A 72089-nucleotide genomic window follows, 5' to 3' on the forward strand; every position below is an offset into this window, starting at 1 on the left:
CGGAATCCATGGCCAGGGATGGGGTAGTGGTGGTGGATCCCCCTAGAATCGCATGTAGCTCAGCGTAGAAGCGGCATATTTGTAGCCCTGGCCCAGACCTTCTGTTTGCTTCTTTGGTTTTCTGGTAAGCTTGTCTGAGCTCCTTAACTTTCACACAGCACTGTACTGAGTCCCTGCTGTGGCCTCTCTCCATCATGGCCTTGGAAATTTTTTCAAATGTTTTTTCATTTCATCTTTTGGAACGGAGTTCTGTTAGCACAGAATCCTCTCCCCATATAGCAATCAGATCCAGTACCTCCCGTGCGGCCCATGCTGGAGCTCTTTTTCGATTCTCGGACTGCATAGTTACCTGTGCTGATGAGCTCTGCGTGGTCACCTGTGCTGATCAGCTCTCCACGCTGGGAAAACAGGAAATGAAATTCAAAAGTTCGCGGAGCTTTTCCTGTCTACCTGGCCAGTGCATCCAACTCCAGATTGCTGTCCAGAGCGGTCACAATGGTGCACTGTGGGATAGCTTCCAGAGGCCAATACCATCGAATTGCGGCCACACTAACCCTATTCCAAAATGGCAATACCGATTTGAGAGCTACTCCCCTCGTCGGGGACGAGTACAAATATCGATATTAAGAGCCCTTTATATTGATATAAAGGGCTTCGTTGTGTGGACGGGTGCAGGGTTAATTTGGTTTAACGCTGCTAAATTCGGTATAAACCCGTAGTGCAGACCTGTCCTAGGAGAAACAGTAGAGAACAGAAGACAGCATAGTGGGGAGCAAAAGGATATGATGGGTGGAGAATGCATAAAAAGCTACATGATCAGTAATAGGAAATAAAAAGCAGAGTGAAACAATACAACAAAGATCAGGAGACAGAAATATACTTGTAAAAAGTTAAATAGAAAGTTGATTGACAATGCTACAGTTACGAAGACTCCACAACTGTTTTGTTCCTTTAAATTGCAGGGATGTGGGACTTCAGGGTGTCAGTGACAGATGTTTTCAAACAGGCTAGTAGATGTCAAGGAAATATTTCAATTCCTGGATGAGAACACTTTGTTAAACTACTTCAATTCCAACAGCTTCCTGAGCTGAATTGGGACAGGACCTCCTTCCCTTCTAGATGCTATAGGCCTTCCCACCTAAAGGTAAGTGTCCTTGGTCCGTGGTCAGTGCTCCATCCCTGCTGTAGTCATATAATGATTGAAAGCTCAGCACAGACCATTACTGATTTTATAAGTATGCCATAGACTAGGTCTGCTAAGTCAAGTTTCACATTAGTCCTTAAGGATGTGAAAAGCATCACACAGACTGGGTTAGCATGGAGAGAATAGAGACCAAGGGCCATTCCTGTTTGAGAAGTGGCAGCAGAGAACAAGGGGATAATGGACACTGTTCAGAAAGAGAAAGTGTTGAGGTCCTATGACAGGAATCACTGTACCTACAAAGCTTTTCCTGATTAAACCAATGGGAATGAGAAGTTATACCTGCTCAAACCCACTGACAAATGTAGTGTTCATATAATGCTTTTTACATGAAAAGGCACACAGAACTTTTAGATGTAGGCTTTGACAACAAAAATGTTCTGAACTGACATGGATTGTTTTCTCTCCTCCTTTTGGCTTTCATACTAAAAATACTAGCTGTGAAAATTTCCTTTTGCTTGAAAACTGACACCCTATGTCAGTATTTCTAATTCCTCAAATATTTATTTTTAGGAAATAAAAAGACAAGAAAATATTTTTGAAAAATTCGGAAGTTTCTAATAAGTTATTTAAAATCTTTTGAGCTAGAAAAGTGTAAACTGAATTTCCTTCAAAATTTCAGGAAAAAGCCCTTTCCCTCCCAAGAGTTCATCTTAAAATTTTGAAAACATAAGGTTGATTTTTTTAAAAGTACAAAGGGGCTTTGTAATTACATTCTTGTTACATTAACTGTTCCCTGGTGCCTTTGCAATTGTCATAGAAAGACAGTAACAGTCTATACGCAATGCAACACATCATCCGAGCATCACTGCAACGGTCAGTGAAAATCCGATGCAACATCGTACCACGGCTGGTGCAAAGTCCAGCAAACAATTTCAACTAAGTATATATACACACCACTGACAAGTTTGCATGATTTGTATTAGTGAGTTCAATAAAATGCTAATCATTTTAAAGTTGAAGCTGCCATCTATTAATGCTATCTAGTAGATATTGGTGTACTTAACCTCAATGTTATTTATTGTCAAGGACCTGTAAGATTCATTAAACCTAAATTATGCAGCAGGGATTTGGATTTGTGCGGAAATAGGCACCAACCATCCCAAACTCTCTCCTCCTCTTCAGCTCTCTCATCATCAGTATCAACTGTCTCCTGACAGTCTCAGTTCATTGGAAAAGATGCCTGCTTAGCAGAGCATTAGAGACCAGCTTCCCCTTCTTCCTCTTACAAGTCCTTTTCACTTGTTCACTGTTACTTTAAAGCAGTGTTTCCCAAACTTGGGATACCGCTTGTGTAGGGAAAGCCTCTGGCAGGCCAGGCTGGTTTACCTACCGCGTCCATAGGTCCAGCCGCGGTTTGCTGCTCCAGACGTGGCAGGTAAAAAAATTGGCCCAGCCCACCAGGGGCTTTCCTACACAAGCGGCATCCCAAGTTTGGGAAACACTGCTTTAAAGGGATGAATTTTTCCCTTCTGAAAACTTTACATGTTTAAACTTTGTCAGCTTAAAAAGACAGTGAATGGAAAAGAGATGAAGAAGGCAGGCTGAGGCTTAAAGGACAGCAGACTACTGGCAGCATGGTGGGGGCTTACTGAAACTTCACATATCAGTGGCAGAGTTGGAAATAGAATCCAAGTTGTCTGACTCCCATTCCAGTGCCCTAGCTACTGCAGCATGCAGCCTCCAGTGCATTTTATTTAGTTAAAAAGTGAGGAAGGGTAAAAGAAAATGCGTTACAGTAGGATCTAGGCTGCAGTCTTAACAATGGAAAGATTAAAACCTCTGCATAATTCAAACAGCAATTCAATTCTAAAATTCTGAATACTTATAGAGGCACCTTGGAATAAAGGTTAATTATCCCAAAGAGTACACACACTATGGTACACAGAAAGCCCACACAGCGTAAGTACAGAACCTAAACCTAAGAGAATGAGCGAACTATGCAAGTTACATATCCATTTACAAAATTAAATTCAATTTTATTCCATCACATACAAATGGTATATTGTAGATGAAAAACCATATAGGACAAAGTTCAATAAAGTGAATTGCGCCGGCAAAGATCAGTAAAATGATTTGAGGTATTTATAAAATCTGATATTCCTTGTCCTCAGATTATTGAGTTAATATTCACCCCCCTTAATAGGATTTCAGACCACAATACAACTTTAACTTGTATACATTGCATACAATATAAACTAAGAAGCAAATTTCTAGCAAGCCACTATAACACTAACAAAATACAGTCCCTTAGAATCTTTCTGATACATTGTACTCTATGAGAACCACTATATATCAAACATATCAAAGGCCTGCTCCACACTGAAGTCTCCCTGCACAGAGAAGCTTGCAGAATCTGTATCTAAGGCTGTTCTTTAACTTCATGCATTAATTTGTTCTTTGTGTGATTTTCTAAGAACCAAAACAGAGAACTGTCTACTTTTCTCACTATGACTTCATCCACCATCTTAGTTTTAAAAGGCATAACTGAACTTTTATACAGTGATGGACTATACAAACATACTACCTTCTCTTTTAAAAACTCAATTTTTGACATTTTGATTGTGGGAAATATTCACATTACCATTTTTGCACAACCCAAGACTATGAAATACAACTTTAAAGGAAATGGAAGAAAAATGTCAAGATTTTTTCCACATATCTACCTGGTTATGTGGGGATCAGCAAATCCGCAAAGGAAAGCTGTATAAAGAAATGCTTCTAATAGACAAAATGAAATGTAGCACTTTAATTCAGTAGATGTAGACATTTAGTACAACAGCTGATATTCAAGAAGATTTCAGGGACTTTTGAGGGGGAAATGGGGTTAAATGTTGGCCCCATTTTTTGTCTGAGGGATTTTGACATCCTTGGTTTCCTCCTTCTCTCTCTTCCCTCTGCTACTGCTCCAAGAACAGCAGCTAATTATTTGGATTATGACATCAGAGATGATCAGATGATACAATTTAAGGACAGAACTTCACAGATAAATAGACAGCTTAAGACTGTTCAAGATCAGCCGACCACTAGTTGGCATTTAAAAACCAAAAAAACCTTGGGACTTTATTGCATATGTATAGCTTATTGTATTTTCAATGACCCCGTCCACATCAGAATTGGTGGCAGAGCCTTTCAGTAGAAATTCATTCAAATGGAAAATTACGGTGCAGAGTATTACAACAAAAGACTTGCACTGTAAAGTTAATTCATAGCAAGTGTAGAGAAGAAATGTTAAATAAGAAAGTTAATCATTTTATACAACCTGAAGTCAGACTTGGCATAATTTTAACTTTCCCCAGTTTAAACTAGGAAGTCTAATAAATTTATTAAAATATTTTCGAGTACATGATAAACAGCAAAAATTCAATGTAGTTAGTGGTAAACAAATCTAACCTCAACTAAAATCTTGTTATTTTGTGGCAACTGGCATGAAACATACTATCAAAAATATAGTTTAAAGATTAAAATTTTCTGAACATTTCAGCATCCTTGCACTAGCCTAGATGTTAGTTTAACTAACTGTCTCCTGTACAAATCAGAAACATGACAAAGCAGTAAATTACACTATGGAGTGTGTTATGTTGTAAATCTACATATGTATTGGTACAGCTGTTCTGTAAATGCTTCTGATGAAAACTTTTCTGTAACTCTTGCTCTTCCAGCTGCTCCCATTGTATTCTTTAAGGCAGGGTCTCTCACCAATTTTTCCATGGCCTCAGAAAATTGTGTTGGAAGAGGGTCACACAAAAATCCTGTAACATTATTTATAACAGATTCCAAAGGACCACCTGAATTAACTGCTATAACTGGGCATCTCATATACATAGCCTCCAAAGGAACTATGCCAAAGTGTTCGTTGCTTGGCGTATAAAGCACACACAGGGCGTTATTGAAAAGAGAGATTTTTTGTTCATCTGAAAAAGACCTCACGAAAGTGACTTGCTTGCTAATATTAAGCTTGGTCGCAACAGTCTTCAGCTCTTCATAATGTTCCACATTTTCCAAAACTCTTTCATCATAACCACCAGCTAACACTAGATGAACTTCACTCCACTCTTGAGCATCGAGCCTTCCACGAAGATCATGTAATGCTTCCAGAGCTAATGCTAGGTTTTTTTTCCTTTCAAATCTATTGATTGAAAGAAACAAATATTTTTTTTCTTGGGGAATTACACTAGCTATATCTACAGGAACAATTGTTTCAAAGGTACTGACATTCAACGAAGGGTATAGAACGTCTGGTTTAATGTGATTTAAGGATTTAAATGTATTCTTGAAGACATTTGCTGTAAAATTGCTGTTGACAACAATACAATCTGCCATGCCAGTAGTATACTCTTCCAACCAGTCAAGTGGAGCTCTGTAGATGCGTTTAAGAAAAGATTCTCTCTTGGTCAGAAGCTGATCAGGAAAGTGACAGTAAAACAAAACCTTCTTAGGAGTTCTGGCCAGCCTGAGAATTGGGATACAAGCAGACACCTAGATAAACCAAGAGGTGGGGGGTAAGAATAAGAGAAAGTATTGTTCATTTAATCCCAGTTTCTACAATAAGCTACATCTATGGATTCAAAACCAAAATTTTAAGTGTGAGAAAAATGTGGTTGTCTGGTCAATTTTAATGAATCTGTGCTTACTATCACTTATGGGCTTCTGCAAGGGGGACGTCAGATGATGGTGACAAACAGTCACTCATGCTTCCCTTGCTCTAGGGAGAGGTGACCCAAAGGGTGGGCTCCTTGCAATCTCTCCTTTGCGTGCTGACCAGCAAAATACTTGGTTGTGCGACTTTCAGCCTCACCTATGCTACCACTAGGCAGAGGCCAAGGCACCGTGTCAGGGCACGGTGCCGACACACTCCGCACGTGGGTGCGAACCTGTGCGCCATACCTGGGCTGAGGCCCATTCCCAGCCACGGGAGCCATATCAGCAGGGCCCTCCTAGCTCAGGGTCCACGTTAACCCCTTCCCCTGATGCCCATATCGCAGGCGGGTGTGTGAAGGGCCGGTTCGGGCCAGGGCCTGCATCAATCTGCTCCTTCCCGCCATGCCGGACCTGCAGCAGGGCCTCCCCGCGGAGCGCGGCCCCAGGCTCGCAGTAGCAAGGAGGGGCCCTGGCAGACCCTGAGGCGCAGAGGCCACTGTGACCGCTGGGCGGGCTCGTGAGGACCCCGGATAACGGGTGCTGTCGCGCGGCACCACCAGCTCCTCGCGCCTGGCCTCGCACGTGCTGCTGGCCCCGCCCCCGCACCTGGTCGCACACGAACACGTCCATCTCCTCCCCGCTCAGCAGCAGCACGTAGAGCGCCACGTAGGCCATGCGCAGCGCGGCGCAGAGCGCGTGGCCCCGCCCGAGGAGGCTGCGGGGCAGCCAATCCCCCACGCTCCGCACCACCAGGCCGCGCGTCTCCGAGAAGCAGCGCGCGGGGTCGTAGTGCGCGGTCCAGATCTGCACACGGCAGCCGCGCGCCCGCAGCGCCAGCGCTGCATCCACCACCAGCCGCTCGGCGCCGCCCAGGCCCAGGTCCGGGTGCAGGAACAGCACGGAGGGGCCCGAGCCCGGCCCTCCGGCCATGCTGGCGCCTGCACCCTCCGGAGAGGGGTGGAGCCCGCTTCTTCCGGGATCTGCGCTTGTCCACGTGTCAGTGCGGAGAGCGCATGCGCAGCTCCGCCCTCTCGCGTTGCTACCGGCTAGGGACACATCAGCTTAATCTCCCATAGGTGTCCTTGCGCTGCCTGGTGTTTCAGCCCGCTCGTCCCGTGGTGTCTCAGTTTCAGCCGGGGTTCAGGCACAGGAAGGGGTCAGGACTCTGGCGGCTGGAGCCCTGAGCTCGGTTAGCTGCTCCGGAAACTGTCTTCTGAGAGGGGGTTGGAGTCAGGCAGTGTCCTAGGCAACCGCGGGGCCTTGGCAGGCCCAGAGGCGAGCAGTGCTAGGGGCGGGTCAGCTGAGCCTGGGATAGTTACGCGGCAGCCGCACCGAATTTTGGAGACGGCAGAGTTCTGACACCCGCGCGCGCGTTTCCTTGAACCCAGAGTCGTTACCATGGTGAGAGCGCGAGACCCCGGTCCCCCCTACGCGCCGTGGCTCGCGCTGGTCCCGTCTCACGCGCTGTCTGTTTCTCTCCGCAGCCCGGCCCGAACCCCAGCGGCACCAGTGTCGGCGCTTCCGGCCGCTCCCCCAGCAAAGCGGTGGCGCCTCGAGCTGCGGGATCCACCGTCCGGCAAAGGTACCTGCCGCCCCCTCCCCCTTCGGGAGCCGGGCGGGGACGGACACCGCGCTCGGGGCTCGGGGAAGCCTGGCTCCGCCCTCGGCCCGACGGAGACACCGCCCGCCGGTCGCGACAGCGCGTGATAGCGCCGCCTCTTGCCCCCCCGCCCGCCTCGGGGCTGACACTTGAGCTGGGGGAACCTCGATGGGCATCGCTGCCCCCGGAGCCAGGCTGAGAGCGGGGGGCTGGGAGGGGGTGTCAGCCAACTTCTCACCATGCACTGAATCGAGCCTGGCATCGCCCTATAGCCCCCACCCCAGCGCTGAGCACGGTCACTTCGGGCCAAAGTCTGAGACCAGCACCAGAAACAGGTCGTGTGGGGGGTGGGGGGTTTCTTACTGAGTTCTTGGAAAGGTTGGTGATTGGCGTGTACAACTGATCGCTAATGCAAGTCAGGTTCTGATTCCCGTGTCTTTCCCTCGAAGGAAAAATGCCAGCTGTGGGACTAGGAGCGCAGGCCGCACTACATCAGCAGGCACTGGTGGCATGTGGAGATTCTACACAGAAGACTCCCCTGGACTCAAAGTGTAAGTCCAAAAAGCAGCAAGATGGTGACAATGTTATTTTAAGTCTGTTTACAGTAATCCAGGTTCCATGAGTCATTTGTTCTGGTCTGCACATTCTGCATGAAAATGGAAAAACTACAATTGCTTAGATAAATCAGAAAGAATGCCTTGAGGAGACTGGGTTACAAAAATATCAGAGATCAATCTTGTAGGTAGATGTTTAAGTTTAACACAGTACAGTCCAGATGCCTATTTGAATTGTTTTTCTTGTGTACCATGAACAATCCCACAGAAATCAAGAGGGGTTACTCACAGTAGTAAAGCACATTCATAAGTAGTTGCAGGCTTGGGACCTAATACTTTTATTATCTACAGTTTTTCTGTTTTTTTATTCCAATAAAAACATTGCAGAAATACAAAAAAAACAATTACGTATCAATACGTACCATTTGCAGTTATACACAAAGTCAGAAGCAACTCACTGCTCATGAGGTCCATTGGACATGGTAACTTCATTAACCACAGGTCATGAGCTAAACATAGTGAATTGAAGAACATTTTAAGACACACACTGGTGTTACAAGGCTAACCTTTTCAGCCTTGGCTCATGCCTATGTCAGAGGTTTGTTTTAGTGCTTCAACCCTGTCTTTCCTTGGTTTTCTGTTGTAGGGATAAAGAAACCCAGGTGCTCTCAACCAGTCCCTTTGCCCATTACGCCATCTCTTCAGCACGGACCTTCTTAGCTACCTTAAGTTGGTAATCAGAGAGGCAGGTGCTGCAACTGGCTGTAAAAGAGAGCTTCCTGAGCAAGCAGCAAAAGCGATCTAAAAAAGGCCATTTTGTTAGAGCTATTAAAATACCATCCCATTCACAAACCATCTTCTCCTATACACTTAGTCCTATAAATTTCTCACTTCTGCAGGCACTCATGACACTCTTCAAGATATCCTCCTCCCTTCCAAAAAAATGATAGCTCCCACTACCAAGGGGCTGTTTCGTTCCACCCTCATCCAGGCTTGGGTGATGGGCAAATACAGTCCAGAAATAGAGAGGAACAGCCTGTTTCCTTGTCACATGGAAACAGAAGGCAGGGATGGCATGTTATTTACAAGAGCTGGTTTTTACCAGGTAAAGTCATGGTTTTTGATACCCAGGGAGAAACTAGTTAGTCCCAGTTTAAGGCATTTTAAAAACTGTTTCATTAATGCATGCCACAGTATACTTTGTTTTAGTTACATATTCATATTGTGGTTACATGAAGCAATAGATTCAGAGATTAATTTAGAATTGTTCAAATAAAAAGTAAAACTGCAGAGGGCGTAATAATATATAATTATAATACTGAACATTGGAATATTGTAAGCTGTGTTCAGTATTTTCTCAAGGAAGTTACACATCAGCTCATTTCAATTTTCATTATGTAACCAAAAGTCAAAAACATTGGTTTAGATGAAAATGACGACAATGCAGAGCTTCAGGTTTGAAGCATTAAGCAATCAGAAGCATGCATAGTTGCAGACAACTGGTTGAAGTTCACTTGAGCATACTGCATCCTGTAGCAGGAGATCAATTTTAGTTGTGGCTAGACCAAGCCTATTCTCCAGATTTGAATAGATGTATTCAGTGTTTGAAAAGATTCGTTCTTGTGCTTGCTTGATGTTGAAATTGCACCACCAATTCTATTAAGTCAGATGAAATATTGGCATTCTTCAAATTTTTCCCACCAAATTACAGGGGAAACTTTTTTTTCTTGATAGCAGATGAAAATATTGATTTTTAATACAGAGCTGCTTCTACTTTAAATGCAAGTATATATGGAGAGTTTTTGCTGAGTAATCGCTGCTTTGCAATTTCTTTTTATGCTGACAATTCCTTTCATGCAGATTTTGGATGAAGGAGTTTGGCCAATGTGTACATGAATACATGCCTCATGAAATCTTTGTGTACTTTTGCTTTATATGGTGCAAGATCTTCATTTATCATTAGGTTCAACCATACTTAGCATGCAAAAGCAATTGTTGATGTGTCCCTTTGAAGTGTCAGGTGCCACAACAGTTGGTTTCAATTGACCAAGTTCTTTGCTTTTCAGAAAACTTTGATTATCAATTATACTGACCACTATCTTCAAGTTCTTGCAATCCTGAGATAATATGGCCTATTTTTAATATAGGTTTCCATGCATGTTATTTGACTGTTCTAGCATATGTCACCACGGATTTGGGGTTTTACAGATCCTTGGTATTCTTTTAACCAGGCTCCAGGCTGATGGTGATTATGAAAATACTTTTGTAAATCTACAACATTTCGTCAAAGACTTGGTGTAAGGTCTTGTCCAAGTAGATTAGCCAATGTGATGCACATTAATATGTAAACAGATATTAGAGGGCTTATTCCTTCACCCGGTTACTTCCCTGGTCCTTTTTGCATGAACAGAGAGCAACAATACCCGAAGTCCGAAGGTGCAAACAATTTATTTGTTGAGGTGAACTTCCAACAAGCATGTTTCTGGTTTCCTTCCTCAGTATCCCCCTTCCCAGCTCTGACATCAGAGTCTTGCCTGTGTCCCTGTTCCCATTCTCCCCATTAGCAAAACATGATTCCAATTCCCCGCCCCCATTCCCTGTTCCCATTCCTCCCCTTTACTTCCTGATTGACTGCAGATTATATAGTAAAACTTGAGTTCTGCTTAGCTATACCTTAACCAATCATTCTACTGAAATGTAACTAACCAATCCTAACATGTTGCAACATGATTATTTAACCAATTATATTCCACCACCTTAATTGGTTTACACCCAACAAATTAATTATACAGCAAACAGAAACAATCACTGAACCAGACAGAGATTATACAGACAAACAATAGGGAAGTGGAGACTACAGTGATGGAACAATACAGAAATGAGGATTTTACACCCCAGCTATTGATAAGTGAGTTCTTGCCAGGGAAGTGGAGACTACAGTGATGGAACAATACAGAAATGAGGATTTTACACCCCAGCTATTGATAAGTGAGTTCTTGCCAGACAAGATGCTATCAAACTAAGTTTTCTTTAAATCTTTTAAGCTCTTCCCTTTCTCTGGAGGTGATAGATTGGCTCACCTTTCTAACACCCCTAGATTGCCTTATTTCAATGTGACTAGTTTGGAATGTGAGGAAGTGAAGTGACCGTTCACTTCCCAGCTTATGGCTGCCTCTGCTGCTTAGCCAAAGGCCTTACTTAGCCTAAGAACAGGGCCTCAGACTGTCACCTTAAGAGAAGGCCCTTATGCCATCAGGCAGTGATTTTGATTCTTTCTTTTATACCTCGATAACTAGCTAAATGATAATACACCTACATTCATAAAGTGTAGGCCTTTGCAGACAGGCCTGAATGTCTATATTCTAACACCAAACTGTGATCATCTTGTTCCATATCACTTCTTATACTTGGCATCTTTTTCTCATCTTGCATTAGTGTAACTGTTTTTTCATGTAATTTGTTACTTACTTCCACCCTCATGTCTAACAGTTAGTTCACCTGCTACCTGCTTTTTTGATTGGGTGCTTTGTAGCCTGACTCATAGGCAGCTGATCATTTTTTGAAAAGTTTGGTGGTCAATAACTAGGGCCCTACCAAATTCATGGCCCAGTTTGTTCAATTTCATGGTGATTAGATTTTTAAAATTGTGAAATTTCAAATTTAAATAGCTGAAATCATGAAATTCATGGTGGTGTAATTGGAAAAAGTTGTGGGAGGGTCACAAGATTATTGTAGGGGGGGCTGCAGTTCTGCTATCCTTACATCTGTGCTCCTGCTGGCGGCCGCTTCAGCGCTGGGCAGTTGGAGAACAGCAGTGGCTGGCTGGGAGCCCAGCTCTGAAGACGGAGCTGCCAGCAGCAGCAGCAGCAGCACAGAAGTAAGGATGGCATGGTATGGTATTGCCATCCTTATGGCTGTGCTGTACCTGGCGGCGGCTCTGCTTTCAAACCTGGGCTCCTGGCCAACAGCCGCCAGTCTCCAGCTGTCCAGCTCTGAAGGCAGCATAGAAGTAAGGGTGGCAATACTGCAACCCCCCCCCCCCCAAAAAAAAAAAAAAAAAAAAAAAAACCTTGTAAACTCTACAACCGCAACTCCCTTTTGGGTCACGACCCCTGATTTGAGAAATGCTGTTCTCCTCCTGTGAAATCTGTACAGTATAGGGTAAAAGCACACAAAAGACTAGATTTCATGGGAGGAGACCAGATTTCAGGTTCGTGATGCGTTTTTCTTGGCTGTGATTTTGGTAAGACCCTATCAATAACAGAAAAGGGACTATTACAGCCATGAAAAAATTCTGTAATTTAAGTTTATATTATGTTTCAGTTCTGGAAACACATGGATTTGTGGCTGAAAAACAGTGATCATTCCTCCTTGTAGTCTTTGGCTGACTTGGATCTGGCTTTCTTGTGATGAATTTGGCAGTGCAGTTTTAACAGGACCTTTATACTGAGGCCTGGTCTACACTATGCGTTTAAACCGACTTTAGCAGTGTTAAACCGATTTAACGCTGTACCCGTCCACACTACGAGGCCCTTTATATCGATATAAAGGGCTCTTTAAATCGGTTTCTGTACTCCTCCCCAACAAGAGGAGTAGCGCTAAAATCAGTATTACCATATTGGATTAGGATTAGTGTGGCCGCAAATCGATGGTATTGGCCTCCGGGTGGTATCCCACAGTGCATCACTGTGACCGCTCTGGACAGCAATCTGAACTCGGATGCAGTGGCCAGGTAAACAGGAAAAGCCCGGCGAACTTTTGAATTTCATTTTCTGTTTGCCCAGCGTGGAGCTCTGATCAGCACGAGTGGCGATGCAGTCCCAAATCCAAAAAGAGCTCCAGCATGGACCGTACGGGAGATACTGGATCTGATCGCTGTATGGGGAGACAAATCTGTTCTATCAGAGCTCCGTTACAGAAGACGAAATGCCAAAGCATTCGAAAAAAATCTCCAGGCTACACAGTGCTGTGTGACAAGCGTAATGGAAAGCCAAAGAATCAAATGGACGCTCATGGAGGGAGGGAGGGGGTACTGAGAACTCCAGCTGTCCCACAGTCCACAGCAGTCTCCGAAAAATATTTACATTCTTGGCTGACCTCCCAATGCCTGTAGGTTCAAACACACTGTCCGGCGTGGTTCAGGGTATAGCTCGACAATTTACTCCCCCTCCCCCACGTGAAAGAAAAGGGAAAGAAATCGTTTCTTGACTTCTTTCAGTGTCACCTTATGTCTACTGAATGCTGCTGGTAGACGCGATGCTGCGGCAGTGAAGAGCAGTATCCGCTCCTCTCCCCTCCCTGGTGGGAGATGGCGCAGTAGGACTGCTAGCTGTCCTTGTCATCAGCCCATGAGTGCTCCTGGTTGGCCTCAGGTGAGGCTGGCCAGGGTCGCCTGGGTAAAAATAGGAATGATTCCTGGTCATTCGCAGTAGATGGTACAGAACGGCTGGCAACCGTCCTCATCATAGCAACAGGGGGCTGAGCTCCATCAGCCCCCTCCCTTTCCTGTGTAAAGGAAAGATTCTGTCCTGCCTGGACTATCATAGCAGTGGGAGGCTGGGCTCTTCTCCCCTGCATCGCTTAATGTCCTGCCTGGACTGTCATAGCAGTGGGAGGCTGCCTCCCCCTCATTAAGTCACTGTTTCTTATTCCTGCATTCGTTATAACTTCATGACACAAATTGGGGGGACACTGCCACGGTAGCCCAGGAAGGTTGGGGGAGGAGGGAAGAAATGGGTGGAGTTGTTGCAGGGGCACCTCCCGTGAATGGCATGTAGCTCATCATGTCTGCAGGATCTGACACGGAGCAGCTGTGCTTTCTGATACACTGGTTCTCTGGTACACTTGCCCCATATTTTAGGCAGGACTGACTCTATTTTTAGAAACCATAAAAGAGGGATTGACTCGGGGAGTCATTCCCCGTTTTTCCTTTGCTCCCCCGGCCGACCTCAGCCAGGGGCACCCATGATAGCAGCAGACAGTACAGAACGACTGATAACAGTCTCTGCTATCATGCAAAAGCAAACGAATGCTGCTGTGTAGCGCTGGAGTATTGCCTCTGTCCGCGGCATCCAGTACACATACGGTGACTGTAAAAAAAAAAAAAAAAAAGCTTAATGGGCTCCATGGTTGCCATGCTATGGCGTCTGCCAGAGCAATCCAGGGAAAAAGGGCGCGAAATGATTGCCCTTGTTTTCCCGGAGGAAGGAACGACTGACGACATTTACCAGAACCACCCGCGACAATGATTTTTGCCCCATCAGCCAGAATTCCAAAGGGCGGGGGGAGACTGCGGGAACTATGGGATAGCTACAGAATAGCTACCCTCAATGCAACGCTCCGGAAATCGACGCTAGCCTCGGACCATGGACGCACACCACCGAATTAATGTGCTTAGTGTGGCCACGTGCAGTCGACTTTATACAATCTGTTTTACGAAACCGGTTTATGTAAAATCGGAATAATCCCGTAGTGTAGACGTACTCTGAGAGTCTGATTCTAATACTCACATACAGTTAGCCAGAGTCAGTGGTTCTGGTGTTTTTGTTCTTTCCACTGCATGTTGCAAAATGTTTCCTCATATGGTCTGTCTTCCCACTCACTTTTTCCTTCAATTTCTGCATCAAAGACTCTTTGCCATCTTCGTGAACTTTCTCAAAATAACCATGAATTGGGTCAGGTGATCTTCCACCTTTGCTCATGTTGAAATATTTTGACTTGAGTCTCTGTACTCAGAGCTCAGTTACAGCAGTTGCACTTGAGCCAGATAGAGACAGAGTCCTGGCCTGGACAGTTAGTTTGGCAGTTTACCTCAAACAAATTGAAACATCTGAATCTGGGAATTCCCCTTCTTTGCTAAACAAATATCTCATCCTGATTTCTAAACAAGGGGGAAATTCCCAGATTAAGAAGTTTTTGTTTCAAACAAAAGCATACATCTTTTGATTGAGGCTCTTTTTTTGCTTTGTTTTCCTTAATTTTAAATTAAACAGATGACATTGCTGCAAAACTATTATCAAATTGATAAATAAAGTTCAGTAATATTCATTAGTATATTCTAATATTTTTTCCCTTACTTTCCTGGTTTAGGCTGGTATTTACCAGCACTCACTCCTAAACTAGTTTTTCCCCAGGAAATTGCCAACTTTGATAGAAGGGACTGTGTGTTCCAACCTCATCAAAATGACTAAAGCCCTTATCCAGAAGGAAAAATTCTTCTTTTCTCCATGCATGTTTCTGACCTCCACAGACAATGTTAATAAAGATATGAACTCTGATGTCTGAGCAAGGAATTTCTCAGCATGTGGTGGTGACAGTATTTAGATCTAAGGGAGAATGGCCAAAACATCCACTACAAAGAAACTTGCTCATGAACCTTTGATGTCTCACCTTTCCAAGTATTAGTGGTCACTATTCAATAACATAAACCCTTCTCCAGTATGCACAGGTCAGTGTTATCCCCTTCTCTGCCTCTTAGTTATGACCTGCATCATCAGAATTTCATCAGCTCCTGCCCCATGTTCTCTGCTAGTCACTAGTTCAGCAGACAAACTTCAAGGCCCTGTTTCTGAAGGGCTTCTCCCTTTCACTCTGGTTGAAGTACCCTTATTATTTTGGGACTGCACTGGCACCGCAGCACCTAGGTGCAGTTCCTCAGTGACTCAGCAGAGGTTCCTTTTTAAAAAGTGTATTCCCTGGTGTGTGGACCATAGTCCAAGTAAATCCCAAGTTTGAATACAAAATAGCTTCTGAACATCTGAAACACCTTTTCTGTGGGTGGTCTCTAATAAGACCTACTGTTGAGGAACAAACATGAAATATTGAAGCCTTAAACATTTTAGGAAGAGTTATAAATCACTGTAAACAGCTTAAAAGGAAAGTGCTACTTCAGCCATAAATAGCATAATTAGTTTTTCATTATGATAAAAGAATGTCATGCATGTGAAATGACATATTTGCTCTGTTGGTAGTTCTGCTACTGAAATATTGCATTGTTTTATTGTCTACATTTAAATCTGGAATAGTAACAATTTAAAAGATGCATCTGAGGAAGTGGGTATTCACCCACGAAAGCTCATGCTCCAAAACGTCTGTTAGTCTATAAGGTGCCACAGGATTCTTTGCTGCTTTTACAGATCCAGACTAACACGGCTACCCTCTGATAATTTAAAAGATGGACAACCAAAAGTGGATTTTTGTCCTGAGAAAATGATCCTGTTTAATTGGAGAAATAACTAAATACAAACCTTTTAAAGCAACACAAGAAAAGGAGTTGTTGAAATTGGATTGTGAGTGTTACCAAGGAGCAATGGGCTAAAGTTGAAAATGTCGTGGCTATTAAGGGAATAGGGGGAATGTTTTAATTTTTGGGAAGAATAGTCAGAGCAAAATAGTTTGCTTGAGACCTGTTGCCCTCCTTTTGTGGCACTCTGAATCTGGTCACTGTGAGAATGTCAAGACTATGTAATAGAAATCTTGAGCAGAATGGTTTGGTTTTGATAAAACTAAAAACTAAAAATTGATTAGAAAATCAAAGTTGACTTCAAGTGACTGCAAGGAGCTCTAGATATAGAGTCACTGCTGTGGCTATTTGAAATTGTTACTTTTAAGGGAATTCATCGCTTAATGAGGGTGAGAAGAAGCATGTGTGTGTTAGTGGGGATAATGATTGATCTCCTAGGCTCCAGCAAGGACCTTCCATGGATTGGAGGAAGTGCAATGGAAAATGTTATGATTTGTCAGTACTGAGTAGTTTGTTTTGGGGTTTTTATGTAATCAGTTCTGTAAAATCTGTAGACTATAGCAGCAGGCTTTTTGGTCTCTTTGTAGCCAGTAATATTCCTGTGTGTTACCATTGTGGCATAAGGAAGTCTGTAATTTATGTAGCAGATGTTTACTAATTTTTCTGAAGTAGACTTTCTTTACTGAAGTTTAATACTTAACAGTGATGATAATTAGTAAGGTACCAAGCTCTTCCGTGAAGACTAAGGCACTTGAGAGTTGTTGGTTTTGCATATGTTTATGAAAAGACAGAGCTTATATAAGCTCTTTCACATGCAAATTCATAAAGAGGGAACCCATAGCAAAATTGTCTGCTTTAAGGAAGTCCATTTTGCCTGCCACAGTATGCTAATGTACTTGCACCAAAGTAAGATTAAAAAAATAAAATGCCAGTATTAAGAAACCTAAGTCTTCACACCAAGATGTCAATATGGCAAAGTTCTTTCCCACCAGAGGATGTTAATAATTTTAACTCAGATTTATCTGCATGTTTCACATACATGTACACAAAATTCTTTATAAATGACCATGGGTCGGTCTGTTACTCTTTTTGGTTATGGTGTTTGTCATAATTCAGTCTAGTCAGTTGTTGAGAGGTTTGGTTTTTTATGTACACATTTACCCATGGAAACAGCTGGTTTTGATCAGTTTTGTAAATCTTCCTGATTGTGAAATTACATCCAGGCAAAACAAATGGGCTCTTATGAAATACTTGTGGGTTTTTTTTTGTGGTATTGATCCTGAGAATATTAAGAACAAAACTGTTTTGCAATATTTCCCACTGTTTAAAAAACTTGACTAAGCTAGGCTTCTGGACAAGTCTAAAATGAAATAAAAAGTTCTGTTGAGACAAGAGACAATTAGAGATCAGCTTTAGAGAAAATTGGCTCTTCTACATGTATGATGGCAGAGACTATCTGTCCTAACTGAAATATGGTAGATAAATTATAATTGTTCACAGCATAGATAACCTCATGTACCTTTGGAGAGGATGAGAAATAGGAATGGTCTGAAGATTTATATTTTAATAAGGGTGAGAATGATTTATTGATTCAAGTGGCAAGTCAAATATATTCCTCTTAGTTTTTGTTTTGTATGATTGTGGAAGATCCTAGAGCTTCATTCATTTTATGTATTCATAGTTATACTTTCGGGGTCTGGAAGTAGATTGTGAAGATGTGGGGTGGGAGGAAGATGATGGATTAGCTAAGAGTTGCCTATGGAATTGCACTCTAAAATATATTGCATATTTACACTTGGTTTGATTGCTAAATACATCTATGTATCTATATCTTAGAATCATAGACTATCTGGGTTGGAAGGACCTCAGGAGGTCATCTAGTCCAAACCCCTGTTCAAAGTAGGACCAAGTCCCAATTAAATCATCCAACCAATTTTTGCCCCATATCCCTAAATGGCCCCCTCAAGGGTTGAACTCACAACCCTGGGTTTAGCAGGCTAGTTCTCAAACCACTGAGCTATTTTGTTATATAAAATTCAGGATTCTGCACAAAAAGCCAAATTGGGCTATGCATAGTAGATAGCAATTATAATTTAAAACAGTTTGTGAGATGAAGATGTTCAGAAGCCTGTGAATCAGAAGACTGCCTGACTAGTTGAAAAATCTTGAAGATACTAGCGTGAAGGAGATCAGTTGCTTCAGTTTCATTTTTACATTGTGTTCAAGTAAGATCTGCTTGATCATAAAAACTCTATGGCATGAATCATACTTTTGGAATTCTGTCATGATGCTTCCTGTAATAAAGGGAAATCAAGTACAGTGTGTTATGAGTAGGGCTGTTGATTTAATCAGTTAACTCACATGAGTAACTCAAAAAAAATTAACTGATTAAAAAAATGATCACTGTTAAAATAATAGAATACCAATTGAAACGTGTTAAATATTTTTGGATGTTTTCTACATTTTCAAATATTGATTTCTATTACAACACAGAATACAAAGTGTACAGTGCTCACTTTATATTTTTATTACAAATATTTGCACTGTAAAAAGATAGTCTCTTTCAGTTCACCTCATACAAGTATTGTAGTGCAATCTATCGTGAAAGTGTAACTTACAAATGTAGATTTTTTTGTTCCATAACTGCACTCAGAAACAAAAGTATACCTTTAGCGCCTACAAGTCCACTCAGTCCTACTTCTTTTTCAGCCAATCCCTAAGACAAACAAGTTTGTTTATATTTATGGGAGGTACTGCTGACTGCTTCTTATTTACGTCACCTGAAAGTGAGAACGGACGTTTGCATAGCACTTCTGTAGCTAGCATTACAAGGAATTGACATGCCAGATGTGTAAATGTTGTTAAAGCTAATTTTTAAAAAATTATGTAATACATGGTTTGGGAAAAGAGTGTTTGTACATCTGGGTATAGTGCTTAAATTATCCACAAATACAAAGTGTGTTTTTAAAAGTCATATGATACATGGAGTACATAATCTCCAATAACCCAAATTTAGGTGAGTAGATTTAACAATACAGTTTAGATATCAGAATCCGAATACTCGGGTACATCATTCATGAAAAGTTGTACAGAGATTTGGTTGTGGAAAGCAAAACATATCAATGAGTGGAGATTGTCCCTCAGTAGTTGTGAATTAGGTGAATTGAAATATACTATTTTGTTTTTTACAGTGCAAATATTTAATAATAAAGTAAGCACTATACACTTTGTATTGTGTTTGTAATTGAAATCAATATTTGAAAATGTAGAAAACATCCAAAAAATTTAAATAAATGGTATTCTGTTATTTAATAGTGCAATTCATCATGCGATTAAAAAAACGAATCGCTTGACAGCCCTGGTTTTGAGATGCACAGTGAGAAATGGTGTTTTTGTGTAATGGAACACACACTAACCTGCTTTGACTAGTTACTGTATACATCAGCCAGTTTAACACAGTCTAAAATTGAAACTGTGTGAGAAGATTTCCAAAAAAGTACTCTAATTATAATTTCTTAAATAGAATTAGCGAGCATGAAAAATTTCAACACGAACTTCAGATTGGGAGTTTTAGATCAAGATTTTTATAATGGACAGAACTTCACTTGTGATTTTTCAGTATCGCTTGCAGTAAATTTAATCAAATTGAAACTGGTTTAACTATAAAAAGCCTACTTGAAAAATGATTATATCAGTTGCCTTGGTACATTTTAAATCCTGTTCATTTTTTAAAAACTGGAGAGTTGACTGTAAATTACTTCCCAAGCTAAAATATATTCTAATTTTGAACCTAAATTTGACAAGCTGCTAGGGGACTCTATTGTTTCTTATGCTCTGTGTACAAGTATGCTCAGGTCACTAACTCAGTAGCAGACCCACCAGAATGTGAGGCGGAAACCTGAATTGAAAAATGTGGAGATAAAGTTTTCAGTCAGAGTATTAAAGATCCTGTTTTCAACAAGTGATTAGCAGTGAGTGACTAAATACTCCCTGTAACTGTTATAGTACAAGTGGAAGCATCCATATCCTTTCAGCAATTCAGAACTGAGGTACTAAAAATTAAATCTTAGATTTCCAACTTAATGCGGCAGATACCAATTCTGAGAAAATGGTTCTTATTTCTATTAAGCTGAAGGGGTTAATTTGTACTACTAAAAGCTGCATTCCAGTAACATTTGTATAAAACTTTTGCAATAGATGACAAAATAATCCCATTGCTAATTTGGTCGGGTGTGGGGTGGAAGGAGGAAGGACATTTGGTATTAAGTCTGTATTTGAGTAATTTGGCTGGTTCTACCTAACCTTCAGAACATGTCTTTTTATGTATTGCTGAGATTAACTGACTTTTTTTCTTTATTTCTAGTGGTCCTGTTCCAGTTTTGGTTATGAGTCTCCTCTTTATTGCTTCTGTATTTATGTTGCATATCTGGGGCAAGTACACTCGCTCATAGACTCAACTGCATCCATATGTCTGCCAGTTTGAAACATACATCTTGGACCAAAAGTATGGAGGATTTTGTTTGTTCATGGACAGAGAATATTTGGAAAGCTTCCTGTTGGCTATTGAGGAGTCCCTTGTCACTTATTTGGCATTGGTGTTGAATGAACTGTTAAATTTTTCTGTTTGTACTGGTTTTGAAGCATTTCTGTCACAGGTCATTGTGTGTTTGCCTGTAGACTTACAAATTACAGGTCTTGCAATAAAATTTGTATACGTAAATTGAAGCAATGTATGCTCTATTCCTCTCCCCTCTCCACAGCACTGTCATGAAGTATTATAAAGAGCTCTCTGAATGGTTTTGAGTAAACAGTGCTATAATAGTTCAAAATGGAATTTTACATACTGTACAATGCAGATAGAAAATAAAATCTTGCATCAGAGAATTGTTTTGGACAAAATTTGTGAGACATGAAAATATTTGAAATAACGTGAGTGCACTTGGTCATTAAAACATACTGTGGTAAGTGTGCTGGTAGATTGTTCCACCTCTTTGATATGGCATTCCACAGCAAAGATCATGTAATCAGCCAACTTTGGATCACTGAATAGCCTTTTCCCATTCTGTCTCCCCCATCACCTTCCCCACACATCTGTGCTACAATTAGGATTACTCATATTGCATACTGTAAACTCTTGAGTGATGACTGGTTCACTTACCTGTTTCCCTCAATATTGGGTAGAATGATTTTTAGCCCACTTGCTCTTTTTTCACTTCCCTAGCCAGGTGCACTTAAAACTATTGTGCAAGAGAGCCTAAATACATACTTTGTGGCGTCTTGCATATGTAGCCCTGAGTAAAAGTGGTGTCTTTGGGTAGTAGGCTACAGCAGCATAGACTCACAGATTTTAAGGTCAGACGGGACCATAATCATCTAGTCCAGGGGTAGGCAACCTATGGCATGTGTACTGAAGGCGGCACACGAGCTGATTTTCAGTAGCACTCCCACTGCCTGGGTCCTGGCCACTGGTCAGGGGGTGGGGGGAGGGGTGGGGTCTGCATTTTAATTTAATTTTAAATGAAGTTTCTTACACATTTTAAACTTGTTTACTTTACATACAATAGTTAGTTTTTTATATATATAAATAAATAAATTAGACTTTTAGAAAGATCTTTTAAAAATGTATTACTGGCATTCAAAACCTTAGAGTGAATAAATGAAGACTTGGCACACCGCTTCGAAAGGTTGCTGACCTCCTGCACGTTGCAGGCCACAACCTCACCCACCCATCCTTTTTCTCTCTTTGGAAACTCTTGGTATCAAGGCTGGTAACTATTTGAAAGTCATACTACCATAGAGAGAGGGCAGATATCTCTTTTTTGTCTGACAAGATATCTGACAACTTAATTACACATGAATTTCTCTTAATTAGGATTGGAGTCCTGTTGAATTGAGTGCTGTACAAAAACAGTTAGTCCCTGTGCTGGGGAGTTAACACTTGTAGCCATTTATTTTATTTAAAGTGAATTTAGTAATGTATTACACCACCATGGGTTTGGCTCTGGTGGCTACAGTTTCAAGATCAACAGAAAGAAAGTCACCTTTGCTACCTGCTTTAGATTTGGAGCCTCCACAAACACATGAAAACCAAGGGTGTAGTGACCACACATTTCCAAGTACAAGGTCTAGTCTGTTTTACAAGTTTATTAAAGTTATTACCCAAGCATATAGAAATCCTCTAGAGACCTATGCACAGGTTACAAGTTTAGTCATACTCACATCCTTAATGATATTCAGAGAGTCTGATGGATGCCTTGCCAATTGATCATCACTAGAGGGATGGTTCCTGCTGGAGTTTTCCCTTAGGGAACTCATTTTACCCAATCTGAGAGCCCTCTTATCTTGTGATACTGACTACACATATACTATGTGCATGAAGAAATCCACCCTGTTTCCTTATTTGCAGTGTCCCCCAAGAATATTGGGGTACCCCATTTTTCATAGGCTGTTTATAGTTCTGTTTAGTCTCATTAGTATTTATGCACATAGTGCACCCTGTTAGAAAAATGTGACTACTGGGTATCTTGTAATAAAATTAATCTTGTTCATTTTTCACTATCATCCATTGTCACATCTACTCCTGTCATTTTGTGGCATAGTCACTCTTTAGTCACTTAGGCCTGGTCTACACTACGTGTTTTAACAGATTTTAGCAGCGTTAAACCGTTTAACGCTGTACCCGTCCACACTACGAGGCCCTTTATATCGATATGAAGGGCTCTTTAAATCGGTTTCTGTACTCCTCCCCGACGAGAGGAGTAGCACTAAAATCGGTATTACCATATCAGATTAGGGTTAGTGTGGCCACAAATCGATGGTATTGGCTTCTGGGTGGTATCCCACAGTGCACCACTGTGACCGCTCTGGACAGCGATCTGAACTCTGATACAGTGGCCAGGTAAACAGGAAAAGCCCCACGAAATTTTGATTTTCATTTCCTGTTTGCCCATCGTGGAGCTCTGATCAGCACGGGTGGCAATGCAGTCCCAAATCCAAAAAGAGCTCCAGCATGGACCGTACAGGAGATATTGGATCTGATCGCTGTATGGGGAAACAAATCTGTTCTATCAAAACTCCGTTACAGAAGACGGAATGCCATAGCATTTGAAAAAAAAAGCTCCAGGCTACACAGTGCTGCGTGACAAGCGTAACGGGAAGCCAGAGATTCAAATGGATGCTCATGGAGGGAGGGAGGGGGTGCTGAGGACTCCAGCTATCCCACAGTCCCCAGCAGTCTCCGAAAAGTATTTGCATTCTTGGCTGAGCTCCCAATGGCCGTAGGTTCAAACACATTGTCCGGCGTGGTTCAGGGAATAGCTCGTCATTTTACTCCCCCCCTCCCATGAAAGAAAAGGGAAAGAAATCGTTTCTTGACTTCTTTCAATGTCACCCTACGTCTACTGAATGCTGCTGGTAGACGCGATGCTGCAGCAGTGAAGAGCAGTATCCACTCCTCTACGCTGCCTGGTGGTAGACAGTGCAGTAAGACTGGTAACCGTCCTTGTTATCAACCCGTGAGTGCTCCTGGCTGGCTTCAGGTGAGGCTGGCCAGGGGCACCTGGGTGAAAATAGGAATGATTCTCGGTCATTCCCAGTAAATGGTACAGAACGGCTGGTAACTGGCCTCATCATAGCAACTGGGGGCTGATGGAGCTCAGCCCCCTCCCTTTCCTGTGTAAAGAAAAGATTCTGTCCTGCCTGGACTGTCATAGCACCAGGAGACTGCCTCCCCCTCATTTTCATCTCACTAACAAGTCACTGTTTCTTATTCCTGCATTCTTTATAACTTCATGACACAAATGAGGGGGACACTGCCATGGTAGCCCAGGAAGTTTGGGGGAGGAGGGAAGCAACAGGTGGGGTTGTTGCAGGGGCCCCTCCCCCCCCGTGAATGGCATGTAGCTCATCATTTCTGCTGGATCTGACACGGAGCAGCTGTGCTTTCTGATACACTGGTTCTCTAGTACACTTGCCCCATATTCTAGGCAGGACTGACTTTTTAGAAACCATATGGAGGGATTGACTTGGGGAGCCATTCCCAGTTTTGCCTTTGCGCCCCTGGCCGATCTCAGTCAGGGGCACCCATGATACAGCAGACAGTACAGAAGGACAGATAACCATCATCTCATTGCCAATTTACAATGGCAGCAGACGGTACAGAACAACTGATAACCATCTCTGCTATCATGAAAAAGCAAATGAATGCTGCTGTGTAGCGCTGGAGTATCGCCTCTGTCCGTGGCATCCAGTACACATACAGTGACTGTAAAAAAAGGCTGAACGAGCTCCATGGTTGCCGTGCTATGGCGTCTGCCAGGGCAATCCAGGGAAAAAGGGCGCAAAATGATTGGCTGCTGTTGCTTTCTGGGAGGAAGGAATGACTGACAACATTTACCCAGAACCACCCGCAACAATGATTTTTTGCCCCATCAGCCACTGGGCTCTCCACCCAGAATTCTAAGGGGCAGGGGAGATTGCGGGAACTATGAGATAGCTATGGAATAGCTACCCACAGTGCTATGCTCCGGAAATCAACGCTAGCCTCAGACCATGGACGCATACCGCCGAATTAATGTGCTTAGTGTGGCCATGTGCACTCTACTTTATACAATCTGTTTTATGAAACCGATTTATGTAAAATCGGAATAATCCCGTAGTGTAGACGTACCCTTACATCAAGCATTTCCACTGCACTTTAAATTCTTGGGAATCAAGAATTCAGGACATACTTTCCTGAAATACAACATCCTTGTACTAATGCATTTGATGAACCAATTTCATGTTCATTTGCTCCAACATTAGATATCTGTCCCCAAACTTCTATTTGTTCTTGCCTCTTTGGAATGTGTGCTAATTGGTTCATTTTATCATTCATTTGTTGTGTGATATGATTAACTAACATATATAATCATTGTATGCTAAATAGATTTAAGTTGTAGGAGTATAATTAGGGCCCTACTAAATTCATGGTCCATTTTCCTCAATTTCAGTGTCATAGGATTTTAATAATCATAAATTTCAGATTTTAATAGCTGAAATCATGAAATTTCAGGAGGGGTAATTTTAGGGATCCTGACAGGAGTTGGGGAGGGGGTTGCAAGGTTACTGTAGTGGGCATTGTTGTACTGCTGCCCTTACTTCCACACTGATGCTGAATCCCACCGCTGCCACCATGTAATAACCTTAGTCCCAGATTTGGACCTTAGCGTCCAAGATATGGGGGTTAGCATGAAAACCTCCAAGCTTAGTTACCAGCTTGGACCTGGTACTTGCTGCCACCACCCAAAAAATTAGAGTGTTTTGGGGCACTCTGGTCCCTCTGAAAAACCTTCCCTGGGGACCCCAAGACCCAAATCCCTTGAGTCTCACAACAAAGGGAAATAATCCTTTTTCCCTTCCCCCCTCCAGGTGCTCCTGGAGAGATACACAGACATAAGCTCTGTGAAACTACACAGAGTGACTCCCCCTCTCTGTTTCCAGTCCTGGAAGCAAAAAGTACTTTCCTATTCCCCCAGAGGGAATGCAAAGTCAGGCTAGCAATCCAACACACAGATTTCCCCGATTCCTTCCTCCCACCAATTCCCTGGTGAGTACAGACTCAATTTCCCTGAAGTAAAGAAAAACTCCCACCGGTCTTAAAAGAAAGCTTTATATAAAAAGAAAGAAAAATAAGTACAATTGTTCTCTCTGTATTAAGATGATACAACACAGGGTCAATTGCTTAAAAGAATATTGAATAAACAGCCTTATTCCAAAAGAATACAAATCAAAGCACTCCAGCACTTATATTCATGCAAATACCAAAGAAAAGAAACCATATAACTTACTATCTGATCTCTTTGTCCTTACACTTAGAAACAGAAGACTAGAAAGTAGAACTACTTCTCCAAAGCTCAGAGAAAGCAGGCAGCCAGAAAACAAAGACTCAGACACTCAAATCCCTCCACCCAAAGTTGAAAAAATCCGGTTTCCTGATTGGTCCTCTGGTCAGGTGCTTCAGGTGAAAGAGACATTAACCCTTAGCTATCTGTTTATGACACGCCCCCCAAATTGCAGACAGTGGGGAAGCTCACTGGCGGCGATTTCCTTCTAGAACTTGAAAATAAACAGATAGCTAAGGGTTAATGTCTCTTTCACCTGAAGCACCTGACCAGAGGACCAATCAGGAAACCGGATTTTTTCAACTTTGGGTGGAGGGATTTGAGTGTCTGAGTCTTTGTTTTCTGGCTGCCTGCTTTCTCTGAGCTTTGGAGAAGTAGTTCTACTTTCTAGTCTTCTGTTTCTAAGTGTAAGGACAAAGAGATCAGATAGTAAGTTATATGGTTTCTTTTCTTTGGTATTTGCATGAATATAAGTGCTGGAGTGCTTTGATTTGTATTCTTTTGGAATAAGGCTGTTTATTCAATATTCTTTTAAGCAATTGACCCTGTGTTGTATCATCTTAATACAGAGAGAACAATTGTACTTATTTTTCTTTCTTTTAAGACCGGTGGGAGTTTTTCTTTACTTCAGGGAAATTGAGTCTGTACTCACCAGGGAATTGGTGGGAGGAAGGAATCGGGGAAATCTGTGTGTTGGATTGCTAGCCTGACTTTGCATTCCCTCTGGGGGAATAGGAAAGTACTTTTTGCTTCCAGGACTGGAAACAGAGAGGGGGAGTCACTCTGTGTAGTTTCACAGAGAGTATGTCTGTGTATCTCTCCAGGAGCACCTGGAGGGGGGAAGGGAAAAAGGATTATTTCCCTTTGTTGTGAGACTCAAGGGATTTGGGTCTTGGGGTCCCCAGGGAAGGTTTTTCAGAGGGACCAGAGTGCCCCAAAACACTCTAATTTTTTGGGTGGTGGCAGCAAGTACCAGGTCCAAGCTGGTAACTAAGCTTGGAGGTTTTCATGCTAACCCCCATATCTTGGACGCTAAGGTCCAAATCTGGGACTAAGGTTATTACAGGAGGGGGTTGCAAGGTTACTGTAGTGGGCATAGTTGTACTGCTGCCCTTACTTCCACACTGATGCTGACACTGCCTTCAGAGCTAGACAGCTGGAGAACAGAGGTTGCAGTGGAGGCAGAGCCGCCAGCAGCAGTGCAAAAGTAAGGATGGTGTGGCATGGTACTGCCACCCTTAGTTCTGCACTGCTGCCTGCAGAACTGGGCCCTCAGTCAGCAGCCACCACTGTCTGGCTGCCCAGCTCTGAAGGCAGCAGCGCAGATGTAAGGGTGGCATGGTATAGTATTGCCATCCTTACTGCTGTACTGTTGCTGGTGGGCCACTGCCTCCAGAGCGGGGCACCTGCCTAACAGCCGCTGCTCTCTGGCCATCCAGCTTGGAAGGCAATGCAGAAATAAGGGTGGCAATACTGTAATACCCCTAAAATAACCTTATGACCCCCCTGCAACTCCTTTTTGGGTCAGGACCCCCAATTTGAGAAATGCTGGTCTCCCCTGTGATATCTGTATAGTATAGGGGAAAAAAACTACACAGAAGACCAGTTTCACAGGGGGAAACCAGATTTCACAGTCTGACACTCATTTTTCATGGCTGTGAATTTGGTAGGACTCAAAGTATAAGATTGGTCAGTGTTTAGAAGGGATAAATATGTATTAGATATCTAAAGAAGAATGGAAACGCAAAGCCCACAGGCTAAGGTCTGTAAGATGTCAGCTTAGACATACTGGGGCACTGTCCCTTAATGTTTTATTGCCCACATTTCAGTAGGCTTTTTGAGACCTCTATTAAGGGGTGCTATATTTTTTCAGTTTTATACAAATTTTCTCTGCTACATTTCAGTTTGGAAAGATCAGTTCTCCAGGTAAAAAGACTACTGGTTCAGCAAAGAAGGCTTACTCCCTTATGTCAGATTCCCTTTAGAGCATCAGACAGCTTGGGATGTGGGGACTAGAGTTCTATCTATGGAGGAAGAACTTAAGTAAATGATTGTGAACAGTATTAACATTAATTTACCTGTAGAGGGCCTGGATGGTTTCAGGGGAGGAGATAAGCCACTGCAGATAGCAGCTGTTCCACCCTGCTCCTCTTCTACCTGCCCCTGTCTTACCATGCAACCCAAACCCCGTGTTACTCATATGGTGTGGTTTCATGGAACAGAGTAATGGCAGGAGCAGAATAATGCCATGGAAGGAGTGCTCTTGTTCAGGGTTCTACTTTGTTTTCATCACCTCCATCAAAATAGGGATAGGAAAGGATAGGACTTGTGCCCTGCACACCAAAGTCTCCTAAGATTGTTGGAGAAGAGTCTAATTTAAAATCAGAGGATATGAAATATAGTAACTCGTCCTTTATTTTCTAGTTTCTGGTAACTAAATTATGAGGAACATTCAGCATTTTCTAAATTATTTGGGAATGTGTATTTTTAGACAGCCCCCTGCTCCCTGACTGCCCCTATCCACCGCCCCCCGTGGGAGCTCCCACCCCCTATCCAACCACCCTCTGCTCCTCATCCCTGACCACCCCCATCCCTAACAGCCCCCTGGGATCCCACCCCCTTTTTGTCCTCTGACTGCCCTCCTGACTCCATCCACATACCTGCCCTCTGACAGGCCCCCTTGGGACTCCCACTCCCAACCCTCCCTGTTCCCCATCCCCTGACCGCTGCCCCCCCCCCCGAATCTCTGCCCCATCCAACTGCTCCCTCCTCCTGACTGGCCCGCAGGACTCTCCGCTCCCTTACCCAAGCCCTCCACTCCACACCCCCTTACCTGCAGCAGGAGCTCACAGCCATGACACCTGGCCAGATCCAGCTGCACTCCCTACGCTGCCCAGTGGGAGCGACGGCATGGTTGTAGAGGAGGGGCTGCAGACTAGGCTCCCCGGCCAGGAGCGCAGGGGCCGGTCATGACGGTCCTGCGGGCCATAGTTTGCCCACGTCTGGTCTAGAGTCAGTATCTGTCAACTTGCTTTGTCCTTGGAAAGGACAGACCAGGCACTCCTAGGGTTTGAAAAATATATTGCTTGCAAGGCAATGTCCATATTTATTTATTTATTTTCAGCTAAATTTCTCAGAACCTCTTACTTGGTTTAGATGTTTGGAGTCACATTGACTGTAGTGTTTTTACATTAGAGATGGAAAGTAAAGGGGAGACATTACAATTCAGTTTTTAATGATGCACCTGCAGGACCATAGGAATATTATCTTTTTCTTCATTAAGGTGCTGTGTACTTCAGGAAGGTTGTCATTTCTGACTCATCATGGTGAAGATGTGGGAACTTCCTGGAGTAACTATAGTAAATCCATTGTTGACCAGTTGGAAGATGAAAGGCATTTGGCAAATGATAAGGAATTAAATAATTGCATCTCAATTTCAGATTCCTAATACATATTTTTAAAGTGTGTTTATACATGAAAAACCTGCAAATGGGTTGGTTATTCCTCCCACCCAAAAGTTTAAAGAGGAAGACCATAAAACACATCTCACCTGAAAAAAAGTGTGAAGCCTGGAACCAGGGCCATCCTTAGCCATTTTGTTGCCCTACGCAGTCCCCCCACGGGGTGGGGATGGCCCCAGGCCTCCACGGGGGGACAGCAGCAGGCTTGGGGGGATGGAGGGGAACTGCTTCCCAACATGAACCAGCGGAGCGGGTTGGAGCTGGGTCACTCCACTTCATGCCACCCGGTGATTGCAGGGCAGGCCCAACCCCGCATTCATGGGGTGGCAGGAAGTGGAGTGACCCGGCCCCAGCCCACTCCACTCTGATCCCCTGGCTCCCAGGCTTTGGAGGGCAGAGGGAACCACCCCCCAGCACTCACTGGTGGCACGGCTGGGAGCTGGCGGAGCAGAGTGGACTGGGGTCCGGTTCCTCCACTTTCCGCTGCCTGGTGAGTGCAGGGCAGTCCTACTGCAGTCCTCAAGGGAAGGGGTGGAGTGGGGGCAGGGCTGGGGTGGAGCAGGGGCTGGTTGGATAGGAGGTGGGAGTCCTGGGAGGGCTATCAGGGGGCAGGGGTGTGGATAAGGGTTGGGGCAAATCAGGAGACAGAGAGCAGGGGGTTGGATAGGGGGCGGGGGTCCTGGAAGGGGACAGTCAGGGGACAGGGAGTTGGGGGGGGGGTTGGATGGGTTGGTGGTTCTGAGGGGAGCAGTCAGGGGGCAGGAAGTGGGAGGGGGTTGATAGGGGGTGCAGGCTAGGCTGTTAGGGGAGGCACAGCCTTCCCTACCTGGCCCTCCATACAGTTGTGCAACCCCGATGTGGCCTTCAGGCCAAAAAGTTTGTCCACCTCTGCTCTAGAAGCTTTAACTTGCATATAATTTTAGGAATATTGTGACATAGGGCCATCAAGTTCTGCCCTTAAGAGTATTAGATTTGTTTTATAAATTAGGTCTTAATGTGACTGGAAGATGTGCAATACAGAGTAACCTAAGAAGATTTATTTTAATGGACTGGTTTTTTTTTGGCCTTCTGGGATGCGCTCCTTTTGTGGCAGTAAGAATACACAACAGTGTGCAGTAGGGGGAGTGAAGAATGATTTGTTTGAAGCTGCCTGATGCTGTAAGGGGAATCTCAGATCAGGAGATATAGAAGTGGATGGTTAGTGGTTAGTTTGTATTCCATTTCTACTCTGACTTTTTAAGAGAATCCACGATTTCAACAATTTCTTAACTTATCTATGTATCTAATTTACTCTATTTTATTGTACAGGATCCAGCAGCAGTCATTCAAACTTAGGGACCATGTTTGAGAATCTTGCTTAAACACAGTTTCAACATGGTTCACACAAAATGGTTCTAGCATCAGGGGATCAATCTATTTTAGAAAAAAAAAAATAGAAACTAACATATTGTATCCTAGGTAAGTCAACCAGATCAGGAACAAAAAGTAGCAAAGTATTAGCAATACATTTAATAACATGCAGCATATTTGTAAAGGAGTATGAACTTTTTCAAAAGCTCTAAACTACAGAGAATTTTGTAATGAGGCACAATTATGTGACCATCATTTCAATAGTTTTTAGTTCAGTTAAATTATTGTACTGAGCTATCCATTCTCATAAGAGCAGCCCTCAGATGCTGGGTCACAACCACCTGGCCAGAATTTTCAAGTAAGATGCACTTAAACGTGATAAAAATCAGCAAACACTTCCAGAAACTGAAAAATCAGCAGGTTGATCCTGCGTCACTGATAAATAAACTGCCTTGGATAATCTTTCAACAAACACAAGGAAAGGGCTACATAGAAGACAGTTGCTCAAGTACCCATGAATTCATTAGCTAAAGAAATCTGTTTCATACTGAGACAGTCCTTTGTTTGGAAACAGCAGGACTTTTTTTTTTTCCTTTTATCACATCAAACTGGGAGTTTACCCTCCAACAAGAAACTGTCAGCTCTTTTCTTTGTCTCTTGTACCTTCCACTGTATTGCAACATCTTTGAGCCTATCAGAGAGTAACAGCCTATTGTATGAATTGCTCAAGACCCTTCACAGTATGTTCCTTCAGTATTATGATGTCTTTACCAAATATACGATCTCTTCTTTAGGAACAAAAATGTGGGCAGCTGGAACTGTGACATGACTTGCCCTCATCAGAATAAACCATGATATGTTCAGTACACATAAGAAAGTAAATTTAACAGCCTGTATTTTTCCATTAGTCATGTTGGTTAGAGATTAGTTGGTACTTTGCTCAGCAGATGCACTGAGGGCTACATAATTACAGAGATAGACTGAAAGATTCAGGGATAGGTTGATAGATAAACTTTGTCATATTTTTTCTGGAAAAAAGTCATACAGCTCTTGTTTCCTCTGAGGTGAAGTTGCTTAAATATTGCTATACTTATGATATTGATATAGACATACTTACCACTTTGGTAACAGAAAGAGAAACGGTGCCATTTTCAACTGTTTTTCAGTATTTATTCATATGGTAAACTCATTTATTAAAGTGGGCATTTTCCTTTTCCTCAAAGCAAAATTATATTACAGTGTTAAAGGAAACAAGCAATCTATTTCATACGTGTGCATCAGCATAAGTTTGTTCATTTTGGTATAAATCTGGTTAAAATCCTTGCATATGTAACATCACTTCAAATAGTATTACTAATTATTTTATTGATTTATTATTACTATGATCAAGCTCATCCAGGAGCTATTGTTCTGGGCAATACTGAAACAGAGCAAATGACAATCCCTGCCTCCAAGACCTTACAATATAATATCTAACTGAATTTTTACTTATACAAGTGGGGTGCTGTTTGACTATGTTTCTGGGCCAACCCAGAGCAGCACCATTAAGGGATGAATGCTAAAAAGTGTCTGGTCAGGTAACATGGCAGGGGTATTTTTAAAAAAGAAACGATTTCAACCGTATATTTTAAAAATTATAAAACATACTCAGTTAGTTTTGTAAAAGCATTTCTTTTCCTTTAAGAATGTAAGCATTTCGGGATAGGGCATTCATAGTAGTTTGGAAAACTTGCGTTTTGTGCAGTACCATATATGCAGGTTTGACAGTGCTATTAATATTAATAAGAACCTTGATTAAGCTGAATTTTGGGGTTGGGCTAAAGTATGTCCATTGGTTGATTTTGACTTTTTTTTTTTAAAAAAAAGAGAAAATGGTTATATGGCTTCTGTTACATCTTTTGTTTTCTGGATTTTATTCAATGAAAAGGCAGGCATACCAGACACAGATGTTTTGTGAACCTTCTGCATACAGCTAATTTCTGACCTGCAACCTCCTTGTTACTATATGCCAATCTCATACATCCGAGATTACTAGTTATACTGAATTGTGCCAAGTAGTAGAATAGTGTTTTTATGCAGAGCGATGTCAGCTGGTGTCAACAATTAACACAAAATCCATGTTTGAACTCTCATCTCCAGAGATCTGGTGTGTGGATCCATTGTGATATTTCACATAAATAACCACTCTTCCCAATTTCTCATTTGGAAGGATTTGAAAATCAGTTATTTCCTTTCACAATGTTATGTTTGAGGTTTTATCAGCCAGAACTGGAATCTGTCTAAATTACACTACTTATTTTAAAAACACTCAGATCTGAGAATTTTAAAGTTGATATGGTGACATTCTGGTTTGTCTGGTGTGATCTTTAAGTGCCGGCTCTGTTCACTGAGGGTATGACTACACTTGCAGCTGTACAGCGCTGCCACGGGAGTGCTCCCATGGCAGCGCTTTGAAGTGCGAGTGTGGTCACGGTGCCACGCTGGGAGAGAGTTCTCCCAGCGCTGCAGGTACTCCACCTCCCCGTGGGGATTAGCTCCCAGTGCTGGGACACTGTTTACAATGGCGCTTTACAGTGCTGTAACTTGTGCTCAAGGAGGTGTTTTTTCACATCCCTGTGCGAGAAAGTTGCAGCGCTGTAAAGCGCCAATGTAGCCAAGGCCTTAGTTGCACAAACGTAGCTCACGCATTGCTTCTGCTGATAGTACAGAGAAAAGTGAATGAATTGCATGAAGTGTAGAAATAAGCAATTGTCTAAAATAATGAAAAGCTTCCAGAGCAGGATAAGGGCTCAATTTAGCTCTGGAGTGAGCAAGCTCAACTCTCATTGTAGTCCATGAGAGTGTTTCACTCATGCCAGCAGTGAACTGAATCCCAGCATCTATCAAATATGCATCATTATCGTGAAGATATGACCTGATGCTGGATAATTGTGATCAAATTCAGTTTTCTGATTGGCCAAATCTCAGGAAGTACCAGAAAATGTACCCAGTTTGACACCGTGTACTGTATTACTGACTCTTTTGAGTTCTGAATCTGAACTTTCTCCTAGTGAGGATGGTCAGACCTGGGTTTTTGGTTTGGTCCATTATAGAGAGGTTGCAGCCATGGTCTCATTGAAAGGCTGATTTTTTTAACCCTTTGTAAATCAAATACAAAAAAGCTTAATGCTTTCAAATTTGGGGGAGATTAGCGTCTTTGAGATTGATTTACAGGTGAAAGTTTATAAATGATGAACTTAAAACTATGGGACATGACAGTGAGAGGCTTTTGTCCAGGCACAATGAAATAACTTCCCTGTAATCCACATGCAAGACCAACTTTCTCCACAAGTTCTCCTCTCTAGTATGCTGAGGTTCTGTGGAAGGCTCAGAGAGACCTTCAAGTCTCGTTTGCTGTCTAAGGGTATCCAGCTTTGGGACATTATGAAACCCTGACTCTTCAGGGAGAGACTGGTTGGTCCTCATGGCTCCTGTGCAATGACGACTTGTTCAACCCCTCTTTGTAGGAACAGGTTCCAGAAGGTTCATAAATGTTTATACTGCAAGAAAAGAGCCTCGACCTGGCTGTGGCTGGTCAGATCAGTTGACCCTGGCTCATGGGGCTTAGGATGCAGGGCTAAAAATTGCAGTAGAGACATTTTGGCGTGGGCTGGAACCCAGGTTCTGAGACCCCCTCTCCCCAAGACAGGAGGGCAGGGGGCCAGAAACAGGGGGGCATGGCACCATCATTTTTTTTTCCTGCCTTAAGAGCAAATGATGAGGGGCATGGATGGAGAGAAGCGAGGGTGGGGCCTTGGGAGGAAGAGTAGAGTGAGGACAGGGCCACAGTTCAGGCACTGGTGGTCCCTCCCCCACTTCCAGGGAGCTTCCCATGCTCCTGCCGGAGGGTCTCAAAGTCTGAGGTCTCTCTTGAGCTTGAATACAGGCACTGCTATTTTTAGCTTCACAAGCCTGAGTCAACTGACCTAGGCTCTGAGCATTGCTACTGCAGGCTTTTTACTGCAGTGTAGACGTACTCCTGCAGTCTAGCAGCTGCCAGTGCTACTGGCCCTTTAACTCACTCTGATGCCAAGATAACCCGGGCAGTCTTCTACTGACAGGAAAGCCCCATGAGAGAGAGAGACTTTGCCAGGCATGTGCATCAAAGAAGGTGTTCCCCAAAACAAAGATACCAAATACGGCATGACCCCTGAAGCAAAAAATCAGGAAAAATAAATGACTAAGGAGAAGGCTTTGAAATAAAACCTGATAAGTAGTGCTGGAGCTAATATTTTTCGTATATAAACAGTGAACCTGCTCATTTTCAGTTGCCCCCTGCTAGCTGTTCCAACACAGAATTAGATTCTATCTGATAGCAGTATGGCATTTCTAGGCAATGTTGCTAGGCAGCATCATGTGCTACATATGGGTGGTCAGCCACCCTGTGTGACAGTAAAGAATTTATTTTGTTTAGCTTTAATTCTGTATTGAACTAACTATGTAGCAGATTAGGGATAAATGAAAACCACAGAGAGGTGTAAGCGAATTGTACACTATGGGCTTGATCCTGCACGCATTGAAGTCAATGGTATAACTCTCAGTGACTTCAGCAGAGCAGGATCAGGTGCTGTGCTGGTAAGTGAAGCTGGTTGTGCCTCTCAAAGCATGAGATTTAGTGTGCAGGCTGTTCAGTTTCTAGACTTGCTCTTTGCTGTAAGCCTCACTGCCTACCAAGAAAATAAATATGAAAATAGCATGTAGAAATTCTGATGTTGAGTATTATTATTATTATTATAATACCATAGCAGCTAGGAGGTTTGATCATGGACCAGGACCCCGTTCTGCCAAGGACTGTACAAATACAGAATGAAAAAAAAAAATAAGGCCCTAACTTCAAGGATCTTACAATTTAAGTACAAGAGAAGAAACAGATACAGATTGGGGGGCCAGGGGTTATAAGGAAACAATGAGACAATATTGGTGATAGGCACTGAATACATAAATTGAATTAGAAAACTAGCCCCATCGTGGTGGAATTTTTCCAGAGTCTCCTTCCCATGGGTCCAAGTGATGAAGATGTCATCAATGTAGCGTAGGTAGAGAAGGAGTGTGAGTGGATGAGAGCTGAGGAAGCATTGTTCCAGGTCAGCCATAAAAATGTTGGCATGTTGTGGGCCATGCGGGTGCCCATAGCGGTGCCACTGGTCTGGAGGTATATATTGTCATCAAATTTGAATTAGCTGTGTGTGAGAATAAAGTCAGAGCTCAGAGAAGGAGACTCTGGAAAAATTCCACCACGATTTCAACAGCTTCCACCCACTATCAACCTCAGCCTGGACCAATCTACACGGGAGGTCCACTTCCTAGACACCACAGTGCAAATAAGTGATGGTCATGTTAACACCACTCTATACCGAAAACCCATCGACCACTATGCCTCCCTTCATGCCTCCAGCTTCCATCCTGAACACACCACACGATCCATTGTCTACAGCCAAGCACTGAGGTACAACTGCATCTGCTCCAACCCCTCAGATAGAGACCAACACCTACAAAATCTTCACCAAGCACTCTCAAAACTGATACCCACACGATCTGTTTCCTTATTTCCTCAACAGAGCCAGACATGTACCCAGAAGCTTCCTACGGCAAGAAAAACCCAAGAAAGAAAGCAACAGAACTCCACTGGCCATCACACACAGTCCCCCAGCTAAAACTTCTCCAACACATCAGGGATCTACAACCTATCCTGGACAACGATCCCCCTCTTTTACAGGCCTTGGGTGGCAGGCCAGTCCTCACCCACAGACAACCTGACGCATATTCTCACCAGTAACTACACACCACACCATAGTAACTTTAACTCAGGAACCAATCCATGCAACAAACCTTGATGCCAACTCTGCCCACATATCTACACCAGCGACACCATCACAGGACCTAACCAGATCAGCCACACCACCACCAGTTCATTCACCTGCACGTCCACCAATGTAATACGCCATCATATGCCAGCAATGCCCCTCTGCTATGTACATCAGTCAAACTGGACAGTCCCTACATAAAAGGATAAATGGACACAAATCAGATATTAGGAATGGCAATATACAAAAATCTGTAGGAGAACACTTCCATCTCCCTGGACACACACAATAGCAGATTTAAAGGTGGCCATCCTGCAGCAAAAACACTTCATGACCAGACTTCAAAGAAAAACTGCTGAGTTTCAGTTCATCTGCAAATTTGACACCATCAGCTCAAGATTAAACAAAGACTGTGACTAGCTAGCCAACTACAAAAGCAGTTTCTCCACCCTTGGTGTTCACACTTCAACTGCTAGAAGAGGGCCTCATCCTCTCTGATTGAACTAACCTTGTTTTCGCTAGCCTTATTCTTGCTTGCATATTTATACCTGCCTCTGGAAATTTCCACTACATGCATCTGACGAAGTGGGCATTCACCCACAAAAGCTCATGCTCCAATACGTCTGTTAGTCTATAACAGTGGTCCCCAACGCAGTTCCTGTGGGCACCATGGCACTAGCCTAGTGCCAAGCAGCAGAGAGAAGTCGTGGTCCTGTGCCTGCCAGGGACAGAACTCCGGGGCTGCAGGCTGTGAGCTCCGGTGTTCTCAGTTCCAGGCAGGCACGGGGCCGCAGCTTAAGCCAGAGAGAAGCCACAGCCCCGCACGTGCCGGGGACAGAAAACTCCAGGGCTGCAGGCACTGGTGTTATCTGTTCCCGGCAGGTGCAGGGCCCGCCTAGTGTCCAGCAGGTGAGAGAAGCCAAGGCCCTGCACCTGCTGGAGAGAATACTCGGGGCTGCGGGCACCGGTGTTCTGTGTCCTCACGGCTTCTCTCTGGATTCATATATTATGTAATATTAAATATGATGGGTTTTGTATTATTTGATGTTCAAATACAAAATAAGCCTTGAAAAATTATTGGCACCCGCCACGCTCTTCTGAAAACATGAATGTGCTATTGGCCACAAAAAGGTTGGGGACCACTGGTCTATAAGGTGCCACAGGATTCTTTGCTGCTTTTACAGATCCAGACTAACACGGCTACCCCTCTGATACTTGACAAGCAATAATAGAATACCATTTTTAAAAATATTTTGGATGTTTTCTACATTTTCAAATATATTGATTTCAATTACAGCACAGAATACAAACTGTTCAGTGCTCACTTTATATTTATCACAAATATTTGAACTGTAAAAAATAGTTTATTTCAATTCACCTAAAACAAATACTGTAGCGCAATCTCTTTATCATGAAAGTTGAACTTACAAATGTAGAATTATGTACAAAAAATAGCTGCATTGAAAAATAAAAACAAACAATGTAAAACTTTAGAACCTACAAGTCCACTCAGTCCTACTTCAGCCAATTGCTCAGACAAACAAGTTTGGTTACAATTTGCAGGAGATTATGCCACCCATGTCTTGTTTACAGTGTCACCTGAAAGTGAGAACAGGTGGTCACATGGCACTGTTGTAGTCACAAGATATTTACATGCCAGATACACTAAAGACTTATATGCATGACTTATAGCATGTCCTTTGGAATGGTGGCCGAAGCATGAAGGTGCATATGAATGTTTAGCATATCTGGCATGTAAATACCTCGCAATTCTGGCTACAAAAGTGCCATGCGAACGTCTGTTCTCACTTTCAGGTGACCTTGTAACTAAGAAGCAGGTGGCATTATCTCCCATAAAGGTAAACAAATTTGTTTGTCTTAGATATTGGTTGAACTAGAAGTAGGACTGAGTGGACTCGTAGGCTTTAAAGTTTTGCATTGTTTTGTTTTTGAGTGCAGTTATGTAACAAAAAAAAATCTACATTTGTAAGTTACACTTTCATGATAAAGAGATTGCACTACAGTATTTGTATGAGGTGAACTGAAATATACCATTTATTTTATCGCTTTTACAGTGCAAATATTTGTAATAAATATAGATTGAGCAGTGTACACTTTGTATTCTGTGTTGTAACTGATATCAATATATTTGAAAATGTAGAAACCCATCCAAAAATATTTAATAAATTTCAATTGGTATTCCATTGTTTGACAGTGTGATTAATTTTTTTAATCATAGTAAATTTTTTGAGTTAATTGCAGTTAACTCACGCAATTAATTGACAGCCCTAGTTTTCCACGTGTGTGTGTGGGGCGGGGGGGGGGACAGTGGTTCTGATACCTTTTGACAATTGTTTTTCTGTTTGTGAGTGTACAAAGAAGATGTATCAAACTCCAACAACATCTTACTTTCAGTGGGACAAATCCTGCCCTCAGATACATGAACTTGACTCCCTTTCAAGCATATGGGAGTTGCTACAGCAAATACAGAATTTGACCCATTATTTGAAAATTAGATGCTTCAGTCTGAGTCAAACTTTGAATGTATTTGCTGGAGAGCTCCTTGGAGGTATAATAGACAATATTTGACTTCAGAAATAAAATGGCTGGGCCAAATCCTGAATGGTCTTCAATACCTGCAACTCCCACAGATGCCAGTGGCAGTTGCAGTATCACAACAGTTGTCATAGTGCTTATACCACTAACACAACTGCATAATTGAATGGAATCAGGGTTTTCAGACTAATTGTGGTTCTACAGTTTGAGATAGCCATGGCTGACTGCTAAAAGGTCTGTACAATGCTTTAGAAGACATGATTTGCTGGATAGTTTGTTACATCAAAAAAGTACTGTGCAGGTTTAATGTAGACCGAGAGAAATATTGAAGAAGTTCTGAGCTTCAGAGCACCTTATTTCACAGGTGGGATGAAGGCTTTGCTGATTGTAAGACAAAATGGGTAAAGAGAACTGCAGTGCTTTCTGGGAGATTGTTAATGACTGATTCAGTACAAGTTTACTGCAAGGAGTGCAAAACACAATCTCTCAAGGCAACACAAGTGTCAGGCTTGGTCAACACTAGGCATTTAAACTGATTTTGGCAGCCTTAAACCGATTTAATGCTGTACCCATCCATACTATGAGGCCCTTTATATTGATATAAAGGGCTTTTAAAATCGGTTTCTGTACTCCTCCCCGACGAGAGGAATAACACTAAAATCGGTATTATCATATCGGATTAGGGTTAGTGTGGCCGCAAATCGATGGTATTGGCCTCCAGGCAGTATCCCACAGTGCACCACTGTGACCGCTCTGGACAGCAATCTGAACTCTGATGCAGTGGCCAGGTAAACAGGAAAAGCCCCGCAAAAATTTTGATTTTCATTTCCTGTTTGCCCAGCGTGGAGCTCTGATCAGCACGGGTGGCAATGCAGTCCCAAATCCAAAAAGAGCTCCAGCATGGACCATACGGGAGATACTGGATCTGATCGCTGTATGGGGGAAACAAATCTGTTCTATCAAAGCTCTGTTACAGAAGACGAAATGCCAAAGCGTTTGAAAAAAAAATCTACAGCCTACATAGTGCTGCGTGACAAGCGTAACGGGAAGCCAGAGATTCAAATGGATGCTCATGGAGGGAGGGAGGGGGTACTGAGGACTCCAGCTATCCCACAGTCCCCAGCAGTCTCCGAAAAGTATTTGCATTCTTGGCTGAGCTCCCAATGCCTGTAGGTTCAAACACATTGTCCGGCGTGGTTCAGGGAATAGCTTGTCAATTTACTCTCCCCTCCACCACGTGAAAGAAATCGTTTGACTTCTTTCAATGTCACCCTATGTCTACTGAATGCTGCTGGTAGACACGATGCTGCAGCAGTGAAGAGCAGTATCCACTCCTCTCCCCTGCCTGCTGGCAGACGGTGCAGTAGGACTGGTAGCTGTCCTTATTATCAACCCGTGAGTGCTCCTGGCTGGCTTCAGATGAGGCTGGCCGGGGGCACCTGGGTGAAAATAGGAATGATTCTCGGTCATTCCCAGTAGATGGTACAGAATGGCTGGTAACCGTCCTCATCATAGCAACTGAGGGCTGAGCTCCATCAGCCCCCTCCCTTTCCTGTGTAAAGAAAAGATTCTGTCCTGCCTGGACTATCATAGCAGCGGCATGCTGGGCTTCTCTCCCCTGCACCGCTTAATGTCCTGCCTGGACTGTCATAGCAGCGGGAGGCTGCCTCCCCCTCATTTTCATCTCACTAACAAGTCACTGTTTCTTATTCCTGCATTCTTTATAACTTCATGACACAAATGGGGTGGACACTGCCACGGTAGCCCAGGAAGGTTGGGGGAGGAGGGAAGCAACGGGTGAGGTTGTTACAGAGGCACCCCCCGTGAATAGCATGTAGCTCATCATTTCTGCAGGATCTGACAGGGAGCAGCTGTGCTCTCTGATACACTGGTTCTCTAGTACACTTGCCTCATATTCTAGGCAGGACTGACTATTTTTAGAAACCATAAAGGAGGGATTGACTTGGGGAGTCATTCCCAGTTTTGCCTTTGTGCCCCTGGCCGATCTCAGTCAGGGGCACCCATGATAGCAGCAGACAGCACAGAAAGACAAATAACTGTCATTTCATTGCCAATTTACACCGGCAGCAAACGGTACAGAACGACTGATAACCATCTCTGCTATCATGCAAAAGCAAATGAATGCTGCTGTGTAGTGCTGGAGTATCGCCTCTGTCCGCGGCATCCAGTACACATATGGTGACTGTAAAAAAAACAAGCTGAACGGGCTCCATGGTTGCTGTGCTATGGCGTCTGCCAGGGTAATCCAGGGAAAAAGGGCGCAAAATGATTGGCTCCAGTTGCTTTCCCGGAGGAAGGAATGACTGATGACATTTACTCAGAACCACCCACGACAATGATTTTTGCCCCATCAGCCACTGGGCTCTCAACCCAGAATTCTAAGGGGCGGGGGAGATTGCGGGAACTATGGGATAGCTACGGAATAGCTACCCACAGTGCAACACTCCAGAAATCGACCCTAGACTCGGACCATGGACGCACACTGCCGAATTAATGTGCTTAGTGTGGCTGCGTGCACTCGACTTTATACAACCTGTTTTATAAAACCGATTTATGTAAAATCCGAATAATCCTGTAGTGTAGACGTACCCTCAGGCTACCCCATGTCAGGTATGTACAAGCATATAGCTGTCCAGAACATTCAGGTGTGTCAAGATACCATACTATGAAAGGATCAGAGAACTCTGCATCTCAAGTATATCTATCCAATTTCAGTCACCCACATCTTAGGAAAATGTGAGATGGAAGAACATGCATCCCAGAGGATGCTTTGGAAATCAGTTCCTCAGAGGTAAGGAGAATTAGAAGTGCCCTGGTGGGTTTGTAGTTACAGACATCCTTCCAATTTCAAGGGTGGATGATTTGTACTTTGGGTGGATCTTAAAACTTCTGAAATCTCATTACTGGCTGTTTGTGAATAATTTTTTTGCTAACTATTTTTTCTGTGTGAGAAAAAGTTTTCCAGCAAGTGATCATTCCAGTTTTCTTTAAAAAGTCCCCATGAACTGCAACTCATTTTCTGCAGATATGGTGACACAAAGAAACACCTTGCAGTCTTTTCTGGGACTAACAGACTAGATAGACAGACAATGAAGTCACAAGAACAGTTATTTTGTACTGTAAGACTAACAACAAAGCCTGTTTTGGAGCAAATTCTGGGCATGTATGATAAAAGGCAGATTGCCAAAGATGCTAGTCACATGGTGCTCTGAGACAATGAGTCTGACAAAATAAAAGCTTTTAGTGACTGAATTAAGGATGCTTTATTAGAACAACCATCTGCCCAGCCATATTCAGCCAGAGGCTGGTCAACATATTTCAAGTAATAGTCAACTATGAAATTGGTGAATCTTCCTGTTACTTGGAATTTGTGTTTGCTCCATATCCAGAATATACATTGGAACTGAAATTTGTCTCGACAAATACCCACGATTTAGGCCAGTTTCAGATCTTCCCTGAAAAACAGTTGTAAATGTAAGGTTTACTTCCACTGTCTCTAAGGTGCACAGTATACAAATAGAGTTAACCGACTGTTGATTGCAGATGTCGTAGCCAAGTAGAATGTCACCTACAACATGCTTGGACTTGTGCTGGAAAATGAATGGGATCTCATTCTTTTAATGTCCCAGTAGAATCTCTCAGAGACTGTAATTCTAGTGCTGAAGTAATAAGAATTAACCTGAAAAATAACCTTTGACCAAGCCAGTTTGTCTACATATACACTTTGTTCACACTAAGCTGGGGTATAAATCTGCCCTGCATTAGCCTGCCATGTGCTAAGTGTCCATGTGGCCTCTGCTGCTGCACCCTAAAATTCTCTAGTGCACTTTGATCCACCTCATTTTCCATTTCAATGTTAGAGCTCACAACACACATTCTATAAAGAACACCCCAGAGGTCTTGCAGCTAAACCAGAAAGCAGATTTGACATTCCTGATATTTCTAAAGTAGAAAAACACAAGGGGAAAAATACTTTTAAAAAAACCAATAACCCTTTCAGGCCTTTTGCTTATCTAGCATAAAGAAGCAAAAGAGGACACAGTCTAAAAACTAATAGGCAGATTAACTGTAAACCCCACAGAATCTGAGTTTCTTAGGCACTTTGCAGATACAGAGCTATGTCTTACCTATTTTTTGCAGTGATCTTTTTACAATGAGATACTTAACAGAAGTTAGTTATCTAGAGGTAAAATCCTAGTGGAAACAAGGTGCAGGTAGTTTTTACTTTGATGTAACTAACCCATGTCAACTCTATACTCCTCCTGGATATAGACTACTTTGATGAGCTACTTCGAGATAAAAAAATTGTGCATTGTCTCTACTATGATTTTACATTGAACTGGCTATCTCAAGTTAGTTACCTTGGTGTAAGACACACCTTTATTGCAGTGAAGACATGGTCTTGGTCACATCAGGCTTACGAAAGTTTACAGGCAATTTATCATGGTATGTAAATATGTATACTTTAGGAAGCTTGCACTGTTCTAAAAATGTACAGTGTGAGAGCTTCAGGAAATAAATTGTTGCCTATAAGATGATCTAATCTCCATGCCCAGAGAGTTGCACTGCTTCTCCACAATATCCACAAAGAAATAGTGGCTCTCTGATTAACAACTGCATGATGGAGAAGAGAAGGAAAAATACTTAGTATTATTGGTAATTCCTGAGTCCAATGGCTGGAGAAATATCATGAAAACACATGGATCACTGTCAGAGCATCCCATGTTACATTTACATTCTCCTCAAACACTTGGCCCAGAAAAAGCCTGAGGAGAGAGAATTAAATGGTTAAAATGACTGAACAGCAAACTGTGGAATGCCTTATGTGACTCATTGGCTTTATTGTACGCAGTGTTGTTGTAGCAGTGTTGGTCCCAGGATATTAAAGAGACGGGGTGAGTGAGATAATATTTTTATTGGGCCAACTTCTGTTGCTGAGAGAGACAAACTTTCGAGCTTCCACAGAGCTCTTCTTCAGGTCTGGAAAATGTATTCAAAGAATACTGTAATGCTGGCAGCCAAGTGTCAGCTCTTGCTCAGATTGCAGGCGTTAGTTGAGAAACTTGTGTCTGGAGACCAGACCAGGTCACCTGTATGTTAGTTTTGCTCAAAAATAGATAACATTTAAGAATGTATTTTGTGTTTAGTCTCTATGACAGCGGTGGGCAAACTTTTTGGCCCCGAGGACCACATCAGGGTTGTGAAACTGTATGGAGGGCTGGGTAGGGAAGGATGTGCCTCCCCAAACAGCCTGGCTCCTGCCCCCTATCAACCCCCTCCCACTTCCCACACCCTGACTGTCCCCCTCAGAACCCCTAACCCATCCAACCCCCCGCTGCTCCTTGTCCCCTGACTGCCCCTTCTGGGACCCTTTGCCCCACCAGGACTCCACCCCCTATCCAACCCCCTCCATTCCCCATCCCCTGACTGCCTTCCCCCAGAACCTCCACCCCATCCAACCACCCCCTGCTCTATCCCTGACTGCCCCCTGGGACCCAGGAGCGGTGCCAGGGTTTTTGGCGCCCTAGGCGCAGGGCTGGCTCGCCGGTCCTGCAGCTCCGGTGGACCTCCCGCAGGCGTTCCTGCAGACGGTCTGCTGGTTCCACAGATCCCGTGGAGCATCTGCAGGAACGCCTGCGGGAGGTCCACCGGAGCAGTCTGCCACCCTCCCAAATCCTGGTGCCCTAGGCAACTGCCTAGGTCGCCTAAATGGAAGCGCCAGCCCTGCTGGGACCCACTGCCCCTTATTCAACCACCACCCACCTGCTTGCTCCCCTGCTTCCCCCTGCCCGCTTACCATGCCATTCAGAGCTACAGGAGCTTGCAGCCCTGCTGGAGCCAGCCATGCTGCCCAGCAGGAGTGGCAGGCCAGAGCGCTGGCAGCACGGTGAGACTAGGCTGTGGAGCAGTGGAGACAGCAAGGGAGAAGCCAGGGGCTAGCCTAAAAGGCACTTTGGTTTGACAGATCACTACAACACTGTCACACTTAGGATTTAGATGGTAACTCATTGGTGTGTGTTTGATTGCTTTAACCTCTTATTTCTTTTTGCTGGTTAATAAACTTTTAGATATTTTATTACAGGATTGGCTACAGGTGTGTTCTTCGATGTAAGTTCTAGGGTACCAATTGATCTGGTGGTAAGTGACTGGTCTCTTGGGACTGGAAGGAACCTGAATACTGTGTAATTTTTTTTAAGTAAGTGACCATTTATCACTGAGAGCAGGTCTACACAACACACTTACTTACGTCGCTGAGTGGCTTTAACCCCCCATGAAGATAGTGCTATGTTGGTGGGAGAGCTTCTTCTAATATAGTCACCCCCTCTGGCACAGGTGGCATTGAGCTGTTGGGAGAGCTCTCTCCTGTTGGCTTAATGACTTGATCAACAGTAGGTTGTGTCCTGGAGGAAGCTGGCCCTTTGTGTGTTGAGTGGCTTGAGGATGGTTTCTGTGAGTTCTGATATTCCTTCAGTAGGAGTGCAGAGGCCAGATATGATGGGTCTGCCTGGGTTCCCATGTTTGTGTATTTTGTGAAGCATGTAATAGGTCCCTATGGTGGATTCACTGAAGATGAGTTGGTAGAGTTTCTTTTGGGGGGGGGGGGTTGATGTTATCCTTAAGTTCCTGGGTAAATTATGTTGTGGTGTGTTCTTTGAGTTCTTTATAGTAGGTGGTGTCAGAGTTGTCTGTTAGCCTAGTTAATGTAGTCACACAATTGACAACTACTGATATGATGATCAACACCCCCCACAACACACCTTTCAAGATCCATGCATCCTACACATGGATCTCACAACATGTGGTGTATCTCATCCAATGCACTAAATGCTCCAACAACAACAACAACAACAACGTGGGTGAAACCAGACAATCACTACACTTGCAAATGAACTCACCCAGAAATCTGATAAAAAGACAAAAATACCCTATCACCTGTGGGTGAACACTTTAGAGAACAATTACTCTATATTTGATCTCTCAGTCTTCATCAGAAACCTGCACAACACCTTCAAAATACAAAGCTTGGAGTTTAAATTCATAACTTTGCTAGAAACTAAAAATCATGGACTTAGACACTTAATTTATGGCTTATTACTATGAGATTGCATCCCATATTTGTCAAGTCATATTATAATATGGTTATGGCATAATTATGATGCCTTTTGTACAATGCAAGTCACGTGAGGTGTCACTGGAAAAGTTATGATTTGCTGAATATGATTGTCCTATTTGTATGCATGTATCATTTTTGTACCTGAAGTTATGAATATTGACTATGTTTCTGTATTTCACATGTAGTCACACCTGGGTAATACCCACTAGACTAAATGGTTGGTTGTAAAGGGCCTATTCTGAGTAATGGGCCATTAGAAAGAACAATAGGCCTTAGGAGAAGCTTATCCCTCACTGAGTGAGCCTTCTTGAGAACACTCCAGACAGCATGTAAGTAATGGCTGCTATGACTCTACAAGGACATGTGACCAGGCCACATGATTCTGGACTCCATCTTGGGATGCCAGTATTTTTCCACAAACCAATCTGGGAACCAAGCTTTGAAACAAAGGGTTCCCACCATATGCTAAAGCTATATAAGGCAGGAAGTGACATTATCTGGTGTTCTTCACTATACCTCCTCACATAAGATGGCTTCTGGAGACACCTGAGGACCAAAGACTGAAGGTAAAGCTAAAGGGATTTCTAGCCTGTGTATGAAACACCTGATGATTCCAAGCTGCAAAGCAAGTGTCACTTGTGCCTTAAGAATCTATAAGTCTGCCTGTACCATCAGTTAGGGTGCAAATTTGCTATTCATATCCAGTCTAGTATATTAAATTTAGGTTGCATTTTTGTTTATTTGCTAGGTAATCTGCTTTGATCTGTTTGCTATCACTTAGAATCACTTAAAAGCTCTTTTGTAGTGAGTAAACTTGTTTTTGTTTTAATGTAAACCAGTGAACTTTGACTGGAGTGCTTGGGGAAAATCTCCGCTTGGTTACCACATGTGTGCATTGTTTCCTTCATATTAAGGGAGAGGCAGACTGGGTATTATACCCATATACTGGCCAGATTTGACCAGGGCAGGACAGTACTGCTCTAGGGTCCTAGGTTGGGAAGCTGGTGGTTGGACAGCCTGCACGTAACTGCAGCTGGGTGTGTCCGTACTTATGTGAATTCTGGTGAAAGTGCAGTCTGGAGGGCTTTTCAGCTTGTCACAGCAGCACAGTGTGACCCAGGCTGGTGGGTCAGGGGACTCAGTGGTACCCCAGCTCCAGGTGGCACTGCAGGGGGAACATCACAAATATAACCATCTATAACTCAATAAGTCACCTCAGCATTCTTCCCCAGTGACTGAGGGGTGTTAACTGGCCACTTCACCTTGAATGGTTCCTTGAAATATGTTTACTTTTGCTAAACAATCTCTTCCACTTTGTATTTAGTGGACACTCTGAGTACCTTTCCCAGACCTGAAGAAGAACTCCGTGCTAGCTCGAAAGCTTGTCTCTCTCACCAACAGAAGTTGGTCCAATAAAATACACTACCTCATCCACCTTGTCTCTCTCATTGGCTTTATTGTAAACTGGAAAATTCATGGAATGAAAGTTGAGTTTTCACGTGCAAAGGTTCATTTTTCACTTTGTATTTAACACTATCAGACTTCAGACTTGGTAGTGCTAGTGAAGCACCTAATTAATATGCCTATGCCAAATGTTTCCAACACCTTCTGTGACAGAAGAGCTTCCATGCAAAGAGACTCACTTCTTACTTTCCACTTCACGCCCTCAGAGTTCACACTCGATGCTGTTACGTAAAACTGTTATTGCAAAGTCTCAATGCAACATCAATGGGATACACTGAAACACAAGTTTACCATTTCAAACAGGCTTTTATTGTCAAATAAAAAGCAACTTAAATTTTGCCTTAAAATGAGCTATGAAGGAAAGAACTATACTTGAAAATAACAATGCCTGTATCCTCTCAATTTTCCCCAGACCTGCCAGTCTTTTGGCAGTTGCTGAACATAAATACAGAGAAAAATGGAAACATCCAGCAAATAATGTTCCCTGTTATGTCACAGCTCTACAAAACACTTGTTATTCTTGCATATTTCAGAAGTAGAGACCTTTCTAGATAAAGTTCTGTATTGAACTGGAATTAAGTTTTTACAAATGTATCAATAATTTAAGGGGAAAAAATTAGAAATTTGCATTAAAAAACAAAACAAAAGAAATAACCTAGACATTGGAAAGCCAGAACACTAACTGAAATTGAAACTTAATCTTAAGGGGAAGGGGGGGGGGAAAATCACATTGAAGTAATTGTTCAGGCTCCTTGATTTTATAAGCTTCTTTTCTTCACTGATATGACACCATGCACACCTATGCACTATGTCCTACAAAGTTGCTATTCTTACTGTCAAAAGTACACCAGTCCATACATCTTTTCCTCCACTATAGAACTAGTCAGTGAATAAGCAAAATTGGCTTGCTCAACTATTCCTTTTAATATTGCTATCATACAGTTAACATATCTATGAACATAAGTGGAGTTAAAAATAGGACATAAAATCCCTTCCCTCCAACTACAATGGGTAGGAGAGAGCTTGGAAAGTAACTAGTGAACTAAAGTAAGACTCAAAGGAGTTCCAGCTGTAGGGTTGCCAGGAGTCTGGGTTTTGACTGGAATGGTCCCTGGCACTGCTAACCAGGCAGTTAGAAGTCCAGTCGGTGGCACAGCAGGGCTAAGACAGCCTCCCTGCAGCTCCTGGGATTGGCCGGCATGTCCCTGTGGCCCCTAGGTGTAGGGACGGCTAGGGAGGCTCAACATGCTGCCCCTGCCCCGAGCACAGGCTCCACAGCTCCTGTTGGCCAGGAACAGCAGCCAGTGGTAGCTGCAGGGACGGTGCCTGTGGATAGGGGCAGCGTGCAAAGCCCTCGGCCACCCCTATGCCTAAGAGTCAGAGGGACATACTGGCTGCTTCTGGGAGCCAGCTAAGGTAAGCACCGCCCAGAGCCCACACCCCAACTCCTTGCCCCAGCCCTGAGCCCCCTCCCACACTCTGAATCCCTTGGTCCCAGACCTGAGCTCCCTCCTGTAACTCTAACCTCTCATCCCCAACCTCACACCAGATATCACAACCCTTTTCAAGGGTCTCTTTCAGTGGGGGAGTCAGTGAAGAACCACAGTGATGTCACTCCTCTGCCTTAAATAGCTTTTGCATATGATGGGAACGCTTTGTTTCAAAGTTTGGTTCCCACACCAGTCAGTTGAGAAACACTGGTATTCCAAGATGGAGTCCAGCACCAGGTGACATGTACCCGTAGTGTCATAGCAGCCATGAGTTAGAGGCTGTTGGTAATGCCTGCAGGAAGGTCCCCTGTGGGAGATAAACTTCTAAAGCCTATTGTTTTCTCAAATGGCCCTTCCCAGCCAGCCATCTAGACTGAGTACACTCTGTCTTGTGGGCTTTCCCCAGGTGTAAACACATTTGTAATACAGCTTTATAGTCAATATTCCTAACTTCAGATACAAAAATGATACATGCATACAAATAGGATAATATTCAGTAAATCATAACCTTTCCAATATCTTACATGACCTGTCTTGCCATAATCATATCTCTATGAAGAATATAGGGTGCAGTGTCACAGTAGGAATGTAGAACTTTAAAGAGGGAAATGTAATTGACCGCTAAACTGTATTATGCTATATATAGAAAGAGAGATACTTATCTTATAGAGCTGGAAAGGACCTTGAAAGGTCATTGATTCCAGCCCCCTGCCTTCACTAGCAGGACCAAATACTCATTTTGCCCCAGATCCCTAAGTGGCCCCCTCAAGGATTGAACTTACAACATTGGGTTTAGCAGGCCAATGCTCAAACCACTGAGCTATCCCTCCCCTCTGTTCTGGGGCTGTGTAAAACACCTTATTTAAGCTAAACCTCAACCATACCTAGCCAAGCATTAAATAATTTTATAGTGAGCACATCTGGTATGTATCATGCTCAGATGGAAGTTCTGTAGCCTGTCCATATCTGGCACAGGAGCATGATATTGACCCATTGCAGTCATTGTTTTTGAGGAGACTTTTTCAATGTGCAGCTAAATTACAGGGCAAATCATCTGAATACACTTTATGACTGAATGTCATCTGCCCTTGCATGGGGGCAAAGGGGCACACAAGAAGCCCACAGAAGGAATAATCAGTTTCTTTCCCTGAGGCCAGCACCTTTTGAAGTCAGAAACCTCTGATCAAAGTCAGTATTTTACATCCACTTTGCACTACTATTATCTGATTCAGTAGCATTTCTACCTTCTTTGAACTGGTGTAAGTGACTGCACAGGTTACATGCTGGAAAATAATCAGGCTCCTTTAGAAGAGGGACTGCTTGATTCTTGCTTTTTTCTGTGAAAAAGTTACTTGAAAGTATGGGCTGGGAAATTTTGGACCTCTGCATGACCTGTGAAGCTAGGCCACTGTACTAAGGGGATGAATCTTTGTCACTCCAATGAAGAAAGACTAGTAGTAACTTTGAATCAGAGTTGCTGTGTTGTGATGCACTATGACCATATGATTTATGATGTCCTTACCTCATTCTTTAGGTACTTGGGTTTTGAAAAGAATGTGAACACAACATGACAGAGTTCTGTGCTTGTCTTCCTGGGTCCCACATTTCCTGGCAGATTTTGCTAGCCTCAGAGGCTCACTGTGACCCTTCACATAGCCCTTCTCTCTAAAGGGAGGGGTCACAGCCTACTGAGCAATTTTCATAAGTCAGCAAGGAGAAGCTATCCTCCCTTGCACCATCTCTGTTGTCTCTCAGTCTCAGCAATTAATCAGGGGGGCAAAGAGGAGACCCTAGGCCCACCCTCTACTCCAGGCTCCAGCCTAGGGATCCTAATAGTATCAGCTATGGTAGCTGATCTTTTAAAAACAGGACATGTACAATTCCCTGGGCTACTTCCCCACAGCAGCCCCCACTTCCTCAAGCTCTATTTCACCCTTACCTCAGGGCCTCCTTCCTTGTACCTCATATGGCATGTACTGCTCAGTCTCTCCAACAACACAGCTTCCTCCTACAACACCTGACATCCACACCTCCCTGACTAACTGGGAGGCTTTTAACTAGTTTCAGCCAGCCCCTGATTGGGGTCAGGTGTCCCAATCAATCCAGCTGTCTCCACTGCTTTCTGGAAGGATCTTAATTGGCCTCCGGATGCTGGAAGAGCTAATTCCTGAGGACAACCAGCAGGAGGCACTGCGGGGGTGAATCCGCAGCGCTACACCTCCCCATTTCATTGTATAAAACTGATTGAGCCTGAGCTTCAGGTATTAGAAAAACAAGATAACTAGGAAAAGTACCTGGTCTCTACCAGTGTTATCACTGATAGTGGCAGGTACCAGTATCTCTAACAGCCTTCCTGCTGGTCCTTCTTGCCACCGATTTGCAAGTTTGCATCCCCCAGATTCAGAACATGTATCATTTCAGTTTAGTGGTAACAGGGATAGGTCAAGAAGAGAAGCTGCCAAAGTGTGAAGCCTCCAGCAAACCTACACCAAGCAAGCCATGGTGAAGAGAGCCTACTGGAGGATTAGAAGAGAAGGAAAGGGATCATGGATCTGTTATTAATAGGGTGACCAGTTATCCTGTTTTTAAAGGGACAATCCCATTTTGGGGACTTTTTCTTATATAGGTGCCTATTACCCCGCACCCGCTGTCCCTTTTTTTTCCACAGTTGCTATATGGTAACCGTAGTTTTTAACCACAATGTTTGGAACATCAATGATTGATTTAAGGGACTGATGAAGAGTTGAGATGATTGTTAATATTAACTTGCTTAATTTGCTCAGACCTACTAAGAATACAGTACCCATTCCATGCAAAACTTTCATCTGCAGGAATCTGTTAAACTGTACATGCTACTCCATCTTGTGGGGAAATCAATAACAACTTTTAAAGACACAGACATTTCTTGGCTATGAGGGGGTGGCTTTTGAATATCTGTACTTTGCAGCACTGAGCAATATTTTTAGTTTTGTGATACTTTCACTAAGTGCACGGGACTGATAAGAAATTTGTCTTGTTTGAGGATTTTTGGTTTTAAAAAATGTTGTAGGTATAATTCATTCTTTCCCCTCTCTCGTCATTTTTCAAGATGGGCATCCATGACTGCACCCATACCTTTTCTTAATCAGTGTGGTATTGAACAATGAGTTCCTGTCTTCCATAAGAGAGACACAATCCTTAAAAATGACCCTTCTCACTCTCTCCTTCCTGTCAAGGAATCTGAACAAAGTCTAGAATGGGTCATCTGGGTTTGTTAGTATACCTCTGGAAAAGGTAGATTTTTTGTTTAAGTCAAGAGTAGATTTTTTTAAGTCAAGAGTTTGTGAGCTCTCTCGGGCATGGACTGGGACTATATTTGTTCTACTTGTTTGTATAGCACCTACCACAAAGGGGTCCTGATTGGGGCTTCTGTAGATACTTTCATCAGCATCGATGCCATCAGAATGCAGAAGAAGTCTGTGTTAAAGGACACAATGGTGGTGCTGAGAGTTGCTACCTGGAAGTAAATATTTGTGCAGAGTTGTTCAGAGTTCTGTAATTCAGATTATGCTTGACACCTGCCTATCCATTTTGGCACCAGAAAATGGAAACACAGCCCCTGTTACCTCTGGCATGGAAGTACAGTTTCAGTATCCCCTGGTAAGGGAAATTAATATACCTCTGTGGTAAGAGAATTTCATGAGAAGAATCTCTTTAAAGAATTGAATCTAGGGAGTTGAATTGAAGGTGTAATATTTTTGTATAAACATTAGCAACCAATAGTGCCAAATGATGCCACTCCAAACTGGAGAACATGGGCAGTGTAGGGCACAGGGCATGGTACCAAACTGGTTCTGTGTTCCATTACTGATTCTGAAAACAGCACTGAAGCAGTACATTGAGACTGCCTCTCTGGGAGAATGAAGAACAGAAAGCAAAATGGCAGTGCAAGCATCTTACATTGACCTAAGGGTAGGCCTGTACCCTGACCTAGAGCAACCAGCTCAACATGCTCGAGGGCAGTTAGGTTTCCATGTCCTCAGACTCGCAGCTGACACTGCCAATGAGGATGCCAATCATTGGTTTAATAGCTGGTTGTGGCCAGTTGTCTAATAGGAGTGAGATCACCAACTGAATTCCCGCAGACAACAAAAGTGTTATCAGGTTGTAACAAGATTTGATCACTTGCCACCCAGTGCCAATTGGAATCTTTTACTCAGAAGAGAGAGGTTATTTATCCTATTCCCAATCCTCTGAGTGATCCAGACTCTTGAAAGGAGTATTCTGATAGAGCCAAATCGTTAGAAAGAGAAGGACCAGGAACAGGTACTATTTCTACTGAGGAAATAGAAGACCCTCCTCAGTTTCTTCTTCCAACTCCAGTTCTGACAGAGAATCTTGGAAACACATTGATTCTTTTGATTTCCTATTCAGAGAGAGCTGGAAATTGACTAGAGTCTCTTCTGCCATGGGCTTTGCAGGAGACTTTGATGTTGAGGCCCCCATTCAAGATGATAAGATTAAGGAGCAGTCATAGGTAGTTGCACATCAGCCAGTGGCATTAAAAAAAATAAGGGACTAAGGCTAATCTCCACATTTGGCCATAGGGAAAACTCTAGATAAAGAACACACTGCACTGTACACTGGTTGGTGAATTTGTATAGCAGGCAGTTCCTTCAATGTTATGACTGTCTCACCCTGGAGAGGAAAGACAAGAATTTTTTTTACTCTGCGCAGAAAACACATAGTGCTAAAGGGGGATACGAACTGATAGAGCTTCATGTACTTGTCCCAAATACAGCAGGCACAGCACATGCTTAGTTTATTACATGAGATATTTTGTAGGAGAAGTTCCTACACTGCTTAAATCTGATTTTTTCGTATCAGGATCTGCCATGTTTAAGGGAAATTTTAGATCTATGGGAAAGCGACATTAATAAAATATTTTTAACTTGAGACAAACTGTTCATGTGGTGTCAGTTTGTTGGGGCTTTCCAGGAAGGACATTTGAGGATCAGAAAATCACAAATTCTAGAGCAGGTTTATTCTGCCTAGCAGAGGGCAGTGGTGACACACAGAGCAGCTAGTACACTGCAGCACAGCTCTGAAAGTGCTTGTCTTTGGGGGAAGTTTCATGAAGAAGAAAGAGCTGTGACTTGTTGAAATCAGGGGGACGTTAGTAATATAAAGGTATCTAAAAAGAAGAGGAAACCAAGCTGTCGAGAAGAATGGGGAACAGCACAACCACATTTAAAAAAAAATCTTGTAAGTCATTCTGATGGTATTTCCTGTGAAGTCAGAATTTGATCCCTGTGATTCTGACTGCTCTTCCCATATGCGAAGGACAGATTTAGATCAAATAAAGAAGAAAACACTGTGAAGAAGAGGAGGATGGTTAGCAGCTTACTTCTTGGCTGCTAACATTGAATCATTAAATGCTAACAGCCAAAAGTAAAGCTGTTATTTTTCTGGTCCAACTACCCAGCCAGGAATAAAACATTAAGCAGCTACATTGATGATGTCTTTCCATTTTTTCCCTTTCCATAATACAAATCAGTAAGTTAAGCAGGTTTGGCTTTGGGCACACAAAGTTTAAGCCTATTTATTATGCCACTATATGTAGATTTCCTTAGTTTAAACTTTCAATATTATTGACAAGATAAAAGTGGTCTGATGTCACCTTCCACGTCTTAAATTCATTTCTCATCTGCGGTCACTAGCCATTTTACACATATCTGAAGGACCAAAGCCTTGAAAGGAATACAACTTAGGGGAGAGGGCTCCTTAGGCTGTGCCTTTATTGACTGAGAATTCCGAGGGGAAGGACTAAGTTGCCCTTCCTGCACTGCTTCCTCTTACAGATTGAAGGTTGTTTCATGTATTTGCAACTATCTGTGGGAAATTTCCTGAGTAACAGTTAAATAATAATAATAAAAGAATATCCAGCTCTTATATAGCGCTTTTCATCAGTACGTCTTCAAGCACTTTAGAAAGGTGTTCAGTATAATTACCCCCATTTTACATATGGGGAAACTGAGGCATGGAGAGGTGATGTGCCCAAGGTTACCCAGTAGGTCAGTGGCAGAGCTGGCAATAGAATTCTAGTCTCCTGAGTCTTGGACCAGTTGTCTAGTCACTAGGCCACACCGTTTACCAGAGTTATAGTAAAATGATTGTTTCATGACATGTTTTAGGTGTGTGAAGGCAATCAGAAAGAAAGATAAGAACTACAGTGAAATGAATGTACAAAGGGAAGTATAATATCAAGCCAGATTTAGCATAGCATATAATATTTTACTTTTGTTCTCGTTTTTATATTGTAAGAAATCTCAAAGAAAACAACAACAAAGAAAATAGAAACCAGACATATGAAATGAGGGGGAGATGGCACTAAGAACTCAGCAGGTCTGATGGAAGAAATACCTGCAGAGCCAAAAATTGTCATCATACAGCAATGACATCAGGCTGTAACTGTCTCCAGCACTGGTTCACCCAGCCAGTCAACAGAGCTCCCCATACACCCCACCATTCCAGAGTCATCTGTCAAATGGTTCTGAAGCTGATGACCAAATGTTCTAAATTTCTGAGGTTCTTCCCTTCCTTTTTATGCTACTCATGCAAGAGCTGCCATAGCACTTAATCCACTGCCTGGTTCTCTATCTTGGGAAAAGAAGGTGATTTTCACTATTGTAGTATTAGGACTTTGGCTTCCATTGCAAAATGTAAATTTCATCATTGTTATGTGAGAATTCCGTGCTGTAGGGAAAGTCAGAGACTTGCATACAATATAGAAACAATGGCTAGAAGAGACTATTCCATCACCTCTAACCCCTAATGTGATATTGCTGATGTTAGAGCATTAGCCTAAAAAGTGAGAGACCCAGGTTTGACTCCTCACTCACTACAGAGCTCCTGTGTAGCATTGGGCAAGTCACTAGCTTCTTTGCGCCTCAGCTCCCTGCTTATGAGATGGGGATCATAGCACTTCCTTATGTCGCAGGGGTGTTGTGAGGATGATTACATTGAAGAATGTGAAGAACTGTGAGATCTACTGATGAAAAGCCCAGTATAAGAGTTAAGTATTATTATTATTAATTATTTGAGGAGTTGCAACAACAATTTTGCCTCCAAAAATATCAATTTTGCCAATACCCATAAATTAGACACTTACTCATGACACGGTTTGGTCCCAGTGTAACAGTAGCCCTGGAATGGCCAGATTTGCTAAAATGGATGAGAAGAATTGGGAAGTATGCCAGACCTACTATGTGAATATGTACTTATTTAATGAAGGCCACAGAAAAAAGGTGTAGCGAGGTTTCAAAATAAATGGATCCAAGACTCAGAGTCCCTTGATTGCACAATGGTGAAATAAAATTGGACACAATACAAAGAAACCTTCAGTGATTCCTCATTTCCACCTAGTTCACCAGAAAATTAAACCCATATGTCCATAGGAGGTACTAGAGATACAGAACGGGGCTGGATTCCTGGGTTCCCTCTTCTCTAGCCCAGCTACTTGGAATATTTGAAAAAGTTGGACATTTCTATGAAAAATGAAAAATAGGAAAAAAAACAATTTCTTTTTGCTACATCCCCTCTCCCTTACCCTCTCCACATATTTTGGTCAGTCTTAGACACTGGAAACCTTATATATATCAGGGTCTGAGAAATCACAGCAAGCACAACCTTGCGCCCCTAGAGAATGCCTCTCTCAGGTCCCTTTCTCCCGGGCTAATAGTCAGGCCAGCTTATCAGAAGAAACCCTAGCCTTGGGTAGTAAGGTAGAATCCTGGCTTCATTGAAGTCAATGACAAAACTCCCACTGATTTCAGTGAAGTCAGGATTTCATCCAAGGTGTTGTCTTGTCACCCTCTTGGTCTCCCCAGTGTCACTCACTTACACTTTTCAGGCACCTCCCCCCATGTGACCTTCCCCCTCAAGGGAATTTCCACAGTGTACTCTTCGAGGAGGATGACATGACAGTCATTGCATGTTTCCCAAACCCAGGATTCTATTCACAGTCTTGGTTCCTGTTTTTCCTGCACCACCTTTACAAATTAAAGTGTTATTTTGAAGGCATAACCACACAATAGTTGTCTACCAGGCCCCCTCCATGTCTTATGACCAGATAAGTGTTCCTCACTCCCAGAAGGGCCTGCTCTTTAGTCTACCTTAACAGCCAGGCTTTTGAATGTTAATTGTCTTAGAAGGAGGCAACATCTTCAGATCAGTTCTCTGTCTGTCAAGCCCCTGATTTTGAAGACAGAGGACTCATATATTCTTATAATTCTCTCTTAACATTAATCTAGTTTACATCAACTATGAATTATTGGCAGATTAAAGGCGATCTGTTACATGTATAAAAGCAGATGGTGCAATCCAGATCCCCTCCTCCTTCCTTTTGATGGCTGAAAGGAAATACTGAAACATTTCTACAGTCTCAACATTCATTGAGAGTTTGCTGAACAGTCACTGAAAGCCTATTTGATATATTGGGCTGCAATATATATATATATGTATTCACTTACTAAATCTGATATGGACCAATGTTCAGGGGAGCTGGAACAATTTGTATGGTGGAGGTGCTAAGAGAGCCATTGAACCAACTGCAAACCCTGTACATAATGGAAACCACTTCAAGCCAAGAGGTGGTGTCCTGTTTTTCTGTGTAATACTCTGAAATGTAAGACTGACTGAATGGAAGCTATATGCAGTGTTGTTCTAGCCCTGTTGGTCCCAGGATAGTAGAGTGACAAGGTGAGTAAATAATATCTTTTACTGGACCAACTTCTGCTGGTGAGAGAGACAAACTTTAGAGCTGCATAGAGCTCTTCTTCAGGTTTGGGAAAGGTACCCTGAGCATCACAGCTAAGTGCAAGCTGGAACAGATTCTCTAACATGGGTAATTAGCGCATTTTCTAAGGGATCATTAGGAACAGACTTGAAAACCTGCTGGTTAGTAATTAAACTTTTAGATGTCCATTGTCTAGCAATAGACCCTCACATCTCCCCTTTTCTACACAACAGCAATCTGTGTTGTTTGTATGTTTGGGCCGTGTTTGGCAAGTGTCCAGTCTTCCTCTGCTGAAAGGCTTTCTTCAAAATTTCTTTTTGAGAAAACCATCTTGCAGGTCACACATACAGTGGCTCAATTCCTTTTCATATACAGCACTTGCACTATAAATATTAAAGCTAAGTGGGAATAAAAATTTGTCTAAAGAGGAATAAGGGGTAGCTTGGATAAACATCAAAAACACCTCAACCTCTCCTTCATTAAGCTTCTTCCACAAAAACATTAATTTTAACAGCTTTTAAAGCCCAGGGAGATAGCATAGGATGGGGCTCATCCAGGACACTGTATTCTGGAGGTACCATCAACAACCAGAAACAATGTATATATGTTCTTCTCATGCCTCAATTTATGAAGTTTGTGGTCTGAGATTTGAAAAACCTCTTTGTGGCACACCTCCTGCCTCCTTCTGAATTGTCTGTTTTTGAGGATCTTGGCAGAAGTTCTTTCAGCACAAACTCCAGTTAATAGCACTTATGCTCAGAGGCAGCAACTTAGGCACCGAGTGAGTTTAGTGCCTAAAGAGTTTGGCAGGATTTTTTTTAAGTTGAAGTGGAGCCAATCTGGGATTTACACACCTCAACCTGAGACTCAGGTGCCTAAATCTTGGGTTTAGGTGCCTAAGTACCTTTGTGAATCTCACCCTTAGCATCTACCAATTGCAAAGTCATTCTTATTGATTTATTTTTAAAGTTTTTTTTTTAAAAAATACCTATGTCATGATCTCTTAGCACCTGTGCACAGTCAAAAACACATTAATTATGGCATTAACTACAGGAGAGCCCTGGGCTGAGTCTTCTAAAAGGCTGAAGACCCTGAAGATTAGCATCCCAAAGGGGAATTGCACAATAATTGTCTTCGTGCCATCCTAGGTTCTTATTTCTTGATCTTATTTCTTAGGGTATAGCTTCTTTTGTGTTCAGGGACAGTATCCACCGACTCCTGAGTGTGGGTTGCCTTGCTGGCTCTGGTCACTTTCCTTCTGGGTACAGGTCTAGTATTGATAGGATTGGATAAACATGCCCTCGCTTTCACTAGTGTAGTACCACTGAGTGATTTCAGTGAGATTGAATGGATGTAACTGAAAGCAGGATTTGACCTTCTGTCAATTAACATGGTGCCTTTGACAGCAGTGATGGGGAAACTGAATATTATCCAGGGTCTCAAAGTGAAGTGAACTGTGTGACATTGCTGTAACCAAGCACCTCAGCCATATCCTGAAAAATGACAGCATCCACCCTTCCTGTCTATTTATAGTACCACTCTGTCATAATAATATTCAGCTTAATATAAATCTGAAGAGATTGCTTAAGCCATGTATATTTGTAAAGATCCTATGATAGAAGTTACTATATAAGTGCAAAGTTTTATTTTTTATTATTATTTTATTATCATCCTATGGTGTCTGTTAACATTTTTTCAACAAGGCCACTTTCACTCTCATCATGTGCTGCATTTAGGCAGATACACACTTGTAAGGCCTTCTCCAAAAAGAGCAGCATATGGTGTGAGAAGCAGATGCCACCTCCCACATAATAATTCTATATATTTGTTCAGAGGTAATCAGGAAATAGCCATGATCCTCTTCCCACGCCGGAAGGAATGATTAGAACTTGGTTGTACCTCTGCTTAGCTCCCCGGGGCTGCATGCTGACACAACTGCTCTGGCTCCAGCTGGGGCTGCCACAGCTCTTTTTCTTGTGCTGCCTCTTCTCTTGCTGGTCTCCCTCCACCTGCAAAGGAACCTCCACTGCTGCCTACCTATCTTGATAGAACTGGATAGGCTGCCCCATCATGTGCCTCCACCCTCTCTGCTTTATGCTTTGCTATTTCTGGCACTTGGTATTACCCATTAAGCTCCTGGCTGCCCCATGGGTGAGTCAAAGACCCTGCCTGGTGGCACCACAGAGTATGGCCTTTTTCCGAGTACAGCGTATACTCTGCTGCCCCTAGGTGTGAATTGCATCCTCCCTCCCAACAGCTACCGGCTCTTCCTCGTCATTGTTGATTAATGCCTCCAATTAAAACTTCCAGATAATATAATAAAACACCTGCTTTCACTTCTGCAGCTTCTTCCTTTCTGGGACAACTTATTTCGGAGGTCTCCTCTATTACACTGCAGGCGTCAGTTTGTTACAGACTCTCCTCCCGGATGTCTTTACAGAGCTAGCCATCGTGACAGAATATGAATTTATAGACACTAGTCCAGCTTATATCCTTGTCTTGAAATGAGATACTGATTTTCTTATGTGCTGGAGACTGTGGTTCAAGGGCAGTCCCACTTGCCTATCTAAAGGGGGCAGAAGAGCTCCATCTAGGAAGGCTGACTAACTTCTGGTCACATAGCATCAGTGCAGTGTCTCCTCTCTCCCAATCTGCAGCTCTAACAAATAGAAAATAGTTGTGTCTATAAACAGTAAATATTTTGAAGAGGAAGTCTGGGATTCCTCCAGTTGAATGAACTACATCTCCCAGCAGCCACTGGGACTCAATGCAGTCTCACCAGTTTTTCTGTAAACGCCTGTAATAACAGACTCAGGTGGTATCTTTCTTGCTCTGAAATACAGGAGCTCAGCAAACATGAAGAATAGCACAGGATCTAGGGGTGCAGGAGGTGTGGCAATACCCCACCAGCTTGAAGTACAAGGGTTCTGTGACCCATCTGGCTTCCCACTCCAGGCACTGCAACCTATAACACAGCATCATAGCACCCCTCAGGTTAGACCCATCTGCCCTCTGTAGATGCAGACAGAGGTGAGGACAGCCAAATTTGATTGGCTTCCAGCACCCCCACTATAAAAATTGATCCTAAATACAAGGAGTTTCAGACTTAAGTGCTGCAAGAGTACCACTGAAGCAGCCTAGGGCGTAGCTGAATATTACAGATAGCACAGCATGTGCCTAAGTGGCTTTGTACACATGACTGCAACATATAGGAGGCCCAGTCCTATAGCCATACCTAGCATAGAACTGCCATTGATTCAGTGTAAGCTGTGTGTACAAAACAGCTACAGGATCGGAGACTTGGCACTTCTTCATTCAGCTCAGGTATCAAAGCACACTGGGCCTTTCCCCATACCTTATATGCTTCAGTTCGTAGGCACCACTTCCTGGTCTCCATGCATTTATGTTCTGACCTGCAATATTTTAACATTATTGCCTTTAGTCTTTTAAAGAACTCTGAGTATTGGTGTCATAACTCTAAAGAAATGTGTGTGTGCACATTTGTAGCATGCTGTGAACAAAGCCTTTGTTAGAGAGATGGTAAATGGTTGTTAAAATTCGGGATAGCACAGGAAAAATACTTCTTTTCTCCTTCAGGTCTTATTTTGTCAAAAAATCTCTTGGTTAGACTTCTCACAGGGCTTGTTTGCTCTACAGAGCCTTTGTTGGGATAGCTATGCCAGCAGAGTTCTCTATTAGAAATAATGCATAAGCCAACAGGAGTTCTTCAGATCCCATAGCTACATCACCTCCCCAGATGATATTAGCTAAGCCGCATGGAATCTTCTGTTGACATGATTGTGTCTACAGCAGAAGTTAAGTGGGAAGAGCTATGTTGGCTTGTGAGTGTGATATTTTCCATGATCCTAGCTGACATAGCTATGCTGGCAAAACTTTGTAGTGTAGACTATGCCTGAGGTTATCAAAAATTATTTGGGAAAAATCTGCTCTTCAGTAAAAACTTTATCCTTGCTTTTAAAATCTGTCAATGATCAGGCTTTATGGGGTTGATAAAGGTTTCCAAATATGCTTTTCCTACCTGTAGATAGTTACAGAGGAAGTAAATTAATTAGCCCTGTGAATGGTATTTTCTTCAAAGCACCTAATTGGAAGTCAGCATTTAATACTGGGCTACAGCTGGCATTTCTGTCATGACAACAGAACAGTGTTTATTTTGTATACAATAATTCAGTCATGCATCATGGGGTGCATGATTAAAGGCCAGAATTCAAACATAAGAATTAAAAATTTGTAACCTTCTTGGAAAGATGAATTTAGGAGCAAAAAGACAGTGTATATATCAGCTAACCTGGGGGCTTGGAACCACAGGGGCTGGACTGCCCCACCAGATCTGTATGAGAAGGCGAACTCCCTTCTAAGGTTAAAAACCTCCAGATAGTACATTTCAGGGAGAGCTCAGAATCCATCCTGTGCATCTTACCGTGGAGAAACTTCCCATTGACTTCATTAAGATTTTCTTGAGAGGGACATGCAGGATTTGGTCCTATTGACCAGATTTTCAAAAGTGACGAGCAACTAGCAGCATTCATTGAATCAATGGACACTTGGTTTCTCTGCATTCATGAAGTCCATTATTCAGTATGTTAAATAGCCATGACTCCATAAGAACAGAAGAAAATATCATAATTAGAGGTGGGTGAAATTGTTCATCCGAACCTTTTTTTGCTGAAAAATGGAGATTCAGGTCAACCAAAACATTTCACAAATTCATATCAAATTCACCAAATTGTTTCAGTCATTAAAAAAATCCCTGAACAACAAAAACTTCCAACAATATTGAAATGTTTCGATTTGACATTTTTCAAAACAAAAAGTTTTTCTTTCATTTAGAAATTTACTTCAATTTCATTTAAAAAAATAAATTTTTAATAAAGCTCAAGAATGAAACAAAACATTTTATTTTGAGTTGAACCAAATGTTTAGCTCAACCTGAAATTAGGATTTTTTAAACTTTTTGGTTTTCCCCTTTAACTTTTTAAAAAAAAAACATTTTTTGGAACAGCCAGCAAATCAAAAAATCAATTATTTGCACAGCTGGAATTCTAATAGAAAGGCCTTGCATCAAGAAATAATTATGTTTAAAAGAGTAACACTTACTTGCTATCCGCTAAAAGATTTTTCTTTATTTATATGATGGAGAAGAAAGAAAGTTAAAAAAAATGCTAACTACTTTGATTTTCACAAAAGCAATAGTACAAACTCTTTTAAAGAAATCAAAGTTAAATCAAATTCTTCCAACAAGGGCGAGTAGAAAGCGTATTATCTTCAGCTTCATTATATACAGGAGAAAGCCTAAAAGACTTTCAAAAGTGATCGGTAATAGCAAATTAATGACAGTGTTTGAATTTTCAGTAATTATAACCAACACTAGGGCAATGTCATTGCAATTAAAGTGTCAAAAACGGGTGTTTCTGACAGGTTCAGATTCCATACATAATTGGCATACAAAACATGAGCTACATTTTCAATATTAAGGTAAAGCCAAGGCTGCTACAGTGTGTTACTCTTCAAATACTCGAGACTCGAATCTGCAGTGTTATACTATATGCACACTGTTTTCATCTTCCCAACCGTTACTGAGTTCTAAGATGTGGGTTCTTAAACTTTTTCAGAGTGTGAAGCAGCACCCCTTTCCCATTCACATTTAAACAGACCTCCTCCCGTTCTTGTCACCACCACACAGTATCTCTGTGGTAACTGCAGCTGCTTATGTGGAAATGTAACAATAGGAAAATATTTAATTAGTTTTAAGCTGACTTAAGCACAATTTAGTAGCTGGAAACAAGGACCAGGCAGCTTTCTGTGGACTGCCAGTGGTCAATGGACCACAATTTTGAGAACTGCTCTTCTAGAGTATGTGGTAGAGGTTTTTCCTTCAGCTACATCCCAAATTCAATTAAATCACAATCTGAAGTGTTCTTTCAGATTTTGTTGATACTTTCTAATAAATGCACTTCTGCGTTGTTTCCTCCAAAGTGATATATTTCCCAGTGCACTTCACTCAAAGATTAGTGGAGCACAAATCACTACTTCCAAATGAATATCAAATACATTTCTTTTAAGTGGGACAAAAGCCTAAGTTTTGTCCTGAGCAAACAGGGAAGAAAAGTTCTCCATGGGATTATATGCAGAATCATAGAAGTATAGGGCTGGAAGAGACCTTGAGAGGCAGGACCAGATATACCTAGAGCACGCCTGACAGGTGTTTGTGTTATCTGTTCTTAAAAACCACCAGTGATGGAGATTCCGCAACATTCCTTGGTAACCTGTTCCGGTACTTAACTACCCTTATAGTTAGAACAATTCCTCCATTCCTGTTGTACCACTCCAAATCTTTTCCTCAAATATGCTAGTTAGAATATTATTTTCTGTCTGCTTCATTGTTTTATCCATCTTTGTGGAACTGTAAAAGCATTTCCAATAGAGAGTGAATCATTATCTCACTTTATTATCATCAAATTTTATGTTACAATGATCAAAAAGACCTCTAATATCACTTTCTTCTCCATTCTCCAGTAAATCTATGAGCCTAATAGTTACCATATTTACCTAGAGACTTTGAAGCCCTGCAGACACTCTAGAGCCCATTATAAGACCCTACAGTCATTATTGCTGCTTTTAGGACCTTTGTGACAAGTGTCTTGCCTTCCATCCTTTGGTTTAAAACACAAAGACCATCTACATTATCAAGTCAGCTGTTCTTTCAGTGCATCAAATCATGAGAGAAAGTAAAGTAATATACAAAGCTAGGCAAATACCACAAAACAATTCTGCAGTATGATTAGATTTGAAATAAATTCATTTTAGCTGTTCTTGTCCATGGTTTGAGATTGTTGTTGTTTTTTTTAATTCTGATCATATGTGTTCTCTGATGGCCTCACAGGTACTAGGGAGCAAGGATCCAATTTCTATATAGTGCCATAGGCTTTCTTGTACAGATTTCAACACTTCACCTTGTGAGACTAGGATAAACTAGAGTCCTGGTTCTGCCATCAGACCAATGAAAATGGGACTCTGAGGAGGCACAAGATCTAATTTTAAAAGCTCATGCTCCAAAACGTCTGTTAGTCTATAAGGTGCCACAGGATTCTTTGCTGCTTTTACAAGATCTAGCTGCAAGATCAGAGCCCACTTAAGAGAAATTGAAGTGGTTTTCTCCCCTTTGGCTCCAGGCAGTTGGAGAGATGATCTTATATACCTTTCATCTTTCTGCAAGGTAGAATGATAGTTAGGGTGACCATGTTACCCAAAAGGAAACGGGACGCTGCATGGGGCTAGCCCAATCCCCCTTTTAGCACCACCCCCCAGGCAGGGCTGGCTCAAGCTTCTTGCCTGAGCCCTGCCCCCCAACCCCACGCTAGGCTGGGGCTGATGTTGCTGCTCGCTCGAGCCCTGCCTGCCCACCGCATGAGCCCGGCCTTCCCCCCTACGTGGGGCTGGCATTGCTGCTCATCCCACCACACTCCAAACCTGACTTTTTTGACAAAAATGGGCATTTGTCCCATTTGCTTTTGCCAGCTGATCAAGTTGGCAAGAGCAAACAGGACAGATGCCCACTTTTGCCCAAAAAAGGTTGGAACGACTGGTACAGGGTTTAAAAGAGGGACTGTCCCAGCGAACACGGGATGTTTGGTCACCCTAATGATAGTGCTTTGTAGCAAGTGAAGTACTGAAATCTGAAATTGTGTGGAGACAGTCTGACTTGGTTAAATCTGGAAAAAATCTGCTCGTCATGATATAGCCGATTAAATTGCAAAAGAGGAGAAGCCTTTCTTATAGTTTTTCTCGCGTCAGTGACAGAATTGTATAAACTCCTTTCCCACAGCCAAAGGCATTCTGATTTACTTTTTTACCAGAAGCATTCTGCTCTTTTGCCTCCTAATTTTATCTACAACAGGATATTGATGACCGATGGTGACCTAATAGGATTTTGTTGGGGAGGAGGGGCCAACTCATCAATGGTTGTGGACAGCATCTGATAGTACTGTCCTACCAGGGCGTTGCTGCTCTGGATCTGCAGCTGTTCAGTGTTCTCCAGAAGGCCACTCCAAAAACCAGAGGGACTCAATTATATAACTGATTCAAATACCTCCAGCTGCGTATGGGCAATTTTCAATTGTATTGGCTACACATTTAAGAGATGATTAAAAAAGTGTTTGTCATGGCTGCCATAGGCTTTTTGTGTTCCATTTCTGACTCCCATAGATAGCTGTGATGATTAACAGTTACACCATTTTTGCCACGAGCTGACAAATTAAACTTAGGGCTGCATACAAGGCTAAAGAGCAAGCACTCGGCAACAAAACTGCCATGGCACAAAGGATCAGATCAGTGAACCCCCCAAGAACTTAAATTTCCCTGGGAATGAAGATAATACCTACTCCTGCAAGGTGAAAGAAAAACTAACTTGTCTTGGAGTGAGAGGTTGGGTTAACAAAGGTCATATCTGACACAGCACCTACAGTCTTCCAATCAGTCCCTTACTATCTTACCACAAACACAGCTCTAGCTATTTGCATTAAAATGAACCCCCCCACACACAAAAAACAGGTTATTTGTGACAAAGAACAATGTTATGACACTTGACTTAAAAAAAATTACCTATCTGTTACCTTTGCCCTTTTCCTGATCATCCCCACCTCCCATAATGTTTCCTTCAAGATGCCATGCTAACCACCAGTCTCAGATTATTCAGGTTTTAAAAAATCTATGGACAGATTGACAAGTTCTTGATCAAAATATTTCGTGACTGTTGCTGGAAAAGAAACTCTCAGATATGAAAATTCTTGACATTCTAATAAATGAATATGCAAATTCTTGCTTCCCCATTCCACCAAAGTCCCACTCTCAGTGTTTGAAGGGGGTTGGCTTCAAACCAGTATTATATTTACTGTACATACCATCTCCTAAGTTTTAAAAAATCCTATCAAGAGCTAGGCTTCTATGTTTTAATTCCAAATTGGCCAGACCATTGTAAAATAATATGTTTTAAAAGTAATCACTGGTTGCAGGATATTCTTTTAAATAATGTACGGCTGATTCTTTAGTGTTGCTGAAGAGTGGTATGCATTGGTGTTTATGCAGCTATAGCCTGAAGTCTATTATACAGCACCCAGAGCTCTGGCATGAGTCACACTGCAAAGTGCTGGGAGATTCAGAGATGCTTGCCGACCACAAAATGAGTAGGCAGGTTGGTGAGTTTCTCTAGAAGAAGGCAAGCTCCTTTTATGTGCTCAACATTCACTTTATGAAATTTATTTGGCATGAACAATAGTGTAGACTGTGGCTCATGGCATGGAAAATAAGATGGACATATAGCTCTAATCATTTGCTGTACCTTATGAAAAGACTTCTCCAAGTGAACATATCTCCATTCAATCATATTTTCCACTGGAAATTCCTCTTCCCTTCACTTAGCTTTCAACACATGAGGCTGTTTGTAATTTCATCTGAATATCTTGCCACAACAGGTACCTCAACTGAAACCACAGGCTGTAGCCTCAAAGGGAGCGGAAACACTTTTTTAAAGGTCTAGTTTCTTTCTGCTTTCCTGATCTTCAGTGTACTTGTCAATGAAGATGCTTTGCTCTTCATGAATAATTTTTCAAAAATCACCATCATGTTCTAAAATGTACCACTTTATAATGTGCCATGATTGTGATGCAAAACCCAGGATATTTTTCACTAAATCCTTAACACAAAGGAATTGAGTCACTATTTAAAAGTGTGCTATGTGTAATTGGTCTGTATTTTGTCAGCATTCTCGGCACCATACTGTCAACTCTATGTGAGTAGATGGGCGCTTGGGGAGGAGGGGGAGAAGCTGGTGTCTAAAAGCTTCGTCCAGACCTATGCTTGGCAGCTCCATGCAGCAAGGATGCAGCGACCCTGTTTTGGAACAGAAAAGTCAAATTGAATGTGATCAGAGAGATTAGAGTAGAAAGTTAACCCTTCACAGGCTGTCCCTGATTATGAAGCCAAACAAACAAGAAAAGGCTTCGCATCCTTTCTTCTCCTGCTCACTATGCCTTTCCTTGCCATAGGAGCCCCATGCTACCCTCCTTCAAAATAAGATGAGCTTGGAGTCCTGCTCTGTACTAGTTAGCACTGTAGTATCCCCCTGTAAATTATTCAGCTGAAACCTCCAGAATGCATCAGACCAAACAAACCAAGAGATGATGCCCCCAAAATTTTACGTATCAATTCAAAGGTCAAGCACTTCATGTAGTAGAGCCCAACAAGATGTAGCTGGGTTCTGAGTTCATCCTGGCACAGGGCTGCACGTGAATTTCTGTAGGCTGGGGGTGGTTTTGGGGTGATGATAGTGACCTGGCAGCATGTGTATATTGAGGGTGGGAGTTGAGTTGGAGCGGGATTGGGCAATTATATAGAAACATAACAAAATAGAAGCATAGGACATCAAAACACCTGCTCAAAACTAAAGCATTTTGGAAATACATGGTTCCTGGCCACCCTATCTCTGGAGAACATGGTAAAGATATTGGAAGCAGAAAAACCTAAATGAAACCACCTCCAGTTTTGGAAGGTTCAGTCTGTGCATGGCTGTCCCTTCCCCTGCACTCCCATGGTTACAGAAAGTCTTTGATCAGTGTGGCTTGACTGCAGAGGTGAATGGATGGGATTGGGAAGCTTGAGCAGAGGTTCTGCATCTTGTGTGGACAGCAGAACTGGGCTTTTCAGGGTCTCTCCTGATCCCCAGTGTGCAGCCACTTTTTCGATTAGGCCAGATGGATCTCTCCACCATCCTCCTTTTGGAGGGAGAGCCCACTAGTTTGGTGTGCTGGGGCCTGCAGTGTAAGTTGTCCAAAGTAACAAAAATCCAGCTTAGCCTGTTACTAAGAATTGTTACTGAAAATCAGCAAAAGGTGGAGAGAAATAGATTGGTACAAATTGGATTGTTTAAGTTAAAAGAACTGTGACAAGGGGTCTGCAAGGCATCTGGTAAAGTCAAGACTTGGCATGACTGAAAGATTCTAGAAATGAGAGGAAATGTTTAAAGTCAAAATTACCAAAATGTGTTTTGATTTGTTAATGTCAATGAGAGGAAGTTGCCATTCTTTTTTGGACATTGTTCATCTGGAGGTCACTAAACAGGTCTTGGGACAGTACACACGTGGACTGAAAGGCAAGAGCTTTACCACCATGTCTGCTACCCCTACCATGTCCTGGAACCCCAGAATTCACAATAACACAATTGACCCTTGATTACCCTGATCCTGAAAGGTAGCCTGACCTGACCAGGCCAAAGAGAGGGAACCAGATGACATCACCACCTCCATCAGCTTCAGCCAAATCCTGAATGATAACCAGGATGTAATATTGGGTCCCTGCTGTCACCCCCTGCCTTATGTCTCATTTTCCTTCCCCACATTATTTCTTCTCTTTCCTATCTCTCCCTTTGAGCCTTCTGTCTAATAAGAGTGTCCTGACTGGTGGTCACATTTTAAAAAGGATGTTGATAAATTGGAGAGAGTACAGAGAAGAGCCACAAAAACGATTCAAGGGTTGGAAAAAATATCTTACAGTGAAAGACATTAAGAACTCAATCTGTTTAGCGTCGAAGAAGATCCAGGGATGATTAGATTACGGTGTATAACTACTTACACAAGAAGAAAATACCAGGATTTTTTTTTAATCTAGTGGATAAGGGCACAACCATAACCAATGGCTAAATTAAAATTAGAAATAAGGCATTAATTTTTAACAGTGAGGGTGATTAACCACTTGAAGAAATTGTCATGTCCTTGGGTAGGTTGTCCCTTCTGAGATCCTTTTCTGATCACCCAAGCAAATCCCTGTCAAGTGGCAGGCCCACACCTCCATTTCACTTTGGGATGGGATCCCACAACTCAACTGCTTTCTGACTGGATCTCCAGGTTATACCTCCCTGCCTGCCAGCCATGTTACCTAGCAAGTACAAGTGGCCCTGGATCCTGCTGGAGTTCTCCTCTGGGAGCCTGTGGCCACTAATAATGTGCAATGACACAGAAGCAGTTTCTCTAAAACAAAGTATGATTTTGCATAAATGGTACATAGAGAAATAGATTTAAACATAACAGAGACCTAGATGCATATTGTCTTTCCTGTGCTGGGCATTCTCTTGAAGCCCCTAAGGAGACACGATTTAGCCTTGGTGTCCCCTCCTCTCTCTGGCACCAAGTTACATCTTGTTTGCTGCTGACCCTGACTCTCAATCAGCCTGTCTGTTTGTCAACATCATGGCCAGCTGACACTTCCCCCCTCCCTTAGCACCAGGGCCATCTTTTTAATTGGTCAGGCTCTTTTGACCTCAAGGTTAGCCTTGGGAGGAAAAAACATCTTAATCTGGATGGTGCCAGCTAGGTAGTTCCCTCTCTCAGTTGAAGGCCCAGCCATTGTTGATTTACCTCCTTTGCAGCTGGATACTTGATAGGCTGCTTTATACTCTGTATCACTGTGTTACCCTTCCTGGATTCCTTTAAAGCCCCTCTTTTACAGCCCCCTTTAATGTGACTAAATGCATTCTGAAAAGGCAAACGAGGTCATAAATAATACTAATAAGAAATAATCTGGACGTTTTCCTGATTTGTCACATGAACTATCAAGGGAAATGGTGGAGTCTCCATCCCTTGATATCTTCAAATTAAGACTGGAAAACTCCATCAGTTCCACAGAGTTTATCAAGCACTTTTCCCCTCTAGTGGGTATTTCTGCAGATGGAGAGTATATAATCCCAGGTGTGTTTAACCTTCTAATATAGGCTTTTCTCAAATATACACATTTTTTGTTGGATTTCCTGCAATTTACTTATGAGTATTGTACATCCCATTTCTTCTGAGTGTTTGTTGTTATATTATTATATACCAAAATCAGGCCCCATTGTGCTAAGCCCTGTACAGACAAGTAACAAAGAACACAGTACATGCCTCCAGACAGCTCAGAATCAAAGAGGATTCAGTATGTGGAAGAAACAGACACATGGTGGGTTGGGAGGATGAGGTAACAACATTAACAGAGGTTAGGAGGAAAGCAGAAGTCTCAGCTCTTCAATTGTCTTCCCACTTGTTTCAGTTTCCTAGGGTGTTTTTGTGTAATAATTACACACACTTTCTCAGAATTTCTTTTCCAAAAGTTGTACACCATTGTAGTTCCCTTCCTCCGACTTGCCTTGACCTTAACTTGAAACCGCACATTTTATGATCACTGTTTTCTAGGTATTACACTTGGTACTTTCCCTACATCCCGTCAAATAAATTGTATCCAAGAGAACTGGCAGAGGTGTTCTCTGCACCCTTGATGTTGATATTGAACAAATCTTAGAACACTGTACAAGTCTTAGCAGACTGGAAAAAAAGCTAAATGTTGTACCAATACTTAAAAAGGGTAAATGGGTTGACCTCGGCAACTACAGGTTGCTTAGCTTGACATTGATTCCAGGCAAAATCATGGAAAAATTGATGGGATGCAATCAACAAACATTAAAATATGGTTGCATAAATAATGCCAATCATCAGAGTTTTATGGAAAATATGTCTTGTTAAACAAATATGATATTGTTGTTCTGCTGAGGTTACAAGCTTGGTTGAGAAAGATAATTGTGGTGACATAATCTACTTAGACTTCCACAAAGCACTTGATTTAGTACCACATGACATTCTGATTAAAAAAAATTAGCTCTATACAAAACCGATGTAGCCCATATGAAATGGATTAAAAATTGGCTAACCAATAAAGCTAGAAAAGTAATTGTACATGGGATATTATCATCCTGTAGCTACCTGTAGGGATTTGTTCTTTGCCCCATGCTATTCAATATCTTTATCAATGATCTGGAAGAAAATATAAAATCATTGGTAGTAAAGTTTGCAAGTTTG

General features: G+C 42.5%; 2 protein-coding genes across 2 annotated transcripts; one reads left to right on the forward strand and one right to left on the reverse strand.

Moving 5' to 3' along the window:
* Window positions 1-3159: 3159 nt before the first annotated feature.
* On the reverse strand, window positions 3160-6861 carry ALG2 (ALG2 alpha-1,3/1,6-mannosyltransferase). Its single transcript, XM_050938240.1, has 2 exons — window positions 6449-6861; window positions 3160-5680 (listed from the first exon to the last, which is right to left on the reverse strand). Exons 1-2 carry the CDS (start codon window positions 6770-6772, stop codon window positions 4778-4780), a joined length of 1227 nt encoding a protein of 408 aa, XP_050794197.1. The 5' UTR covers window positions 6773-6861; the 3' UTR covers window positions 3160-4777.
* A 202-nt stretch (window positions 6862-7063) lies between these two features.
* On the forward strand, window positions 7064-20963 carry SEC61B (SEC61 translocon subunit beta). The gene is made up of 4 exons (XM_050938287.1): window positions 7064-7243; window positions 7327-7424; window positions 7892-7993; window positions 20602-20963. Exons 1-4 carry the CDS (start codon window positions 7241-7243, stop codon window positions 20687-20689), a joined length of 291 nt encoding a protein of 96 aa, XP_050794244.1. The 5' UTR covers window positions 7064-7240; the 3' UTR covers window positions 20690-20963.
* The last annotated feature ends 51126 nt before the right edge of the window (window positions 20964-72089 follow it).

The sequence above is a fragment of the Gopherus flavomarginatus genome, chromosome 2 (assembly GCF_025201925.1).
Source record: "Gopherus flavomarginatus isolate rGopFla2 chromosome 2, rGopFla2.mat.asm, whole genome shotgun sequence".
NCBI classification, from domain to species: domain Eukaryota; kingdom Metazoa; phylum Chordata; order Testudines; family Testudinidae; genus Gopherus; species Gopherus flavomarginatus.

Coding starts and splice junctions, on each gene's coding strand:
- ALG2 (XM_050938240.1), bottom strand. CDS start 6,772: ATGGCCGGAGGGCCGGGCTCGGGCCCCTCCGTGCTGTTCCTGCACCCG. Junction 5,681..6,448: donor ACGTGTTCGTGTGCGACCAG/GTGCGGGGGCGG, acceptor TGGTTTATCTAG/GTGTCTGCTTGTATCCCAAT.
- SEC61B (XM_050938287.1), top strand. Junction 7,425..7,891: donor GGATCCACCGTCCGGCAAAG/GTACCTGCCGCC, acceptor TTTCCCTCGAAG/GAAAAATGCCAGCTGTGGGA. Junction 7,994..20,601: donor GACTCCCCTGGACTCAAAGT/GTAAGTCCAAAA, acceptor CTTTATTTCTAG/TGGTCCTGTTCCAGTTTTGG.